Source organism: Rhinopithecus roxellana, chromosome 18, assembly GCF_007565055.1.
Source record: "Rhinopithecus roxellana isolate Shanxi Qingling chromosome 18, ASM756505v1, whole genome shotgun sequence".
In the NCBI taxonomy this organism is placed as follows: Eukaryota; Metazoa; Chordata; class Mammalia; order Primates; family Cercopithecidae; genus Rhinopithecus; species Rhinopithecus roxellana.
The window spans coordinates 11,945,077-12,017,165 of record NC_044566.1 but is presented as its reverse complement, the minus strand read 5'-3'; the positions used below and the strand labels follow the sequence as shown (position 1 = coordinate 12,017,165).

At 39.9% G+C, this 72,089-nt stretch overlaps 1 protein-coding gene and 1 long non-coding RNA gene across 3 annotated transcripts; one reads left to right on the top strand and one right to left on the bottom strand.

Moving 5' to 3' along the window:
- Positions 1-39,868: 39,868 nt before the first annotated feature.
- LOC115894600 lies at positions 39,869-42,110 on the bottom strand. The gene is made up of 3 exons (XR_004054739.1): positions 41,999-42,110; positions 41,770-41,904; positions 39,869-40,889 (listed from the first exon to the last, which is right to left on the bottom strand). It is a non-coding gene; the product is annotated as an uncharacterized LOC115894600 (long non-coding RNA).
- Positions 42,111-42,176: 66 nt separating this feature from the next.
- Positions 42,177-68,885, top strand: ARGLU1 (arginine and glutamate rich 1). Of its 2 annotated transcripts, none has more exons than XR_746758.2 (4): positions 42,177-42,764; positions 50,497-52,592; positions 53,020-53,103; positions 66,389-68,885. XR_746758.2 is itself a non-coding variant. In XM_010353071.1 (4 exons), the coding sequence occupies exons 1-4, from the start codon at positions 42,418-42,420 to the stop codon at positions 66,551-66,553; spliced, it is 822 nt and encodes a 273-aa protein (XP_010351373.1). In that variant the 5' UTR covers positions 42,177-42,417; the 3' UTR covers positions 66,554-67,237. The 2 variants fall into 2 exon arrangements, 1 of the variants encoding a protein (XP_010351373.1); XM_010353071.1 differs by having other exon boundaries at positions 50,497-50,722; positions 66,389-67,237.
- The last annotated feature ends 3,204 nt before the right edge of the window (positions 68,886-72,089 follow it).

Below are 72,089 nucleotides of genomic sequence, written 5' to 3'. Positions count from 1 at the left end.
TGAACCTGCAGGGAGACTCACTGCACCTTGAGGCAAGGGGGCAATGTTTACACGCTTGTGTCATTAAGTCATCGACTTTTGCCCACATGGATTTAGCAACTTGTTATCACTTATGACCTTCATCAAATCAGGTTCAGTGGTGAGGTGGAAATGTACCTATTGAGTGCGTCCGAGAGAGTGGGAAGGGAGAAATTGTAGACAGTGAGTGTAGACAAGTCTTTTGAGCAATGTATTAGTCCATTCTCACACTGCTATAATGATACTACCCGAGACTGGGTAATTTATAAAGGAAAGAGTTTCAATTGGCTCATAGCTCCACAAAGCTGAAGAGGCCTCAAGAAACTTACAGTCATGGCAGAAGGCCAATGGGAAGCAAGAACCTGCTTTACATGGCAGCAGGAGACAGAAGTGCAACCAGGGAAATGTCAGATGCTTATAAAATCATCAGATCTCATGAGAACTCACTCATCACAATAACAGCATGGGAGAACTGCCCCCATGAGCCAATCACCTCCCCCACTTGACATGCTGAGGGGATTACAGTTCAAGATGAGATTTGGGTGGGGACACAGCGCCTAGCCATATGAAGCAGTGATGCTGCAAATGGGAGCAGGGAAAGAGGGAAATGCAACTGGATATGTACATGGGGTCAAGTGAGTCTCTGTAAAAAGGAAATAATTAGGTCATGTTCCTGTGTTGATATGAATCAACGAATAGAGAATAAAAGTGGTGAGACTGAGCGAGACAGAGAATTGAGGCAGCAGAAGGAGTAGAAGCCAGTTCATACATGGGGAGCTTGGCCTTAGTGAGGGCTGCTTACTTTTAGCAATATGAGAAAAGTTGGAGCCCAAGGAAATACTACACACAAATGGGGGCGGGTACCGTGGTGGGAGCATGTGCAGAGTCTCTTCTGATTGCTTTTAGCTTTTCTCTGAAATTAAAAGCTCATCCCTGGTGGAGAGTGAGACGCTGGGACATTAAGAAAGTGAGAAAAGATGTGGGAGGTTTGAGGAGAGAAAAGAGAGTGAGAAAATAAATGGAACAGGGAAAGTGATGGTTATTAAACAAATAATTTTACTAATTCCAGTAGTTTTTCAGTTGATGATTTGAGATTCCCTAGGTATACAGTCTGAAAACAATGATATCTCTTATTCTTTGTATATCACAGCATGTCCTTTATTTCTATTTCATTCTGATTTTAGAAGCCAGAATTACACAACATGAAGTTCTGTTGATTTTTCCTAAGTATCTCTCATTCCATCTGCTTCTCTGTCTTGGCTACCATCATGTCAGCACAAGCCTGGACACTACAACAGCCTCTTAATTAGTCTCCTGACATTGTGTTTGGCCCTCTTCCATTCATTCTTTACACGAGGGCCCAGGTGATTTTTTTAATACACACGTCTGATTCCTTCGCCATCACCCTAAACCCTACAAGCGTTTCCCGCTGCCTTTTGGCTGAAGATGCTACACAATCTTCTCCCTGCCCATGTCACCATCCTCACATCATATCTCTCCCGATCATTCCCTGAGCAGCAGCCTGTGTGGTTTTCCTTCTCAGCTTTCCCAGGAAACCACACAGTCTTCCCTCTGAAACACCCTTAGCCCTTCTCAACTTAGCTCAGAGTGCCTCTTCATCAATCACTTTTTGTAAAATATGAAAGACAAGTAAAGAAAAATGGAAAGCGCATTGAGAAAATTAATATTAATGTATGCCTAATTGATGTTTGTTGTGAAGCAAGAACATGAAGAACAAGCAATATTTGAAGAGATACCAAGAATTTTCCATAAAGGCATCAGTACATAAACTCAAGCACTCAAAAAATGCCAACCAGGACAAAAAAAAAAAATCTATCCACATCACAGACAAAAAAACCAGACACATCACAGTGAAGCTGAAAAATGCCAATGACAATAAGAAAACAACTTTTAAAGAGGAACCAGAATAAAAATACATTTTTTTTAGCTTTGTTGAAGAATAATTGACAAATAGAAATTGTTTATATTACAGAGTACAAAGTGATGCTTTCATATATATGTGCATGGTGAAACGATCACCACAAATCAGCTGGTTAATATATCCATCACCTCACATAATTACTGTGTGTGGGCAGGGGGATGGGTAGCACTTAAGATCTACTCTCTTAGCAAATTTCAAGTACACAATGCAGTATTAACAATAATCTCCAAGCAGTATGTTAGCTCTTTAGAGCTTATTCATCCTGCCTTACTTGAAAGTTTATACCCTTTGACCAACATCTCCCCATTTCCCCCATTCCCCACCCCCTGGCAAGCACCACTCTACCTCTGCCTCTGTGAGTTAGACTCTTTTAGATTCCACATATGAGTGAGATTATGCACTTTCTTTGTCCTTCTGCACCTGGCTTATTTCATTTAACATAATGTCCTCCAGGTTCATCCATGTTGTCACAAATGGCAGAATTTCCTTCTTTTTTTAAAAGGCTGAATAACATTCCATTCAGTATGTACTATACTATATATTATATATGTTACATTGCCTTTATTTCTTCATCTGTCAATTGACACTTGGGGTCATTCCACATCTTAACTGTTGAGAATAATGCTGCAATGAACATGGGAATGAAATACCTCTTCAACATACTGATTTTATTTTCTTTGGGTACATATCAAGTAGTGAGGATTGCTGAATCACATGGCAGTTCTCCTTTTAACTTTTTAGGAATCGCTATACTGTTCTCCAGGTAACCACACACTGTTAATTAGTAATGGCTGTGCTAACTGACATTCCCACCAATGGTGTACAAAGGGTCTCTTTTCTCTGCATCCTCACTAACACTTGCTATTTTTTGTCTTTTTTATAATAGCCATTCTAATAGACATGAGTGATATCTCACTGTGGTTTTGATGTGCATTTCCCAGATGATTCTGATGTTGACCACTATTTCATACATCTGTTGGCCATTTGTCTTCTTTTGAGAAATGTCTATTCAGGTCCTTTGCCCATTTTTATAGTTGGGTTACTTGTGTTTTGTTTTGTTTTGTTTTTTGCTATTGAATTGTTTAAGTTCCATATCAGACAGATGCTTTGCAAACATTTTCTCCCCCCTATAAGTTATCTCTGCACTCTGTTGACTGTCTCCTTTGCTATGCAGAAACTTTTTAGTTTGATGCAGCTCCATTTGTCTATTTTTGCTTCTGTTGTCTGTGCTTTTCGGGTAATATCAAAAAAATCATTGCCTAACCCAATATCGAAAAGTTTTTTCTTTATATTTTTTTCTAGTTGCTTTAAGATTTCAGGTCATACATTTAACTCTTTAATTCATTTGAGATTATTTTTTATACAGTGTACGATAAGGGTCCAGTTTTATTCTTCTGCATGTGGATATCCAGTTTTCCCAATACCATTTGTTGACAAGACTGTCTCTTAGCCATTATGTCTTCTTGGTACTTTGGTTGAAAATTAGCTCACTGTAAATGGATAGATTTATTTCTGGGCTCTCCATTCTGATCCACTGGCCTATGTGTCTGTTTTTATGCCAGTACCTTGCTGTATTGATTACTATAGTTTTGAAATATATTTTGAATGAGGTAGTGTGGCCTCCAGCTTTGTTCATTTGCTGAAGATTGCTTTGGCTATTTTGTGGTTCCACACAAATTTTAGAATGTTTTTCCTATTTCCGTGAAAAAGTTCATTGGAATTTTGGTATGGATTGCAGTGAATTTGTAGATCACTTTGGATTAGTACGGATATTTTAACAATATCAATTCTTCCAATCTGTGAATATAGGATATCTTCAATTTGTTTGTGTCTTCAATTTTTTTCACCAATGTTTTATAGTTTTCAATGTACAGGTCTTTCACCTCTTGGTTAAATTTATCCTAAATTGGCCTTTTTTTTTTTTTTTTTTGGTTGCTATTGTAAACGAGATTGTCTTCTTGATTACTTTTTTTTAATAGTATATTAATCCATTTTCACACTACCATAAAGAATTACCTGAGACTGGGTAACTTATGAAGAAAAGAGGTTTTATGGACTCACAGTTCTACAGGTTGTGCAGAAGCATCACTGGGAGGCCTCAGGAAAACTCACAATTATGGTGGAAGGCTAAGAGGAAGCACACACATCTTACACGGCCAGGGAAGGAGAGAGAGGACAAGAGGGCGAAAGTGCCACACACTTTCAAACACCCAGATCTCATGAGAATTCACTCGCTATCACGAAAACAGCATGGGGGAACCACACCCATAGATCCCATCCCCGCCCTGACATGTGGGGATTGCAATTCGACATGAGATTTGGGTGGGGACACAGAGCCAAACCATATCAGATAATTCGTTGTTAGAATATGAAAACACCGCTGATTTCTGTATGTTGACTTGTATCCTGCAACTTTACTAAATTCATTTATTAGTTCTAACAGTTTTTTGGTGGAGTCTTTATGGATTTTTATATACAAAATCATGATGTGAAAAAAGACAGACTGTCTTTAATGGAGTGGCTATTCGATTTCCAGATGATTTCTTAATGGGAACAATGGAGACCAGGATTGAAGAAAGATACTGTCAACCTAAAACTGTAGACCAGTAAAAATGTCTTTTAAGAACAAAGGTAAAATAAAAACATTTTCAGACAAAGATTAAGGATTTTCCATTGGCAGATCCTCACGACAGAAAAGCCTAAAGGTGGAAGAAAGAGTGACTCAGACGGAATGTCTGAGATAAAAGAATAAGTAAAGAGCTAAAGAGGAGTAAGTAAGTGAATAGGAAATTGGCGATGTAAGCCAAAAATACTCATGACAGTTGGAAAGAGAACTTAAAGAATGACTGAGTTTTCTGCATCCTTAAATTTTCCAGATGGAGAACAAAGACATTGATTAACTTTAGACTTTCACAATTTCAGCAGATAATCAGATGTCTAAAATTTCAATCTTTGTATTTTTAACTGGAACATTTATAGTTAATTGATAAAGCTTAGATGTGAAAGGCAAAATTTTGAAACATTAAGAGAAATATGGAAGACACTTGTGACCTTGAGGTAGCAAAGAATTTTCTAAAACAAGACACTAAACCATTTATCATAAAGAACAAGATTGATAAATTGGAGTATATTAAAATTAAGGATGTTTGTTCATCAAAAGCTGCTGTAAAGAAAGTAAAAATACACGACACAAAGTGGCTAAAGGTATTTACAATAAATACATAAAATATCATTAGTATGACAAGCTATAAAGAACTCCCATTGTTCCAGGGAAGGGACCCTGATCCAGACCCCAAGAGTGTGTTACCAGATCTCACGCAAAAGAATTCAGGGCAAGTCCATAAAGTAAAGTGACAGCAAGCTTCTTAGGAAAGTGAAGGAATAAAAGAAGGGGTACTCCATACACAGAGCAGCCCGAGGGCTGCTGCTTACCCATTTTTATGGTTATTTATTGATTATATGCTCAACAAGGGGTAGATTCTTCATGCCTCCCCCTTTTAAACCACATAGGGGAACTTCCTGATGTTGCTATGGCATTTGTAAACTGTCATGGTGCTGGTGGGACTGTAGCAGTGAGGACCACCAGAGGTCACTCTGGTCGCCATCCTGGTTTTGGTGGGGTTGGGCCATCTTCTTTACTGTGAGCTGTTTTATCAGCAAGGTCTTTATGACCTGTATTTTGTGCTGACCTCCTATCTCCTCCTGTAAGTTAGAATGCCTTAACCGTCTGGGAATGCAGCCCAGTAGGTCTCAGCCTTTTTTTTACTTAGCTCCTATTCAAGATGGAGTTGCTTGGGTTCACATTCCTCTGACACCATCACTCAATAAGAAAAACAATAAAAAAGATGTAAGGTGGAATTTTACAGAAGAGGAAACCCAAATGATAATAAACATATGAAAGATATTTAACCTTATTAACAATATAGGAAATCCTCATTAGAACCACGATGAACCAGCTTTTCACGTCCAACAGTAGAAAAAATTAAGTCTGATTATACTAAGGTTATCAAGCATGTCAAGTAATGGAAATGCTCATAGAATGTTTGAACAGTGTAAACTATAACTTTCTTAAAGAAAGAAATGCAATTATAGTTAGACTGAAAATGTACAATCTTATAAGGCAGCAATTCAATTTCTAGATAATCTCTTACATATATGATTATACAATAACATTCATAGAAGCATTATTTATATTAATAAATAAAAAGGAAAAAACTGGAAACGACCTGATTATCCTTCAATGATAGGAAAGATAAATAATCTGGATATATTCATATAATGCCATACTACCCATTGAACATTATTAAGATACACATATCAATATGTTAGAATCTCAATCCCATAATGTTGAGCAAAAAAAGCAAAAAACAAAACACAAATCTAATCTTATAATGGACAGAATAATATGTTTTACCACACAGACAAAAAATATGTGTAGTTTAGGGAGACACACAACTTTCGGGAAACTATAAAGCCTGATGCTCTCCCTTCCTCCTTCCTTCTCTCTCCTCCTTTCTTTCCCTCCTCCTCCTCCTTCTCCTTCTTATTTTTCTCTTTCCCTTTTCTCTCTTTATTTCTCTTCTCTCCTCTCACATCCTCTCTCGCACTCACTCACTCACTTCCTCTCTCCCACCTCTTTTTCTCTCCCTTTCTCCCCCTTGAATGAAACTACAACTCAACTTCCCTCCTCTGGCTGGCCTGGGTGCCTTTGCTCTATTAAAGCTCATTATTTTTATTAAATGCTAGGATCAAAAAAGACACAGAGAGAGAGAGAGACAGAGACAGAGAGAAGGAAGGAAAGAAAGTAGAAGGTATGGGGATGATTATCACAAAATTTGGGAAAGTGTTTATATCTGTGGGAGCAGGCCACAGTATATGATTTAGAAGTGTCACTTGGGGGACTCCTAGGGGCTGGTAACATTTTATGTTACTATTTTAGACACAGATTTTTGAATACCTCTATACATTTATATATATATAATATATATAAAGAAATATATATTTTTATGTTTTATATGCTCTTGAATGCATGACATATTTCCACAATACATCCCACATTGTGAAAAGTAAATAGCATATGAGAGACAGCAATAAATGTAGACAACTTTTTCCAGATGTCTTACTGTGAAAACAGAGCCAAGAATGGTGCTGTAGCTAGAAGAGAATGAAGGTCAATAAAAGATCCTTTATAATGAAGGTCACTAAAAGATCCTTTTAAAGAAGGGAAACAATACAGCTTGCTTGAGTGCCCACGGGACTGAGCCAGCAAAGAAAGAGAAATGGATGGTGCAGAGCAGAGAGGCAGGGTAACTCCAGAAATAAAGACCTGGTGCAGGTGAGTGAGGAAAGGTGGTGCAGATCATGACGGAAGGCATTTGCCTCTCAAAAACAGCACTGGTGTCTCACTCCAGTGACAAGAGAGAAAGGGCAGAGTCCGGATGTAGATGCCGACAGGTATGTTGATTTGGTGGCAGAAAGATGAGGGATTTCCCATCTGACTGTTTGCAAGTCAAGGACAGTGGCTAAGAGAGGGAAGTAGAGGGGGGCAGGTATAGGGTTTCAAGAAGAGTTGAAAAGTAACAAAGATCTTGGAAAATATGGCAGAACCATGAGGGAGTGTCGAGTGCTCACAAGGGTTTGTGGTCATGAAATTTCAGTGAAACCTTCCACCTGGTGTACAATGTTCCCAGGGAATTTATTTATTTATTTATTTTTGAGACGGAGTTTCACTCTTGTTGCGTAAGCTAGAGGGCAGTGGCATGGCCTTGGCTCACTGCAACCTCTGCCTCCTGGGTTCAACTGATTCTCCTGTCTCAGCCTCCTGAGTAGCTGGGATTACAGGCACCTGCCACTACGCTTGGCTAATTTTTGGTATTTTTAGTAGAGATGGGGTTTCACCATGTTGGCTAGGCTAGTCTCGAACTCCTAACCTCAGGTGAGCCACCCGCCTGGGTCTCCCAAAGGGCTGGGATTACAGGTGTGAGCCACCATGCCTGACCCAGGGAACTTTTAACTTCTAATAGGTGAAAGTGCAGAGGAGCTGGATACTTGGGTTGGGTAGTTGGGTTCACCAGGGTTGGAGGATGAATGTAATTTATCATGAATTACTACAAAAGGAAAACAATCAGAGAATTGAGAATGTTAGTAAGGGAGGAAAGATTTGAAACAGTAATAGGTAAGGAAGTAAGTAAAGTCAAAGAACTGGGGTTCTTGTGTAATTGAAGAATGGTGGAAGGAGACAAGAGGAAATGAGCTGAAGGAAATAGAGGTGGTCCATGCAACACGTGAATGAATGAGCCAACTGCAGACTGTTGCCTACTTTGCACATTGCTAGGAAGAGGTCAAGAGGTCCTCATGGCCACCCTGTGAGAAAGCATCCTTAGGGATTATTTGTCTAAACAGCCCCAGGGAGGCCAAAGAGGCTTGACAGGAGGGCTGCCAAATGGGCAAAGTCAACAGGTGCACCTCCGGAGTTCCAGATGGATTTGTAGGGGAGTTATCTGGAGCTTTGAGAGCAGAGAGAGTTGAAGAGTAATACTGAGCCCTGCTGAGGTTCACAGCAGTCATGTCCAGGCACGGGGAACAGAAACAGGAGGGGAGCCAAGGGGCAGAACTGAGTAAACAAAGAATGAAGCACATGCTCAGAGGGCAGGCAGGAATCAGGCGAAAGATCCAAAATGGTTTTCATGAAAATTGTTGGTTGGATGCCTCTTGTGTTAGTCTAGGATCATGGCACACGGTCGGTGCCAGAGCTCATTCCCGTGAAGCAGCTGATTGTCATCTCAAGACCCTAACCTGGAAGCATCAGGTTTGGAAAAGACAAACAGTGGTTCTCCTAGAAAGGATGATGAGATATCTGTTCACACTTATATACGAAGGTGAGCACTTGAGTGAGTGCCTCCGTGAAAGGTCACTGAGAAATTGTGGCAAAAAAAAGTAAGTCTGCAAAGAGCATGAAACCTCCCAGGGGCAGGCTTCTACGTAAAGGCCTTCAGGTACAAGAAAATAATCAGCATCTGGCAATTCTGAAATCCAGACATGACTGCAGCCTTGCGGCTTTTGTAGTCTTTCACACTTTTGCCACACCTAGTCAGAGATTTCAGGAATATTGCAGTGCTTCTGTTAAGCAAGGATCATGAACGCTAGAAATGGTTGATTCACGCAGGCATTATTCAGCAGGTGCTGCTTCTCTTTTAGGCATAAGGATATGGTTCTAAGGGTTGTTAAGTTTAGCCTGGGGTTCCACGGCACATGAATTGCACGATTCTGTGTCCTTATTTAATGGGTTATGCTTAGCTTCATCCTAGACACAAAATCACCCAGATTTTTTAAAATAAAAATGTTAGCTTTCATTATAAAAGAAAGTCTTGCTTGTTGAAGAAAAAACAGCAACTACAGAAAATGTTTAAAATGAAAATTTGTTTTCTACAAAACCACTTCCCAAAATAACCACCATCAATACTGGAAGAACAATTTTCCGGGCATCATTTTCTGTTTAGGTGCACACATACATATATATTTCAATCTAAAATGGAAACTCTGTATATGTTATATATTTATTACATATACGTTTTGCAATTTTGTTTATGTTTAAAAATATGTGTGGGTATAATGTATGTCAAGAAGTACACACACACATATTCATTCTTAACAGCTGAAAAGAAAATTACAAAAATGAGATAATTTATTTAACTGATCTCTTATTTAGGCTATTTAGGCATTATAACATTTGTAGCTTTTTACTATTTAAAAATGTAGTAAGGCCCAGGCAGGCAGATCACCTGAGGTCAAGGTGGTCAAGAGTTTGAGACCAGCCTGGCTGACATGGTGAAACTCTGTCTCTACTAAAAATAAAAAAATGAGTCAGGCATGGTGGTGGGCAACTGTAACTCCAGCTACTCAGTTTGGGGGGGCGGTTGAGATCAGAGAATCACTTGAACCCAGGAGGCGGAGCTTGCAGTGAGCCAAGATCATGCCACTGCACTCCAGCCTGGGCAACAGAGCTAGACTCTATCTCAAAAAAAAAAAAAAAAAAAAAAAAAAAAAAAAAAAAAAAAAAACTGGTGAAGCTGAAGTGTAGTTAAATAGCTATATATTTGCCAATTTATTTCCTAGGGATAAGTTTCTTGACGTGAAGTTACTGAGTTAAAGGGAATGCATTTTTAAAGACTTCTAGTGCACTTTGGCAGATTGCCCAGGAAAAGTTTTTCCTTCCTTCTAGCTGCATATAAAAATGTTCATTTCCTTTGAGTCCTAACCACATTGGGTATTATCTTTTACATGTTTTCTAACTGGCTGATAAATGTTCTTTCTTTTTCGGTTGATTTGTATGTGATTGCTAATGAGAGTGACACTTTTTTAACGTTCAGTAACTTAGTATCAGATGTTAAATAAGTGACATGTATAAGCCTCGAGGAGTGATAAAATGTTGAATGTTGGGAGAAGCACAGGATGACCTTCATGGGCTTGGGGAGATGAGGGTTCTGGTAGTTGAGATCAAGAGCAGTAATAGAAAACTGCATGTGCAGGTTTGGGGAGACAGTGAAAATGAAGACTCTCCTTTGGGCCAGGATGAGTCTGAGAAGCTTGGAGGACACATGAATGGAGATGCTCAGTGGGCCGTGTGATACACAGGTGCTGGAACTCAGGAGTTTGGGGCTGCTTGTAGCACTTAAGAATCATTAACACACAAGTCTAGTAAAGATTGTAGTTTTGGATGATGTCATCAAAAAGGAGCCAAGGAGTGGGGAAGCAGAGGGTTGACTGACCCATAAATACAGCAAGGTGGAAAGAGAAAGAGAAGGCAGGAGAGTCACTCCCTTCAAAGCCATTCAACTCTCAGACACTACCAGGTAAATGAGACTGAGTAATCAGCCCTAAAGTAGAAATGACACTTAATTTGGGTTTTTATTTGACTTATTCCATTAGTTTTGGCTAATGTGGACTAACTTCAATGGCAAAAAGAAAAAAGTGTTCAGCAATGCTTTAAAACTTTACTAAACTCTTATGTATTAACTTCCTTTACTTTGTACTAAGATAAATGACAAAGACCTAAGGAGAAGGGGTAAAAGGGGGAAAAAGACAAGCGATCAGTCAATAGCCTAATTTCATTTCACTAATTTGTATCTGATGCGGTTTGGCTGTGTCCTCACCTAAATCTCATCATGAATTCCCACATGTTGTGGGAGGGACCCAATGGGAGGTAATTGAATCATGGGGGCAGGTCTTTCCTGTGCTATTGTTGTGATAGTAAGTCTCATGAGATCTGATGGTTTTAAAAAGAGGAGTTTCCCTGCACAAGCTCTCTCTCTCTCTGCCTGCTGCCATCCATGTAAGATGTGACTTGCTCCTCCTTGCCTTCGGCCATGATTGTGAGGCTTCCCCAGTCATATGGAACTGTAAGTCCAATTAAACCTCTTTCTTTAGTAAACTGCCCAGTCTCAGGTATATCTTGATTAACAGCATGAAAACAGAGTAATGCAGTATTCGTTATTCATTCCGTTTTTTAAAATAATTTATCTTACCATGTATTAAATGAGAAAAGAATAAAGCAGCTAAGAAAAACTTAGAAAACAAAGAGAAAATAGGATCCCTTAGGAGATCCTATTTTACAGATCTAATAGGAGATCCTATTAAGCAGATGCTACAATCCAAAGGAAGTGCTAATAAACAAAAACTCATAAGCAAAAGGAACTGGACAGAACCCAGTTAAACAGCTCTTGTGCCACTTACCTTGCACTGCTGGTATGAAAGAGGTGGACAGTTGAAATCAGATATGTTTCTTTCAATTCTATTGTATTATACCATCTTCTGGGGAAAATTGTCTTGGGAAAAAAAGCTGTTGATATGCTGTATTAGTTTGCTAAGGCTGCCTTAACAACGTCCCACTGCCGGGGGGTCTTACACAACAGGCGTTTATTTTCTCACAGTTCTGGGGGCTAGAAATCCAAGGTCAAGGTGTTCAGCTTCTTCTGAAGCCTCCCTCCCCGGCTTACTAATGGCCAGCTGCGTACTCTGTGTCTTCATGTGGTCTTCTCTCTGTGCACATCTGTGTCGTGGTCTCCTCCTCTTTTAAGGACACTGGTCATATCAGACAAGGGCTCACCCACATGACCTGATTTTACCATCCTTACCTCTTTAGAGGTCTTGTCTTCAAATACAGTCACACTCAGGTCATGGAGGGTTAGGACTTCCACATATGAATCTTGGGGAGACACAATTTAGCTCATAACACATGCTATAAATGTTTTTAAAACTCACCCCCAACTTGGAATCTCTGACTCTTCAACAGTGCCAGTAGAGAGCTAGAGGGTGCCCCTTGTAATTAGGGGGGGGGCGGGTTGAGTTGCTCAGGGTCCTGGCAGGAAAGAGATAGCACAAATAAAATAAGTGATTGTCAAGAGTCTAAGGAGACCAAAAGGTGAGACTGGAGTTTACAGAAAGCAATAAGATGCAACGAAGAGCCAAGCACAGCACCATTTAACTCTGCGGGACAGAAGAGGAAGTGGTTAGCAGAGATCAGCGCTGCTGGATCTGCTGGTGAAGGCACCTGACAAGGCCAGGGCCTGCCATTGAGAAACACAGACACTACAGAGCAGGGAACATGAGGCATAAGCACCCAGTCACTCTCCTCCTGCGGGACCTTCCCCTTGGCTGAACCCTGAAGGCAGCTAAAGGGCAAGGGAACCCATAATCCCCATGGCCAGCCTTCCTGGTCAAGGGAGAGGCAACTGGAGAATGAATACCTAGTAGTGACACAGCAGACTCACATTTACCCCTGCCTGGAAAATTGCAAGTACAAATCTGGACACCAAGCTCTTCAGCAGTGGAGTGAAGGAAAACTCCTGCAGGGCTGGTTCAGGGTTAGGCGGGATAAACATCTCTGTAGCCAGAGCTGGGCTGTACAGGGGGAGAGTTGACTCGGAGCCATGGTACTCCCAGCCAGGAAGATGGCCTGGAGGGGCACTTGGATCTCCACAAAGAATGTGTTGAGTGGACCCTTGGAAAACCAGGTGCTCAGGGTGACTGGGAAAGTTAAATATTTCCTATGGTAGCCTGTATGAGTTTTCTGTGGCTGCTGTAATGGGTACCACAAATGGGACGACTTCAGAAAACAGGTATCTACGCCTATAGTCCCAACACTTTAGGAGGCTGAGGCAAGAGGATTGCTTGAGGCCAGGAGTTCAAGAACATCCTGGGCAACATAGAGAGATTCTGCCCCCTGCAAAAAAAAAAAAAAAAAAAAAAAAAAAAAAAAAAAAAAAGGCAGGTGTGTATTCCCAGCAACTTGGGAGGCTGATGAGAGAGAAATTGCTTGAACCCAAGAATTCAAGGCTGCAGTGAGCCATGATTCAAACCACACACACACACACAAAAGATTTCTGGAGGCCAGAAGTCTGCAATCAGGCTTGAGTCAGGCTACATTGCCACTGAAGGCTCTGGGGAAAACCCTTCCTGCCTCTTCCAGCTTCCAGTGGCTCCGGGCGTTCCCTGGCTGAGGCGGCTTCATTCCCTCCTCTGCCTCTGTGGCCGCACAGCCGCCTCCTCCACTGAATGTGCCTCAGCCTCAGCATGGTCACAAACGTAGCTGACAAGACCAAGTATGGGAGAAGGAGAAGTCGGGAAATGAGGACTTCTCAAGTGGCAAGGTCATGAGAGATAAGGAAAGGCAGAGAAAGTGGCACGGATTGAAGGAGACATAAGGAGACTTGTGGGATCCTAAAACAGATAAAAGACATTCACAGAAAAACAGGGGAAATTTGCAAAAAAAAAAAAAAAAAAATCTAAATAAGGTTTGTATTTTAGTTAGTACTGTGCCAGTGTTGAGTTATGAGTTTTGATGCATATAATAGAGTCCTGTGAGATGTTAGCTTTCGGGGAAGCTGGGCAAAGGTATGAAGGAATTCTGTGTAGTATCCTCACAACTCTTCCGTACGCCTAAAATCATTTCAAAATAAAACCACAAAGGAAAAAATAACTCATCTGTTGAAGGCTCCTGTTGGCTAAAAAAGCATATGGGCTCCATGAAGCAAAATCTTAGACCAGCACCAAACGTGCAGGAGTAAACACTGAGTCCATACCAGGGAAGTTGGAGGTGAAACTGCAGCACCCACCATGTGAGGTCAGCCAGGCCAGTTGCAGACAGAGGGCATTGCCTCCCAGCCTCTTCCTCAGCCCAGTCGCCGCACAGTCAGATAGAACCAGCATGCCTCACCTTCTGATAGAAAACTGAGTTTAAATACAGCAAAAATAAAAAGTAGAATGCAAGTTCGACTTGGACAGGAAATACATTTACTTAAACTAAAGCAACTCTCAAGGGAGTGTATGCTGCATGCCAGAGAAGTCCAGGCTGAGGTCCAGAAGATACAGGAGGGCTGAGGTGCCAGAAGACTTGGTGGAGGGAGCAGGCGTGAGTCTGGCTCCCTGACAGGTGTGGCGGAGAAGGGGGGATGGAGAGCGCGTCGCAGCTGAGAGCCACAGTGAGAAAGTGAGATGGTGGGCAAGGAACAATTACACCAACTGAAGTGAAAAGAAGGCCTTGTGGAAGGCCTGTGAGAGAGAGTGTGGCAAGGTTTAGATGCTGCACACACCCTCACACATACACTGCACACACCAAACACACACAAAACATACAGTACAACACACACATCACACACAACATGTAGCATAACACACACACCTATCACACCACACACACAGCACAACACACGCAGCAGGCCATCTACACACATACGACCCACACAATGCACACAACACACATCACCAATCACATCACACACACACACACATCACACATCCTTTGCATAAAATGAAAGTAAACACCTCATTCCTTGATCCAAAAATATTACATATGGAAAAACTACATTTGGTTGTAATATAACAATTTATTCATATTTCCATGGTCAGATATTTGTTCCATCTTTCCTGTTTCCTCCCTCACTCCTTCCACTGGGCCTGGTGCCCGGGAGCCCAGCCAGCTCTTCCAGGCCTGGAGAGTGGAGTCAGGCCCCCGCAGACATCTGGAGGGCTGGCCGCCTGCTCCTGGGTGTCAAAGGGCAGGCCAGGGGTGTGACTGCTCTGTGCACAGATGCCAGGGTTCCTCCCCGTTCCAAACCATCCCGTCCTGCCTCCTCCACCCTCGATGCTTTACCTCCTCACTGCTCCTTGCTGTCTCCTTCTAGAAAGACTTCGATTCCAGATCTCCCACTCTTCCAATTCAGCGAGTTACCATTTTGCTTCTGCTTTCCACTATCTAAAAATGCTCTGAATTCATCATTCATCTGACATTGTCCTTCCTCCTATTCTTTGTGTTTATATTCTTTTATTAAAATTACTTTTCTGTTATTTCTGTTGAAGATTAGAGAAGGTATAGAAATGGTAAATTACATATGTTCAGGGCTCTGTGTTTAAACAAAAGTCCCTATAATACATTTTAATTGTGGAAAAATGGGAAAAGAGCCTGGGTAATCCGGCAATTAATCTGAATTCCTTCTCATCTGAGAAAAAGTTTTGCTTTCATCCAACCCCTAAGTTTTTCAAAATAAATGCACACAGAAGCATGCACAAGCTCATCTATATCCTAATTTGCACCCACCCACACACACTGCAGAGATTCAGAGACCAACCAAGGAGCACTACATTTGAAATAAAGTGATCTCAGATTTTTGGCAATAGGAGTGCTCAGCATGATATACAGCCTGTGTAGATAAAAATCATCATAACTTCGCCATAGATATAAATGGGCTCCAAGCATGCATGACTTTGCATCTTAATCCTGTCACTATCAAGTGGAAGCAACTTTTACGAAACAAACTTAAGCAATGGAAGCTGGTTATTTAAAATAAGCTGGAGTCCCTAGTCATCTAAACAAATAAGGAAATTGTGGACTTAAATTTCTGGATAGTATCTGGTTTTGCTCCAACCTTCAGACGTCAATCACCCAGCTGAATCTTTAAAGCCATACTCCCTACCACAAGCCAGGCTTTAGAGGACAAGACTGTCAGCTTTCAGAGGCTGCTGCCCCTACCACTCCTGCTCAGAGGCCACCAGTTCCCAGGCTCCAGGCCGGTTGCAAACCCCTAGCCCATTCTGCAACACTAGAAAGCAGTGATGAATCCATGGCATTTGTTTTAGGAGTGCTGCTGATAGGATTGGCGTGAGAAGAGATGTAGCAGAGATAGTCCCCAGGAAGTTGGAGGCAAAGCATTGTAATCTTTCTTTTGTTTTTTTGAAAAGAGGGTGAACCTGAATAAGGACTTTGAGATCCTCCAACTCTAACCCCAAAACAGAACTCCACAAATATAAAATCTTCTGAGGGCAGGCATCTTACCCTTCATCATTACTTCATCTAGAGGATCTAGCACAGTGCAAAGCACATACATTTTTATTATATGAAAAAAGAGTATTACTAAAGGAAAAGAGTTCAAGAAAAACCCTGCACATGTACCGGGTCATTTTACTTTTTTATTTTTGTTTTTGTTTTTGTTTTTTTGAGAAGAGTCTGGCTCTGTTGCCTAGGCTCGAATGCAGCGACGCAATCTCGGCTCACTGCAACCTCTGCCTCCCGGGTTCATGCAATTCTCTTGACTCAGCCTCCCCAGTAGCTGGGACTACAGGCATGAGCCACCACGCCCAGCTAATTTTTGTATTTTTTAATAGAGGCAGAGTTTTACCTTGCTGGCCAGGTTGGTCTTGAACTACTAACCGCAAATGATTTGCACACCTCAGCTTCTCAAAGTGCTGGGATTATAGGTGTGAGCTACTGCCCCCAGCCAGGTCATTTTACTTTAAACACTATTTCTAAAAAATTTTATCATAAGAAGCTTTAGGTTTTTATTTCTTAAAATTTAGTAATACTTTCTCTTGTTTTTCCTTCAGGGTCATGTTTAAACAATTATTCAATACATATGGAAATGTGAAATATCAAACCACAAGCATAGTTTCATTTTTACATTTAACTATTTAAAATATGAAAAAAAAAAACAAATATTTAAACTATAGACCAAAAAAGCAAATGTGTACCAGGGTGCACAATACATAAAAACATAAGTGTAAAACCATTTCACCTGGAATTTATTTGCTTATTTATCTATATACAAACAGGTGGAAAATGAAACTTATTATTCCCCAAATGGTTAGTTAGCAAATTATCTCGATATCAACAAATAAATATCAATTATTTATCCACTGGTGTATGATGTCATATTTATCATATACTAAAAGTTCACGTGAACTTGGGTTTGTTTTTGAATTTTCACTCATTCATTTGACCATTTTTACTGAGCAAATACTACGTTCTAGGCAGTTTTAGGCACAAGGAATATGGCACTGAATAAGACGGGCAAGGCTTCTGCCTTTTGTAGCTTTTGTTTAAGGAGTAGGCACAGACTATGAACATGATTCCCAAAAAAGAGGAAGAGCAAGTCACAGTGTAGGAGCAGGTGACTGTATGGGAGAAGACCAGGAGCCATGTGAGCAAGCGTGGTCAGGACGGCCTCTGTGAGGGGTGGTCTTTGGGCAGACACCTGAAAAAAGCAGAAGGGATAGGAATCATGCAGGGAGTTGTGAGATGGAGTGAGGACATCAACCCACGAAAGTATGGGGGTAAAGGCACAGGAAGCACAGAGAGCCTGGGGCAGGGACAGGATGGCATCCAGGGGAGCAGCAAAAAGGCCACTGTGGCTGGACTGAAATAGATGAGGAGAAGTTTAGAGGTGTAGGTTGGGGTCTTTGGGGGCCATGGAATGGTATTTGAATTCTACTTTATATTTGGTGGGAAGCTAACAAAGACTTGTTTGTTAGAGAGTGTAGTCTGATCCACATAGATTAAACAAGGAATTTTGTTACTATGTGCAAAGAACTGGCATTTGTGAGGCAGGGACAGGATGAGAAAGGCCAGGTGAGAAGCACTTGGATGGGTGTAGGAGACTAGGTTGGGGATACAAAGATGGTGAGGTGGAATCAGCTCAAGCGTATAGTTAACTGAGAGCTTTCCAAACTGGCTGATGTATTGAGCATAAGGAAGAAATTTGGCAATGGAAGGAAATTTGGAGATGGCTTGAATAAAGGGGTGAATGGTTGTGCCATTCACTTAGGTGGAAAACTGGGCATATGGGAAGTTCCAATTAAGAACACTGAATTTTGTTTGGAATATGTTAAGGTTGAAAGTCTTCCAATCTATCCAAGTGGCAATGTTAAGCAGGTGATTGTATATACAGTTGATCCTTGGACACTGTGAAGGTTAGGGGTGCCAACCCTCCATGCAGTGAAAAATTTAACTTTGGACTCCCCCAAAATTTACTAATAGTCTACTGTTGACCGGAAGCTTTACTGATAACATAGATAGCCCATTAACACGTATTTTGTATGTTACATGTAGTATACACTGTGTTCTTACAATAAGTTAAGCTAGGGAAAAGAAAATGGTATTAAGGAAATCACAAGGAAGAGAAAATATATCTACTATTCACTAAATGGAAGTGAATCATCACAAAGGTCTTTGTCCTCATCATTGTCACATTGAGTAGGCCGAGGAGGAGGAGGAGGAGGAGGAGGAGGAGGGACCGGTCTTGCTGTCTCAGGGGTAGCAGAGGCCGAAGAGGTGGAGGAGGTGGAGGGCGAGGCACAAGAAACAGGTACTCTCGATGGAACTTTTATTGGAAACAAATTCAAATGGAACTGGACCCACATATTTTTAAACCCGTGTTATTCAAGGGTCCATTCTACAAATCCGGACTCAGGGGAATGTTCAGGGCTGGAAATACAAGTTTGGAAAGCGGGATGGGGGTCTCCAGTGTTCAGGCAGTGTGCAGGGCCTTGAGGAACTCCTTGGAGAAAGAGTCTATAGAGATGAGAGGAGGCCCAGGGGAAAGGCAGAGGAATGACCAGTGAGTGGCGAGTTGGGAGTCGCTGGAACCAGAAGAAGAAAATGCTTGAGAAAGTAATAAGGAGACGCCCTGTCGAAGTAGATGAGGGGTGAGTAAAATTGGGGCTGCACATGGTCCCCTGGACTTGGTGAGCTGGAGGTCACCGGCCATGCTGACAAGAGCTGCTGTCACACAGGAGTAGGGCTCCGAGCAGGGAGAGGAGTTGAAGGAGAATGGGGAAAAGACTAAGAAACAGTGAAAACAGAGATAGGTATATGAAGAACCACTTGGAAAAATATGTAACCAGGAAGGTTTTCTGTTCATTTGTTTTAAAGGGAGCTAATCTAGCATGTCTGCACGCTGACAAACCCCAGGTAAAAGATACAGGAGACGTGGCGATCAGCGGGTATAAAGGCGGGGAAAAGAAGTGGTAAGATCTGGGCCCAATCCGAGGGCTGAACTTTGTTTAGGGCGGGGACAGTTCTTCCATTTCTATTCCAATCCCTTCATCTGACTCTCTGACCTTTTGCTAAATCCACAATGACCTAACTCTAGAAATCTATGGAACATTTTAATGTCTGATAAAACAACAGACATTTTGATAACATTATTTTTAATCCCCATTTAAAAAATCTGTCTTGGGTATATTAGCATATTTTTTCCAGGTGATTTTAGATTTTCAGTATAAAAGCAATTTCAACTACTTTTAATAATTGAAGGGACATTACATTCATGTGGTTCAAAATTCAAAAGTTACAAAGAACATACAATAAAAATCTCTCCTTTACTGGTGTCTCCCAAACACATTTTTCCCACCCGGATGCCAACAATGTCACCATTTCTTGAAAATTCTTCCAGAATTATTTTATGCATATATAAACAAACACTGCTATTTTGTTCTCTTTCTCCTTTTTACACAACTAGTGACATACAGCTCTGTCTGTTGCTTTTTTCACTTAAAATATATCAAAGATTTTTAAATATCAGTAACTAATGAGCATTCTCATTCTTTAAAAAGACCATCTGATTTTAAAAAAAAAAGCCTCTATGAAGTAAGGTCACATAAGAGAAATACAAAAACTCGAGTAAGAAATGGCTGTCGGGCGCGGTGGCTCAAGCCTGTAATCCCAACACTTTGGGAGGCCGAGACGGTCAGATCACGAGGTCAGGAGATCGAGACCATCCTGGCTAACACGGTGAAACCCCGTCTCTACTAAAACATACAAAAAACCAGCCGGGCGACGAGGCGGGCGCCTGCAGTCCCAGCTACTCGGGAGGCTGAGGCAGGAGAATGGCGTCAACCCGGGAGGCGGAGCTTGCAGTGAGCTGAGATCCGGCCACCGCACTCCAGCCTGGGCGACAGAGCGAGACTCCGTCTCAAAAAACAAACAAACAAAAAAACAAACAAAGAAACAAACAAAAACAAACAAACAAACAAAAGAAATGGCAAGACAGACCGGGTGCGGTGGCTCACACCTGTAATCCCAGCACTTTGGGAGGTCAAGGCAGGCAAATCACAAGGTCAGGAGATCGAGGCCATCCTGGCCAACATGGTAAAACCCTGTCTCTACTAAAAATACAAAAATTAGCTTGGTGAGACTCTGTCTCAAACAAAGAAAGAAATGGCAAGACAAAACAAAATAAAGCAAAACAAAAATAAAAGGAAAAATTATACAGAAATGAAGTAGGAAGGCAAGCAAGGGATAAGAGATACTGCTGAGAACATAGTAAGAGAAATAGAAGATAGAAATGAGAAAAACATGCAATTGAAATGGAAATTAAAAGTTTAATAGGATTCAAGAGAAGATGAAAGACTGAAAAAAAACACACTGTACTCACAGAATCTTCCCACCTATAATAACATTATCAATAATAATAATAATAGAATAGAACATATTAATAATTTAAAAACTTCCCTCACATAAAGGAAGACATAATTTAAGTGAAAAAAAAAGTCTGCCACTATGTCCAGGAAACTGATTAGAATCATCAACACAGATATATATCCTAGTAAAGTTATCTGACCACAAAAATAAAGAAAGACTCTGTTGAGCTTCTGATTTCTTCACAGCAATATTCAAAACCAGAAGACAATGGAGCAGTAACCCTAAGATTAAAAAAACAAACAGCAAGAACAGAAAACCTATGACTCAAGGATTTTATATCCAACCAAGCTGTCTTCAAATACAAAGGTTCAGCCATTTGAAATTGATGACCTCCCATGACATGCTCTTGAGGAACTCTCAGAGCAAGAACTTCAGCTGACTAAAATCACAACAGAATTACTGACTCTAATGTGGCAATTAAGGTTAAAGAGAAGAACATAAATGTCATATATGCTGACGATGTAGAGATGACACAACTGACAAACTTGAGGAGGGGAAGAGAGAAGGAGGTAGAGTCAATCCACACCAGTTGCTGGGAGTGGATGATGCACTTTAAAGATGATATATCAAGTACTAGAGGTGTTAAGCAGATTACACTATTCAGATGTAAAAACTGAGAAATACAGCACTACTGATTAAAAGCAGCTTATAGAATAAAGAGAGGGGAAAGATTCTAATATCATCATTGCTATTTTAAAAAAGAAAAGGAGTAAAGTATGTGCAATATTACATTTATCAAAGTAGCCAATAAAACCAAACTTTAAATATAAAGACTCTACACAAAAAGCAAAGAGAGCAGATTATGTAATGAAAGACTTTTTAGAAATACCCTAAAAACTGAAATACAGCACAAAATTATGTGAAAGAGCTAATATCAAACATTTCTGTTAATCATTAAGTGAAAATAGGATTAACTCATCTATTAAAAGGAAAAGATCTTCAGATATGATCACGAAGCAAAGTCCAAACCTATGCTATGCACAAGAGACATGCACCACAAAAGCAATTCCATTCCACTGAAAATTAAAAGATGGGCCAAGTACAACCAAGCACATGCAAACAAGAAGAAAGCTGTGGTCTCAATATAAAGATCAGACTGAGTAGAATCTGGGCCCCAAACCATTAAATGTGACATGAAGGGTGGTTTTTAATGCACTAAATACCCCACCAGCAGTATTCACCAAGAGATTCTAGGAGACACAAGGAGAAACAGACACAACCCAGCAGTAGAAAGAGACTTTAATTAATTTCTCAGCATATGACAAATTCACAGGACAAACAAAAGGCAAGTATCAGTCGTCAAAAGATACAGTGATTTCAATGTACACACCAAGGAAAAATATGTTCAGTTATATTCAAGACAAAGGATGGATTTCCTAATATAAAAGAGCTCCCCAAAATTGATGAGAAAAACAAGAAACTTAGAAAAAGAAGCAGGCAAAGGATATAGACTGCTCATAGAAAAACCAGTGTGAATAACCCTTAAATATTTGAAAAAATACACAACCTCACTGATAGTATGAAAAATAGTTATTGAAACTACACTGAGATCCATAATATCTAACTAATCAGCTTAGCAAAAATCCCCAAGTTCTCCAGCATACTTTGCCAGAGAAGCTGTGGGGAGGGCAGCACTGGTAGCTGGTAGGAGTGTTCCAAATGGAAAAGGCCAACTTTGCAAATGCAGGCTTTGGGGGATTGTCTATGAAGTGCAATCAGCAAGTTCCAGCAGTTCACAGGGTGCAGCAAGAACTTCCTTGACAGAAAGAAACGTGAAAACGATATGCAGTTAACACTGTGAGATTTAGCAAATGAAAATACAAGTTGTTTAGTTAAATTTGAATTTCAGATAAACAACACTTTTTTTTAGAATAAGTGTGTCCCAAGCATTGAGTATGTTCAATGCAATATTTGTGGCATGCCTATTCTAAAAAATGATTGTTGTTATTTAATCCAATTCAAATTGACTGGATGTCCCATATTTTATCTGGCAACCCTATATATAGTTAAATGTATAAATGGCCAAGAAGTCATCAAGCAAAAGGCATTCTTGATACTTAAAGCTTGATTTTGAGAGTTCAATCATTTAGCAACTACATTTATTTTTTGTAAAACACATCACTGTACAAAGGGCCTAGAAAGTTAAGCCTCCAGCTCCCAGTAATTCTTTGAGAACAATTCACAAAGCAAAGTGCCTTTTCCTCCCCTGGTCTTTCTTCCTGTTATTAGGTGTGTCACTGTAAATTGTTTATCACAGGTGTCTCCACCTTCCACAAATACTGTAGCCAAGGCAGTTTCACTATCACTGAGGTCTAACTCAATGAAATCCTGCAACAGTCACAGTCATTGTTCTGGCCAATGAGATCTTCACTCACAGATTGAATGGAAAGAAAATAGATTCTACAGGGTAATTGATCATCCTTCTGTATCAAGATCCGCAAATGCTTTTCCCACAGTTTTCACAGAACCAGGAAGAGCAGGATGGTTTTGTTTTATTTCGTTTTGTGTTTAAATCCAGTGATGAGGGGTCTGACATAGTAGCTATTCCAGTGGTTAGTAGTGGTGGTTTCCAAAAAGCTCTCTCTGAACGTCTGTTTATGCAAAACGTAAAATGAACTCACCCCTGAGATGTGCACTTTTTAAAGCTGCAAGTGAACAAAAGCTATATTCTCTGTGTTGTGTTTTTAAAAATGATATACCCATATTTTTAAGGAAAAAAAATTACTCATTCCGTTGTTAAAGTGCAGTAAGGCAGATTTTATTCAGGGCCATCGCCATAGGAGTAGGGAGCACTGAAATAGGGTTTTGCAGCAGAAGAGAGAGGGCAGGCTCAACTTGCAATACAGTAAGGAAAAGTAGACATTTTCAGCCAAGAAACAGGCTAGAGGTCATTGGGTACAAATTACTAAGAAGAAACATTAGGGGTGAAGGGGGATTCTGGTTAAACTGACCTAATAGGATTCTTACTTAAGGCAGGCTAAAGTGATCAATCACCTGGGAGATGGTGGAGGATGAGGAAGCTGATGAGATACTGACAGTGATCAGATATAGAGGGTGGAGGTTTCTGGTTAAATTGACTTAGCAGGATTTTGGACCATGCAGAAAACACAGAAGCCCAAAATTCAGGACCCAGTTGAGAAGAGAGTTCAGAAAAGCCTGACTAGAGTTTGCTTGCTCAAGGAGAGAATCTTTGTCAACACACACACACACACACACACACACACACACACACACAAACACATTCACAGCCTTAAAAAAGCAGGCTTGTTCTTTTCCCTGCACTAAGATGATTTTATTTTAATCAGGGTTCTCCCTTTTCCAGGAAGGGCCACACCTTTTGCTTTCTTCTGACTCTTTATTATTCATAAAGAACATCCCATTTGTATTACTCCATTCTCACACTGCTATAAAAATACTACCATAGACTGGGTAATTTATAAACAAAGGAGGTTTAATTGACTCATGGTTCTGCATGGCTGAGAGGCCTCAGGAAACTTACACACATATGGCAGGAGGGGAAGCAGGCACGTTCTTCACAATGTGGCAGGAGATGGGGTGAGTATGTGAAGGAGGAATTGTCAAACACTTATAAAACCATCAGATCTCAGGAGAACTCACTCACTATCATGAGAACAGCACAGGGGGAACCACCCCCATGATCCAATCACTTTTCACCACATCCCTCCCATAACATGTCGGGATTATGGGGATTACAATTCAAGATGAGATTTGGGTAGGTGGAGACAGCCAAACCATATCATTCTGCCCCTGGCCCCTCCCAAATCATGTCCTCACGTTTCAGAAGACAATCATGCCTTCCCAACAGTCCCCCAGAGTCTCAACTTATTCAAAAATTAACCCAAAAGTCCAAGTCTACAGTCTTATCTGAAACAAGTCAAGTCCCTTCCAACTAGGAGTCTGTAAAATCAAAAGCAAGTTTCATTACTTCCAACATACAATGGTGGTACAGGAGTTGGATAAATGCTCCCATTCCAAATGGAAGAAATTGACCAAAACAAGGTGGCTACAGGTGCCGCACTAGTCCAAAATCCAGCAGGGCAGTCATTAAATCTTAAAGTTCCAAAATAATCTCCTTTGACTCCATGTCTCACATCCAGGGCATGCTGATACAAGGAGTAGGCTCCCACAGCCTTGGGCAGCTCCTTCATGGGCTGGCACTGAGTGCCCACAGCTTTTCCAGGCACATGGTACAATCTGTCAGTGAATCTACCATTCTGTGGTCTGGACGACAGTGGTCCTCTTCTCACAAATCCACTAGGCAGTGCCCCAATGGGAACTCTGTGTGGAGGCTCCAACCCCACATTTCCCTTCTGTACTGCTCTAGTAGAAGGTCTCCATGAGGGCTCCACCCCTGCAGCAGACTTCTGCCTGGACACCTAGGCATTTCCATACATCCTCTGAAATCTAGGCGGAGGTTTCCAAACCTCAATTCTTGACTTACATGTACTTGCAAACCCAACACCACATGGAAACAGCCAAGACTAAGGCTTGCAGCCTCTGAAGCAATGGTCCAAACTGTACCTTGGCCTCTTTTAGCAACAGCTGGAGCTGAAGTGGCTGGGAGATTAGGGAGGCCCTTGCCCTGGGCCTAACCCATGAAACCAGTTTTCTTCCTAGGCCTCTGGGCCTGTGACAGGAGGGGCCGCCACCAAGATCTCTGACATGCCCTAGAGATGTTTTCTCCATTATCTTGGTGATTAGTGTTGGGCTCCTTACTACTTATGCAAACTTCTGCAGTCAGCTTCAATTTCTCCCCAGAAAATGGTTGTTTCTTTTCTATCGCATCATCAGGAAGCAATTTTTCCAAACTTTTATGCTCTGCTTCCCTTTTAAACATAAGCTTTAATTCCAAACCATCTCTTTGTGAACACATAAAACTGAACACTTTGAGAATAATACTAGTCACATCTTGAATGTTTTGCTGCTCAGAAATTTTTTCCACCAGATACCCTAAACCATGTCTCTCAAGTTCGAAGTTCCACAGATCTCTAGGGCAGGGGCAAAAACTCAGTCAGTCTCTTTGCTAAACCATAGCATTAGTCACCTTTACTCCAGTTACCAATAAGCTCATCATCTCCATCTGAGACCATCTCAACCTGGACTTCCTTGTTCACATCACTATCAGCATTTGGGCAGAAACCATTCAACAAATCTCTAGGAAGCTCCAAACTTTCCTACATCTTCCTGTCTTCTTCTGAACCCTTCAAACTGTTTCAACCTCTGCCCATTACCCAGTTCCAAAGTCACTTCCACATTTTCAAGTATTTTTATAGCAGTACCCCACTCTCTGCAGTACCAATTTACTGTATTAGTCTGTTCTCACACTGCTTTAAAGATACTACCCAACACTGGGTAATTTATAAACAAAGGAAGTCTAATTGACTCAGTTCTGTGTGACTGGGGAGGCCCCAGGAAACTTACAATCATGGCAAAAGGGGAAGCAGCTACTTTCTTCACAAGATGACAGAAGAGGGTGTGAGGGTGTGAAGGAGGAACTGTCAAACATGTATAAAACCATCAGCTCTCGTGAGAACTCACTCACTATCACTAGAACAGAACGGGGAAAATGGCCCCCATGATTCAGTTACCTCCAGCTGGTTTTTCCTTGACATGTGGGGATTATGGAGATTATCAGAACTACAATTCAAGATGAGATTTAGGTAGGGATACAACCAAACTGTATCACCATTTTTATTCGAGCTCCTAACATCTCCATCACTTTGCTGATGTTTCAAGTCATTGGTTTCAAGTGAAACTTTGCAATGCTGTAAAAGTGTCACTGGCTTTAAGAGAGACTTTGAGGTCCTCCCAACTCCTGTCCATACCTACCTGATACCCAAGGAGCCCTGTCACCTGCTGCCATCTTGGATCATTGGTAACCAAGGTTCTGCCCCCACAATCCATAGTCCTCAGGAGCATCTTTTGCTCACTGTGGATGGCTGTGGCTCTGGGGACACTGGTGGATATTCACTTTACAGAGACTATGAGGTCCATCTCTGTGAAACTGTGGGCACATCTTTACAGTGGCCATTCCAAAAGGAAAGGGGGTAAGCCTGCCCTTTCTTAGCTGCATTATAGCTTATGCTGACGGTATGTCTCCTTGAGGTCATAGTTTCTCCCTCGAACAGGAATACTGCCTTTAGCAAATGGGTAGTAAATAAACTGGATTTCCACAACAGGTAGCACTGTTCCTATGGCCAGAGTGTTTAAAGCTATTTTCATGTTTCTCTGTAGTAATTTTTCTCGAAAGGAACCCTGCCTTTTTCCATACAGCTGGACCCCGTGAAACTATATTAATTTTTTATCAGATGTACAATCTAGAAATGTTGTTTTTTCTTTCATTTTTTAATTGTGAGAAGTCGTGAAGGTACACTCAGTGAACAGAGTGGTGTAACGACCCATATAACCTCTGCTTAGACGTAATTATTGTTAACATTTTGCTGTATTTGCTGCTTATATTTTTGTCACTGTCTGTAATACACATATCATGAAATTTTATTCCTAAACATTTTAAAATATACTATTAAAGTCTTAAGGCATTTTCTTACATAATCATAATTATCATGGTCATACATAAAATTAACAAAAATTCCTCAACAGCATTCAATACCCAGTGTCCTTCATTGTCCTCAAGGTGCCCTTTACAGGTAGCTTGTTTAAACTTTGATTGATTCAGTGTGGACATGCATTGCATTTAATTATCTTATCTAGGAAAGTCAGCCTCCTTTCAACACCTTGGCTGTTTGTTTGTTTGTTTCTGAGTTTCACATTGATTTTGACCAGTCTGAGTCCAGATTTTGTCTACAAGTAACCAGAGATCCAAATCAAAATGCTTCATAAAATACGGGAATTTGTTATCCTATGTAACAAGAAATCAGGAGGGAGGGCAAGGCCACAACTGGCAATTCAGTGGTTAAGCCAGTGGCTCAACAACATAATCAAGGTCACAGGCTTTCTCTTTCTTCTCTGCTATCTGCATCATGCTAGCTTTCATCCTCATGCTCATCCTATGGAAGTTGCAAGAGAACTGCAGCACTTTTAAGCATCTTAATCCCGTATGTTTAGACAAATCAGAACATTCCTTTCAGTGCCCCTTTTATAGAATGTGACAAACTTTCTCAGAAGTCTCCCAGCAGGATTTTCCTAATATCTTTTTGGCCAGAATTGTGTTACATGCTCACTCCTAAACCAGTCACAGGCAAAGGGAAGAGAGCAGCAACGATTGTCTTCAATACATTAATATTTACCCCCACAGGGGCTAAGGAGGGACCGAAACCACATGGCCTCATGACACCTGAACAATGTAGGTTATTTGTGGCAGTGAAGTGTGGAGGGAGGCTGGTGGTTAGGCAGTCAATTGCATTGCAATGAGTCTTGTCCTAGGAGGCCTTGTGTATTCTCAGTTCCACATAATATACATATTATTAAATTTTTCCTTCCAGATTTGAACATCAGTCATGTTCTTGATGCATATTCACAATGAAAAGCAAAAATGCATCTGATGTGCCTTATTTATCTGGCTGCAATGATCACGGGTTAGTAGCCCACAGATTAGCTGTAAGGTGCATCTATATTATGACTGTCCAACGCATCCCTCTTCTGCAGTGTAGGGATGTACCTGCCTCAGTCCCTGTTCTGTTGGTTATAACAGAATATCTGAAAGTGGATACTTTATAAAGAAAAGGAATTTATTTCTTACAGTTATGGAGGTTGGGAAGTCCAAGGTCAAAAGGCCATCCTGGTGAGGGCCTTCTTGCTGGTGGGGACGCTCTGCAGAGTCCTGTGGCAGTGCAGGATATGACATGGTGAAAGGATGGAGCATGCTGGCTTAAGTCTCTCTTTCTCTTCTTATAAAGCCACTAGTTGCACACCCACAGAACTCATTAATCCAGTAACCCATTAGTCATTAATTTATAAATGGATTAGTCCAGTCACGAGGGTAGGACATATTTAAGGCCTTACCTCTTAACACTGTCACTTTGGGGACTAAATTTCAACATGAGTTTAGGAGGGGACAAATGTTCAAACCACAGCAACATTTGTTTTGGGGCAAATTCATCTCAAAGCAGATGCTATTGGATCTGGTTTGAAACCACTGGATCCTTATTTTGCCTACAGCAAAACAGAGCTCTAAGACACCGATTCAACTGTTCATGATCTGGAGAAACCTGGTAGAGGAACAGAGCAGTGAGAGAGGGAAGACAAAGCAGCCAATAACAGTAAATAATCAAGCCCCTGCCACTGTGGGCAGCTGCATCCTAACCCTGCAGGGGAAGCTGGGAAACAGTGTGGAACTTAGCTGGGAAGCATTGCACCTGAGGAGTCAGGGGCTGGCACAAGGGGAAGTAAGTGAGAACATGCTGCTGGGTATGCATGGAGAACAAGACTATGCACTAGGATGAACGGCAGAGGGTGTGCACTGATGAGCAGTGGGGAAGACAATCTGGAAGGGATGGGGCAGTCTGGACAGATACAGGCATCCAGAGTATAGACACCACTGAAAGTTAGGTTGAGAAGCTTGGATTCAAGTGACAGGCGCTTACATGCCATTGACACTTTCGGAAATGAGGAATGAAGTCCTGAGCTTGGATGGAGACTAACAGCAGAGAGAAAAAGATAAAGGAGAAAATCATTTTGGAGATAGAATGAATAGGACCAGGGCCAGATCCAGGGCCAGTTGACCCTGTAGTCACGCAGCACCCTGAGCTCACAAAGGCTGGTACCCAGCTTAATGCTCCACTACTCCTCTCTTAAGATTCTTAATCTTATCTCTGAGTGTGTTTTCTATGTGCAGTTTGATGATAAATGAAGCATGCTGTGGAGTGGGGGACCTTGCAGCCTTGGCTCACATGCAACCTACCTTCACCACTTCCCCTGCCCCAGCTGGCAGCACCACATCTAAGGCCAATGACAGAATGAGCCCCCACCCAGATGTTAGTTTGACCCAATGTGGAGGTCATGCATTGGCCATGAATTTGGCATTGCCTTTGGAAAGGAGGTGTGCCTGCCTGCCTCAGTTCCCTCACTCTCAGCTAGAACATGAATCCCAAGTTGGTGGGCAGGGAGTGTGAGCGTGGTAGCAAGATGCTTTTGAGGGTCTGCCTTTGCCTGTGGACTCATTCCTTTTTCAGGAGGAAACCAGACATTAAATTACAAGAACAACAAAAACAAAGAGCATTGCAGCTCGAGAAAGAAACCACTGAAGAAATGAAAAAGCTTTGTATTTTAGTATCTTTAACAACACTATTTTTCCTGCTTTTTGAAGAAAATGTCCCAATGTTTTCATTTGCAAGGGGTTTTGCAAATTATGCAGCCAGTCCTGGATAGGAATGGGTACCTAGCGGAGGGGGAAAGAGTGATAAATGAAGATGGTGCTGAAGTTTCAATGGTGGATGATAGGGAAATTTGACAAAACTCAACACGTTTATGGAGAGAATACAGAAGACAGGTGTGGGCTCAGAATTAGAGTGCCTGGATTCAAATACAGTGCTATTCAGCAGCAGCCTGTGACCTTCCTAGACAAGTGATTTAAGCCCAACCAGTTTCATTTTCTTCTTCTGTCAAATGGAGGAAAACTAATATGTTACTTATTTCTCTCTCACTTCTTGTAAGGATCCATGAAAAATGCTGAGCTTTCTATCTGCCACATGGCAAACTGGTATTGTTATTGGCCACCTGAGAGGTACCTTTCATCTAGTTACAGGAGCTTCTGCATTCTGAGTCATTCATGGGTGCCAACATGCCTGATTGGAGTTTTCTGGCAACTTCCTTCCCAAGGGACTTCACTTTAGCCATGCCAGAAATATCATCTCCATTTTCCACTTCCTCCCACCTCCTGACTGCCTTCTATTTTCATAAATACAACAGCTTTGCTTCTGATGATTAATAGTCTTGGGGCCTGGTGCGGTGGCTCACACCTGTAATCCCAACACTTCAGGAGGCCGAGGCAGGTGGATCACTAGGTCAGGAGTTCAAGACCAGCCTGGCCAATATGGTGAAACCCCGTCTCTACTAAAAATACAAAAATTAGTCGGGTGTGGGGGCATGCAGTTACTCGGGAGGCTGAGGAAGAAGAATCACTTGAACCCAGGAGGAGGAGATTGCAGTGAGCCAAGATTGGGCCACTGCACTCCAGCCTGGGTGACACAGCGGGACTCTGTCTCAAAATAAATAAATAAATAAATAAATAAATAAATAAATAAATAATTGTATTGGATCCTGGACAATTCCTAAAGGAGGCTGAGAAGGACACCTATACAGTGAATGGGGTGGGCCACGCAGACCCTTCAAAAGACGTCTACAAGAAATACGAAGGCTAGCATTGTTGTGGGTGTGGAGAGCAAATGAGGCAAAGAAATGACTTTCAGCACTAGGCAATATATGGTAGCTATATCTGTTATGAATAATAATAGGAAGAACTAGAATTGAAACATTGAGATTAGATGTGTTTCTACCTCATTCTGCCCTAGACAGCTAAATGCGGTATAATAACGTCCTCTCAGATAAATGTTGGCTATAAAATTCAGTCTTGAATCTCTAAAAATTCGATTGGTACAATTACAGGAAGAAACAAAATCATAGCTCTGCTAAGGACCTGTGGAGTCCACTCAGTGCGACCTTTCATTTTGCAGTTAAGGAAAGTAAGGACTAGAGAGGTGCAACGTCTTACTCAAAATTAAACAGAAACCCATCAGTATCTTCCAACTAGAAGTTGATGCCATTTTCGTTGCATGTTATGTGAAACATGTATCTGTTAAAAGCATTATGATGATTTTAAAACACACCTGCACATTCTTTTAATTCTTTCCATCCAGAAGTTGAGCCTAGTTCTCCTTCCATTAAATCTGGGCCAATTGGAGGGACTTCACTGGTAACCAGTAGAATATAGCACAGATTTTGAAGCTATGAAAAAAGCCTCTATTGCTTCTGTCTAATTCTCTTGGGTCACCTGCATTTGGATCACTGAGCTGCCACAAGACCACCATGTTGTGAGGAACCCCAGGTCTTATGAAGAGGCCACATGAAGGTAAAACAGCTGATAGCCTCAGGTGAAGTTCAGGCAACAGCCAGCACCAACCGCCAAATTGGGTCATGCTCCCCATTCCAACGCTGACCCTTCTCAGCTCAGCCCCCAGACATTGTGGAACACAGACAAGCCATTCTCACCGTGTCCTTCTCTGAACTGCTTACCCACAGAATTTTTGAGCATAATAAAACGGATGACTTTTTTGCCACTGCGTTTTACGGTGATTTGTTAACCAGCAGTTGAAACAGGAACAGGAGCAGTATTTTTGTTCTACTATAGACTTCTGGATGGGAAGCAAAAAAGAAAAATTCATTCCTAGCCTACTTTACTTTCACTCAAGGCCAACTAAAGCCAGAATACTGTATTTGGTTTGAAAAGAGAAACGAAATAAAACTGGGCTCTGCGTTTTCACTTTCTGCTGCACAGCGTCTTTGAGGAACAAATAGAAGGCAACCCCAAGAGGTTTTTCTTTTTTAAATGTTATGAGATTTTTCAGAAGATGATCAACATTTGCTTGGCAGTATAGCTCCCAAGCAAATATCGGGCAATTAATCACACATATACAACAATTTTTCTGTGGAGAAATTTTTATTAAAAATGCAAACACTTTAAATGCTAAAAATACTTTCCATGCTTTAAACATCTCTTAAACAGTATCTGAATACGTAAGTAAACAAAGGGTTCCTCTGCTCTAAAGTACAATACAGCTGATTTATAATGTAAACATCATTTTTTATCCTAATGCTGAAAGCCAAGTAAACAGCAAGGTGGGCTGAGGGCTTGTGTGGGTCAGATGTGCTTTTGGCAGCCACTGAGTTTGCCTGATGACAGTCTAGAGGGCGGGCAGACACAGTCGACAACGTGGAAAACCAGGGCAGTGTACTCAGTATTTTTATTCCTTTCCTAGGGCTGCTATCACAAATCACCTCAATCTTGGAAGCTTAAAACAACAGAGATGTCTTATCTCATGGTGATGGAGGCTAGAAATCTTCAATCGAGGTGCCAAGAGGGTAGAGGTCTCTGAAGTTTCCAGGGGAGGCGCCTTCCTGGCCTTTCCGGCCTCTGGTAGTGACTGGCAGTGCTTGACATGGCTTGGAGCCACACCACTCCCATCACTGCTACGCGGCGTTCTCCTCTGTGTGTGTGTCCATGTCTCCTTTCCTCTTCTTATAGGTACCTGTCATGTTGGATTACGGGCCCGCCTACTCATGTATGGCCTCATCTTTACTCAATTACATCTGAAAAGACCCTATTTCCAGATAAGGTCATGTTCACAAGTACTGGGGGTTAAGACATCAACCTACCTTTTAGGGAGACACAGTTCAACCCACAGCAGTGTCCTAAACAAAAAAATCTAAATAAATGGCTGTGGTGGTGGGAGGAGATGACGATTAATCCAGGGTACCCCTGCTGCTGCTTTGCATGTGGCCTGAAGAACCTGGGTATAAATACCGACTGGCTGTGAAGCTGTGCGAAAGTGATTTCCCTCACCAGTCTCAGAGTTCTTACCTGTGAGTGGGGGCTGACTGAGACTACTGGCCCTGGGCAGGCCCTGTGAGCACATCCTCCTGCGAAACACGACACCCAGGCTGCACCCCAGCCAGCTGAGCCAGAGCTTGCATGTTACCAGATCCCTCGATGATTCTGTGCACGTTACAGCTTGAGGCTACCTAACACACTTCTTGGTGCATAATGATTTGCCAATAAATGCTAATCTCTTCTATTTATAAACACGACAAAAGCACTTCAATAAAACAGCTGAGTTTACATTTAATTTAATAACTATGGACTGCAATAAAAGGGAGAAGGGAGGAAAGTAGGCCATGTTTAAACTAACTTCCTCCTCCAGAAGGAAACTGACTAACAAACAACATGCTGGGTGAGACACTAACTTTTGGGACTCTTTTGAATATCGCAGCTTTCTTTTTTTACTTAAGCAAAGATTGCTAGGCTCAGATGGGAAAAAGCCATTCAGAGAGAGGAGGTAGCTCAGACAAATTTTTGTAAAAGGTCATGTTAACTGAAAGAAAAAACCAGGGGAGTTTAGAGATCATTAGTGTATAATTCTAATGAGAATTTAAATATATATGCATATTAAAATATAAAAACAACAACCAACCAAATAAAAATGCTTGGAAGTCATCTCTTTCCCTCTCTGAACGACAACAAAAACAAGCTGGAAATCAATAACTTTTCTTAGATCCATCACAGAACTGAGGTGGAGGATAAATTGGTGCCCTGAAAACGGAAGAGATGAGTGAAGAAGGAGAGCACAGATCAGCTCGCTGGAGGCAGAGACCACTAGAGCTGGTGAGAACATTTGAAGGGTGCCGCTGACAAATCGCCAGGGGCTAAGGGTGGACTAACTTGAGAGTTAAAAACTCTTGGGGACACGAGAGCAGTGCTGTGTGACACACTTTGTTTTTCCTCCAGGAACCCCACCAGGTTCTCATGGTGAAGATACCCCACGTGTGGCCAGGGAGAAGGGAAAAGTAACCATTCTGAAATATGCCCAGATTACTCTCCACCACAAACACCAAGCCAGAGCTTTATCCTATTTGGGGAGAAGGAAATGACCCAACTGTAGCCCCCTCTAGCCTGCCTTCTCTGGCACGAGAAGAGAAAAACCATTTGAGAAACACTGGTGAAGGTCACAGCCCAGGGACATAGTCTCACTGAAACACTGAGAGCTGGTCATAGGATCGTGAACTGGTTCCCTATCCCACACCTTATCCCACATCAACAGGGCTCCTGTTTAATAGCAGGGGGTTGCAGCAAAATAAAACTTCAAGGACCAGACTCATAAGAAAAAGTTCCTAAGAAACCCACAGACAATAGGGGAGCCAAAAAGCAGGACAGAGGACAAATAAGCTTCTGATATGTACAGCTACAAGGGACAGTAAGCACAGCCTAACTTCTAGCCAGAAAAACATCAAACTTCTCACCAAAGGCCTGTCTACTTGAGTTGCCGTAACCCAGTACATCATGTCTGGCTTTTCACAAGAAATTACAAGACATGACAGAAGGCATGGAAAAAAACCATCTGAAAAGATAAAGCAAGCATCAGAATCAGACTCAGATATGGCAGAGACTTCAAAATCATTACATCAGGAATTCTAAGTAACTGTGGTTAAAATGTTAATGAAAAAATTGGACAACATGCAAGAACAGATGGGTAATGTAAGCAGAGAGATAAAGATTATAAGAAAGAAGCAAAGGAAATCTTAGAAACCAAAACCAATTCTGTAACAAAAATGAAGCATGCACCCTGATGGGCTCATGAATAGACTGGACACAGCCAAAGAAAGAATCAGTGAGCTTGAAGAGACATAAATAGAAACTTCCCAAACTGAAATGCAAGGAGAAGAAAAAAAATATTTTAAATGAAATAGAATATGCAAGAATGGTGAGACATAAAAGGCATAACACACATTAATGAATACCAAAAGGAGAACAAAGAAAGTGAAGGAGTAGAAGAAATATTTAAAGATTATAATAATGACTGAGAATTTTCCGAAATTATTTACAAAAATCAAACCATAGATTAAAGAATCTCAGAGAACATCAAGCACAATAAATACCCCCAAATCAACACCTGAGCATATCATACTCAGTCTACAGAAAAACAAAGAACTAGAGAAAACTCTTGAAAAAAGCCTGGGGTGGGGGTGGCATGGTAGGGGACACGCACCCAGAGAGGAACAAAGATGGGCATTCCAACAACTTCCAGGCAAGCGAGAGAGTGGAGTAAAAGATTCAAAGATCTGAAAGAACAAAAACCCATGTAAAATTTTGTATCCTGCAAAATTATCCTTCAAAGGTGATGGAGAAATAAAGACTCAAATCAACAAAAACTGAGGGAATTTGTCACCAGTAAATCTGCCTTGCAAGAAATGTTGAAAGAAGTTCTTCAGAGGGAAGGACAAAGACATAGGTCAAGAACCCTTCTCTACCTAAAGAAAGGAAGAGAGTTGGGGAAGGAATAAAAGAAGACTCTTAGGTTGTGCTTAGAAGCCCTTACTGCTGACAGTGTTGAATTTTACCCGTGTTCTTAGAAAACAGAGGAGGCTAAGAAATCTCCCATCCTTTGTGTTAGAGGAAATGACTTAACTTCAAGATCCCTCTTCCTTGTATTACTTAAATTAGATTCATGGAAGCTCCCTGTATGAATCTGTTTTCATACTGTTATAAAGAACTGCTGAAGACCGGGTAATTTATTATTTTCAATAGCAAAAAACGCAATTACTTTGCACCACCCTAACATAAATGAAAGATTTAACTGACTCACAGCTCAGCATGACTGGGGAGGCCTCAGGGAACTTACAATCTTGGCATAAGGCCAAGGGGAAGCAAGGCATCTTCTTCACAAGGCGGCAGGAAGGAGAAGTGTTGAATGAAGGGAGAAGAGCCCCTTATAAAACCATCAGATCTCATGATAATTCACACATTATCACGAGACCAGCATGGGAGAAACCACCTCCATGATTCAATTTCTTCCATCTGGTCTCTCCCTTGACAAGTGGAGATTATGGGGATTACAATTCAAGATGAGATTTGGGTGGGGACACAAAGCCTAACCATATTACCCCCTCCCCGCCCCAATTTACTTATGACAGGCCAGACATGGGCCTTCCAAATTCCTATTCTTTGCCTCATAAATTAGTTTAACTATTTTTCCCTTGAAATTAATGGAAATAAAACGCTTGTTTATTGAACTTTGGTTAAGTTTCTCTCCTTTCCCCAGGTCCCAGAACCTTGGCTCACCATCAGCCTAAGCCAGTCTTCATCCACTCCTAAGAACAGGCTGGCCTGCAGAAGAATGTTCCCTGACCCACTATCCACTCTTGGGACCCCTTCATCCACTTCCTCACATCCAGTTCTTTCTCAACTTGTTTATTCCTCCTATATATATAAAAGAAAGCCCCTTTTTGCCTAACCTTTGAGATGCCTGCAGATCTCATGTGTAGAGTGTTCTATTTATTACAACAGTCTCCCCACACCCCACCACCATCCAACCTCTTCCAATGATACTTCTGAAGAAAATCTCTCCTAAGTCATGGTTTATTTGACACTGTAAATTTGGCCTCCCGCTTTGGCCTGGCTCCATGTCAGAGCCTGCCAAGCTCACACTCCCATCTCAGGAATCAGCTCCAGTCACCATCCAGTCCAAGCAAGTTGCTGGGAAGTATGTCCTTAGCCTCCTATGCTCACAGCAACCAAGAGCTTTTGCTGCCTTGCTTTTCAGGCACTTGGAACAGAAATGACAGGGATCTCCAGGTTTGTTGCTGCTGGAACCATCAATATGTGCTTTCCCTAGTCAGGAGGTAATTTTTTCCCGCCTCTTGAGTAAAGAATTTCCTTTTTGACAAGCTTTTTTTCTTCTTGTTTATTTCTTTGTTTTTGCATACAGTCATACTCACAATTAGCCTTGCATAGCATAGGGCCTCCTGACAATGGTTTTAGATGAATTGATGATCATTTGGCTTAGGGAAAAAAAATGTACAATGTGTGCAGAACTACACATTCTGAATTGAATCATAAAATAGTCTTTGGAAGCTAGAGTTCTCCAGATTTCCAGATTTTATTGCCAGAGCAGTGATGAAAGCGGTTTACTCATCTTCAAATTATGTAATATTCTATAATTTTGAATTCTCTCTAAAACTCTTCAAAGAACCCCGGCTGCTAAGAAAAGCCAGACAACACATTCCATATGGATTTGCTCATTATGAATGTTTTGTTGACCGCCTCCCATCATGTGCTTCTAGGTCTTAGGCCTGAGATGGATGACCCCAATCTTAGACACGGACGCCCACTCCACCCACCCCCTGCCCTAAACCAAAGGAGCTCACTTTTTAGCTACAGAGATGAATATTAAATAATTAATGAACATTTTTTTTTTAAGTTTCTTTTCACTGTATTGAGGTTTTCCTTTAAATTATTGAACACACTTACATGTCATTTTTAAAAATTACAAATAAAGTGCTGCCAAGGAGACAACCTGCCAGGGGACTGGGAGTCAGTTGGATAGGGAGAAATGGGCATAAACTGGGTGTCAGACAGCTTAGGAAAAGTTAGGTAGGTGAGATTCTAAGAAACAACACTATAGAGAATGGCACCATGGTGCCCAAAGACTCCACCTACACTGTAAGTGCAGACATAACTCTCTGAGCAACCAAGATGGTATTTTCCATTAACAAGGCAATCAATACTTATGATGCTTTGTGGGCATGTTGCAAAATACATCTCAAATTTTGAAAAGTTGGCAAAAACAATTGAGGATCGGTAATTTAAGAATTAGGAGTATATTAGTCCATTTTCACACTACTATAAAGAACTGCCCAAGACTGGGTTACTTATAAAGGAAAGAGGTTTAATTGACTCACATTTCCACCAGGCTAACAAGGCCTCAGGAAACTTACAATCATGGCCCAAGGTGAAGGGAAAGCAAGGCACCTTCTTTTTAAGGCGGCAGGAAGAAGAAATGAACCCAGGAGGAAATACCGCTTACAAAACCATCAGATCTCATGAGAACTCACTCACTATCATGAGAACAGCATGGGGAAAACCACCCCCATGATTCCATTACCTCTACTTAGTCTCTCCCTTGACACATGGGGTTTATGGGGATTACAATTCAAAATGAGATTTTGGGTGGGGAAACAACCAAACCATATTAAGGAGGCAAGATACATTCATGAATCTCCTATTTTTTACATTTAGATTGTTCTTTGGAATGATCTGGATTTGAATGATGTGTTATTTATATTTGGCTATCCTTAATTATTCAAACATGAACTGAAGAAATACTTTTATTGGAGAAGGGAATGGAGGAGGGAGGCAACTAAAAATTTTAAGAGTCTGAAAACAAAACAAAACAAAACAAATGAAGCCAAACTTATACTCAGTATAAAAAATCATGCAATTCTTTTCTTTCAAGGTGTATTCGGCATATATTTATCGAGGTTAGCTAAGCCATAGGGTGTCAGTGGACAGAAAAGAGTCAAGATGCCTAGAATTTGGATTCTGGTGGCAAAAAATAGTCAATAAAGAAAGACATGAGAAAATAAGGTGAGTTCAGGGAGTGTGAAATATCAAGATTTTGATAATTACACTATAAAATGCAGGTATAAAATGTGTGTGTTCCTTATTCCTTCAATGCATCCTCAGAGATAATCCCTGGTAAATTAGGGGCTTTCATGCATATTTTTTCCTTTTTTTTTTTTTTTTTTATGGAGGCAGCCAAAAGACATGGCCAGAGCCTCAGCAGGATAAATATCATCCTCTTTTAAAAGCTCCACAATCCCCTATACACCTACATCCAATCTCCAGTGCTCTTATAAGAAGAGGACAGATATACAGTAAAGATGGAGACAGGGACTAAAAGCCAAGGAATGCCAGCAAGCACCAGGACCTAAGTGAGAGGCAGCGAACAGATTCTTCTCCAGAGCCTCCAAAGGAACCAACTTTGCTGACATTTGATTTTGGACTGCTGGACTCCAGAACTGTAAGTGAACACATTTCTGTTCATTTAAGACATCAGTCTGTGGTACTTTGTAGGGGCAGCTCTAGAAAATTTATACACTAACTCAATGGAAATAACTATCTTTATCACTAGACATCATTCTGGATTATATATATATGTATATATGTAATGTACATATATAAAAAAATTCCAGATGTATCCATATATCATATCATATATTCATACCATGTATGAATGTATAAACCACCTATCTCATTCCCACTGGATAGATAGGTACAGATATGTACAGACAGATGGTTAGATTGACAGAAATATTTCTATTATAATGGGGTAATTCTATAGATTCTATATTAAATGTGATTTTACTTGAATGTATCTGAAGTAAAAGATTAGCTCTATCCCTATATTGCACTGTTTTCCTATTTCTGTGCTAAAATCTTGTCGTTCAGTTTATTCAATTTTGTATAGGGCAAACCCGTACTATTTGCTACGGTCTAAATGTCTGTGTCCCCTCCCAAACCCAGATGTTGAAATCTAATCAGCAATGTGATGGTATTAGGAGGTGGGGCTGCTGGGAGATGATGGTATTAGGAGGTGGGGCTGCTGGGAGATGATGGTATTAGGAGGTGGGGCTGCTGGGAGATGATGGTATTAGGAGGTGGGGCTGCTGGCTCTGCCCTCATGAATTGGATTAGTTCCTATCTTAGTCCATTCAGGCTACTATAAGGCTACCTCAGACTGGGTCATTTACAAACAGCAGAAATTTATCCCTCAAGAGTTCTGGAGGCTGGGAGTCCAAGATTAAGGCACTAGCAGATTCAGTGTCTGGTGAGACCTCACTCTCTGCTTCATGGTGACACCTTCTTTCTATGTCTCCACATGGTAAAGAAGGGGTGAATAAGCTTCCTTGGGCTTCTTTTATAAGGCCATTGCTATGGCTTAAATGTATGTGTCTCTCTAGAATTCCCATGTTAGAGGCTAAAATTCACTATAATAACATTAAGAGCTGAAGCCATTTTGGAAGTGATTAAGAAATAAGGCTCCATCCTCTTGAATGGGATTAGTATCCTTATAAAAGAGGTTGACAGGAGTGTCCTAGTCCCCCCCATCCTTTTTTTTTTTTTTTTTTTTTGCCCTTTTGCCTCCCATCTCTTCCCTCATGTGAGGACACAGTGTTTGTCCCCTTCTGTGGACCCAGCAACAAGGCACTGTCTTGGAAGCAGATAGCAAGCCCTTATCAGACACTGAATCTGCTGGACTTCCTAGCCTTCAGAACTCTGAGAAATAATGTCTATTATTTATAAATCACTCAGTCTAAAGTATTCTGTTATAGCAGTGGGAATGGACTGAGATAGGCACTAATTCCAGTTATGAGGTTAAGAGCCCTCATGACCTAATCAATATCCCAAAGCCCCAACTTTTAATACTACTGGACTGGTGATTAGGTTTCAACATATGAATTTGAGGGAACACAAACTTTCAGATCCTAGAAATGCCACTGAAAGAGAGCCCAGAGAGCTAGCTCACCCCTTCTATCACGTGAGGGCACTGTGAGTAGGTGCCTTCTATGAGTCATCTGTGAATCTCTGGGTCCTCACCAGCGACCAGATCGGCTGGCACCTGGATCTTGGATTTCCAACTTTCAGAACTGTGAGAAATAAATTTGTTATTTGTAAGCTGCCTAGTTTATGGTATTTTGTTACAGCAGTCCACACAGACTAATACACTTCTCTTCTCTGTTTCCAAGTTTTCTTGATAATTATGTGATCTTCCATATACAACTTAAAATTAATTAGTTCTAAAACACCTATCTCCAAGAGAATTTGGGACTCTCATGAGAACTGCACTAATTTTGTAATTTGACTTGGGAAGAATTGACAATATTTTTGATACTGACTACTCATCTAAGAATAACAGCATGTTTTACATTTACTAGGGTCTTATTACTGCCTTTTCAGTAAAGGTTTATAATAAAGATTGTGTAACTTGTTGAAGTTTATTCCTAAGTATTTTATGGTTTCTGTTGCCATTGTGGAGAAAATATTATTTCATCTTTTAATACGTTTTTGCTTATTCAAATAATTCTGGTTTTTCTTCTACTCAGTTAAGCTTTATTATTGCACTCAATTTTAAAATTGAGACACCTAGATTTTCAAGGGTTCCTGTCATCTGCAAATATTAACGTTGCCTTTTCCTTTTAGGGCTCAACAATGACACAGTTTGTTGTACCACATAGGGACGAAGCTTTTCGTGGCTGGGGTTGAGGAGGGCTTGCTGGTTATGTGCAAGGGCTTTGCACAGTATGACCTAGGTGCACGTCCCTGCTCTGTCACCTACTAGTTGTGTGACCCTTATTTAACCTCTGTGGACCTCAGGGTCCTATCTCTGAAACGGGAATAACAGTAGTACTTAATTCAGAATTGTAAGAATTAAGCACTTGTTAATACATTAAAGCATTTAGAAGGCACATTAAACCCTATAGTAAGTAAGCATTAGGTTACATTCATCAAAACCTGTTGCATACTTACCTCCTGCAAGTCTCATAAGCACTTCAGAAAGTGTGGTATCTCCATTCTGCAACGAGGAAAGTAAGTTCAAGACAGCAAGTGATGAGAGCAAGCCACTTGGATATACATTTTAGGGCTGCCCCGCAAGACCAGCTCCTAGAAGATAATGCAATCAATCAATTTCTGCGAGGCAGGACTTAAATCGCACTAAAACGTGCTTAATTCATTCAACATGGCGTTGGCACCTTACCAGGAAGGAAAAAAACGGAGTACGCCAAGGCGAAAGGGAGAGTCCCCATCTACTGCGTCTCAGGCTTCCGCCAAGACTGACGGAAAAAAACGAGTCCGCTCGGAAGCGCTCGCCTGCCTTCGGTAAAAATCGTCAGGAGGCGGGGCCCACGCTTCGGCACGTTCCGCGCAGGGCATTGTGGGAAGGGCGGCCGGTGCAGCCGCAGCTGCCATCTTAGGGGCGCCTTGCGCTGCGGCTTTCTCGGTGGAGGCGGCCTTCTTGGCAGCGGTAGACGTCGGGAAAAGGCAGAAAGTCCGTTGGCCGACACCTTTCTTTCCTCCGGCCTCGGCAGGACCGCCAGCCCGCGTCCGAAGGCGGAGGCGAGGGGAACTGGCCGCGTGAGGGGCCTGAGGCCAGCGGTTAGAGCGTCGCCCGGAAGGATGGGCCGGTCTCGGAGCCGGAGCTCGTCCCGCTCCAAGCACACTAAGAGCAGCAAGCACAACAAGAAGCGCAGCCGGTCCCGGTCGCGATCCCGGGACAAGGAGCGCGTGCGGAAGCGTTCCAAATCTCGGGAAAGTAAACGGAACCGGCGGCGGGAGTCGCGGTCCCGCTCGCGCTCCACCAACACGGCCGTGTCCCGGCGCGAGCGGGACCGGGAGCGCGCCTCGTCCCCGCCCGACCGCATCGACATCTTCGGGCGCACGGTGAGCAAGCGCAGCAGCCTGGACGAGAAGCAGAAGCGAGAGGAGGAGGAGAAGAAAGCGGAGTTCGAGCGGCAGCGAAAAATGTGAGTGTCCGCGGAGGGATGGACCGGGGCGTGCGGAGAGGGGGGCGCGGGGCGAGGGCGTGGGGCCGGGGCGGGACGGCGCGGGCTGGTAGAATGGCGGGGACCGGGCGCGGGAACGGGTCGGAGAGGCGGCGGCGGGGCCGGCAGGCTTGGCTTTTGGAAGGCCTGGGGTGGGACAGGCCCAGGAGTTGTCCAGGAAGGAAAATTCGAGGGCTTGAGGAGAAAGGGCTTAAATAGGAGAAGGCGATTTTGGCGCCTGAGAAGTGGTGTCCCGGAAGTAGGGGTGGAGTTCGGAGTGAGGTCGGAGAGCTGCGTCGGCTCGTGAGGCCGGGAGAGAGCTGGCCTGCAGATGTGGAGGGTGGTGAGCGTTTGCTGGTCGGCTTGAGAAGAAGAGAGAAGGGAATGAACCTTTGCGATGCGAATCACAGCTGGCCAGAAGCATTCTTCTACTGAAGCTCAAATTTGGGACAGAACTTAAGTACTCTTGAGAATCATACACTTCAGGTGGTCCACCAGAAAAACGCATTTTCACTTTAGTGTATTCCTGTTGTTAAGGTGTCTGGATTGCTTTTTTCCCCTTGAGCCTACATCCTCACCCTTTTCTTGAGATGTTAAAAAAAAAAAAGGCACAGACCTTAAGTGTACAGTGCGATGAGTTTTTTTGGCATTTGAATTCACCTGTGTAATCACCATCCCAAAATCTACCCGTTTTTAAACTTGCTTTTCTATTTCTCTACAAACACGTGGAGTTTTGTTGTCTCCCTTGCACTGTGCTTCTTCAGAAGACACTGGAATAGTTGCTTTTAGTTTGGCGTTGTTCACAGGAAGAATAGTGAAAACTAGAGTTACAATGTGTTTCCGAAAATGTCAGCTCTCAAGTATTTCTGGCTATGAAAGTAGATGTGGATAAATAATCCCAAACTACAGGAACTTTTGGGTTTTAAAGTTTAAGGATTTGTTGTGTGTTTTGCTTTAAGATCATCATACTTTGATGCTGTGGGTATTCAGTTCCCAAAAACCACGTTGAAAAGTAGATTTGAACAGTCCTACTAACTCCCTATTTAACCAGCCATACTTGGTCAGTTTGGTCAGTTCTTCAGTGAATATTTAGAAAGTGCTCATGAAGCAAGAACAGTACTGAATTTATGATTTTCTCGAGGCGAGCTTATGTGTACTGAATTGTCTGTAGGGTTTGTAGTTTTCTGTAGTTGGGTTTGTGTTAGGTGGATTTTCCAGCACACGCACAGCTTGTTCCAAAAATCAAAGTTACTAGAAGGTAGGACTGGAGCACTAAATACTACAGAGGAAGCTGTACCTGGAGCTGTTTTGCTTCCAACATTCCTTTAAAACACATGCAACACTCACATTTTTCCTGTACTTAGAACTGTCAGTGATATATATGAAAACAAAGGTAAAGTAATTATTTCAGATTAAACCTTGATTTTGTAGAATCCACTTTCGGGTGGATCCACTTTTGGGTCTGCAACAAGGCCCTTAGCTGTAAAGTTCTCAAATAGCTATCAATAGATGGATGTATAAAAAGTTACCTAAGACATTGCTGAGATAATTTCTTCATGTGAAAACAAAGGAGTCCTCCATAGAGTAATGACTTGCCTTTCATTAGAAAGCTAAGATTTGTAGGAAAAATGAAAAGAAACTTGGTAAGCAAAGAATATATAAATAGAAGCATTTAGCAGGCTTCACATGGATAGCAGAGAAGAAATTCAGGAATGAAATATGGCAAATAGAGGCTGTATGGTTCTCTGGTTTGAGGGAAGACACAAACTGCCAGTAGTATTTAGGAGGGAGAAGGGGCCAGGGCCAGCAGCCACCTGTACCCTAAATTCCTGGGTGCTGTGCAATAGGCATTACTTAATATATTCTAATGCCTTAGAAACAATGCAAAAGAAACAGTGGAAAGACTTAAGTGTTGGAGCTTTGGGAATGGAAGGAAATAGTTTTCAGTCTACATATCCTGTTGGTTAGTTTATTCATTTAACTGATGTTTATTGAGCATTTAATAAGTGCCAGGCACTGTGCTAAGTGCTGTTAATATAAAAATAATTGGCCCTTCTCCAAGAGCTTGATCTAGCTCAAAGACAGATTATTAAATAGGCAATAATACAGTGTAGTAAATTTAGTGACAGTAATATAAACTGTGTAAAGGAAGTATCCTGTGAGGGTGGAGGAGATAAGAATATGACAATGACAGGCAAGGTATAGGACATATGTGGAGCACAGAAAGGAGCCTCCTCCCCCGACTTCTGCCAAAATAGAGGAAATGGTCTCAAAAGTGGAATAATCAGGTGACTGTTGACTTAGAACACGAAGTTCTATAAATATTTAAGTCATGGAGTGACTGGAGAGGTAAATAGAGTCTGGGAATCATGTTAGGGTTGTTTTATGTCATGTTAAAGAGCTTGGATTTCATCCTAGAAACAGGAAGGATTTTAAGCAGGTAAATGACAGGGTGCCTTTTTTGTTTGGATTGTTGTATAGGATGGAAAGTAAGAGGTGGGTACAGAAGTTTACACGGGAGTAGTGAGGATGGTTGTCGGAATGGAAAAGAGGGACAGATTTAAGGAACATTCAGGGTATATTAAATGGAATGTGGGACTTCAGAAAAAGAATGTTGATTCTCATGTTTATAGTGTGGCTATTGCAACTCATCTACCAAATGTTTCAGTAACAAACGTGGCAGGTACTGGTAAAAATGTCAGAAACTTTGTGAATAGGGGATAAGGGAAAGGGAATAAGAGAATGGCACCTCCACTGTGAGCACTGGTTTTGGATACACTACTGAGTTTATCCGGAGTTGATCACGTGGGACGGAAGCCTAGCTAAGACGGGCTTCTCTGAATGTCAGTGAAACCTTGGGAGTATATGGAATGACCCACGGAGAGTGTGGAGAGAGGAGAGCAGTTCATTCAAGGGACTGAAAGAACCTGAGGACATGCCTGTATTTGCAATTGGGAAGAGGGAGAAAAGCCCATGGTGGAGGCGGAAAGGAATATGGTAAGAATGCATAGTGTCAGGTGCCCTGTCAAGAAGTCTACTTAGATGGAATGAGACTGTAAAATAAGAATCAACCACTGGGTTTAGCTAATTAGGAATTCTTTGGTAAGATTGGAAACCTTATCCACTTACAATTCTGAGTTGTTGAATAAATCACCTACCTCTAACCTTGTTTTTAAATCTGTGAAATGGAGATAATCTGTCTTGCTTATTGTGAAAATTGGAGATAATGTATTTAAAGTAGGTGATACTTGGCATATACTAGTTCCCAGTAAGTAATGTTATTTAATGTAACTTACTTACATGGAGCCAGACCAAGCCTGATGAATTTAAGAAGTGATCTTACAAGTTGTAATCTTGATGCTTAAAAGGTAGGCCTTTACAGTTTTTAAGACCTTTGCCATCAGTTTTGAATAGGCAGTTCACATGGTTCAAAATTCAGTTCAAAAGATCTTCCTCTCATCCCTGTGTCCCAGCCATTCAGTGTGGTTCTTCTCACCCCTCTCCCACACCAGTAGCACCATTTTCTTAAATGCTCTTTTGAGATGCTGCATGCATGTTGTATTAACTATTGAAAAAATAGACAGCTGAAAATGACTTGCAGCGAATCAGGAAAATGTTAATGACATAGTAACTTACTCTAGCCTGGGATGTCTAGATATCCTCTGTGTTCAACTGGATGACAGATAAAGAACCTTCTAAATTAGAGGGTCTACACTGAACTGGGATCTATATGAGTGATTCTTAGAATACTTGGACAGTTCATTGTGAGAGCAAAGAAGAGCTTTTAGGAGAAAATTGAGTATATGAAACCGCGTATTTTTGGAGGTTAAGGTTCTGACAGAGCATTAAGGCGTAAAACCTAGTTGATGTTAAGAATATGTATTTATTTATTTATTATTTTTGTAGAGACAGAGTTTCACTATGTTTCCCAGGCTGATCCTGAACTCCTGGCCTCAAAGAATCCTTCTCCCTCAGCTTTCCGAAGTGCTAGGATTACAGGTGTAAGCAACTGTGCCTGGCCTATACTTTTTTCTTTCTTTCTTTCTTTCTTTCTTTCTTTTTTTGGTAGTTAAATCTGTGTGCTTGTCTTTGCCTCTCTTATTTGTCCTGCGGAAACCATTGTAGGGTAGTAGTATAGTGCTTGCTTGAGATCATTAGCTTTGGCAACTACGTAGGTTCAGAGAAACAGCTCAGCAACATCCAGTGTGTGTGAGTCCAGAAACTTAAGCTCCTTGTTCTTAGTTGCCTCAGTAAAAATGAGATACATACCCAATGCATAGGAATAATTATGTGGTTTAAATGATTATATGGTGTATAAAGCGTTCAGCACAATATTATATGTTACTTATTAAGTAATAAGTAAATGCTGTTTGCTAATAATTATTAAGCGATTCCTAGAAGTAAGCCCCTAGGATTGAGTTCCTACATTTTAAAGATGTTTTAAAATAATGGTGTCAGTTACTCTGTATGGAGTAATACTCTTAACAGTGATGAGGTGCTGTAGCCTTACTGCTTTGTTTTTAATTGTTAGCATTTTAAAGTTCATTGTGACTAGTCTTTTTAAAATACCTGAGAGCACAGATAAAGTAGAACCTAGTATTACACCATTTCCATTGGAAACCTGGAAGATCTTGATTTAATGCTTTCATCAGTATAGCATATTATTGGCAGGAGAATGGATATTCAGCAGAGAAGCATGAGGAAAACATTAGAGAAAAGAACATCATGAGGGTGACAACTATGGCAAGGGTTTTAAGGAGTGAATAGGCTGTTAGGTGATACCTATTTTGCAAGACACTAATGACCCACTCAGGAAAGTTCAGTGCCTCTTATGGGAGTAGACATAATAGTGGTTTTATCATTGATTATGATGATAAATTTGCCGTAAGTAAAGATGAACTCATGCTTTATTCAGTTGTATACGTGCTCATTGGTTTGCTGAATTCAGTGTATGGCGAGGGCATAAAATTGAGCTTTCCATCAGCACTGGTTCTAAAATTTGATTTAAAATTTTTTTTCTGATTACTGAAGTAGCATTTTTAATTTTACCAAGAAAAACAGCGAAGTTATGTTCTTGCTAACACTTGAAGGCAAACAGTTTTGCTGTGGAACCCAGAACCCTGCCCGTTGCAAAGCTTAGTTTTCATGTTCGGATGCCTTGCAGTTCCTCCAGGAACAAAGGGAGATAAGCAGCTTTGTGAGAAACTGCACTAGGTCATTAATTTCTCATCCTCCAGTGTTTCAGTTGAACATGGGACTTTCCACTTGCCCCCTCCCTGTGGGCTATAAAGTCGCTGAGCTGTAGTTAGATTTGACTCCTTACCAGCATAGCAGCCCATGGCCTGCCTGTACTGCCTGTTACATGGGCCCTCTGGTTTGATGTCATCAGTGGAAATAGAAGCAGGGAACTGACAACATTCTGATTTGGCGTTTGCTGTAAGTAAATTTATTTGGCTCATTTTCTGCTTACTGGCCAAAGCTATGGAAATGAGGCCCTGTTAGCCACTGCACTTCTGCTGAGGGATGGCTTGACTGCCAAAAATAACCTTGAGTGTGTATCAGTTCTCTTCCACCTTCATCAAATTCTTAAGTTGGCAACTTTTTACTCCTAGGACCTTCTTTCTACTTTGTGTGGAGTTTTAATTGGAACTGTGTTACATTATCCTTTTTTTAAATAGTACTATGATCCACTTAGTATTGCTAAAGTCACATCGTACTGGCTTTGAAATTTTAAATATTAGATTTCTTCTTAGGCTTCTCTACATTTACTAATTTCAGAAGAACCAACTAGCAAAAGTGTGTGTACACACTGTATTATGAGAAATTTACACGTACACAAAGGTAGATTACTCATTATTATTACTCATTATTATTGTGTACTCATTATCCAGATTCAGCAGTTGTCAGCCTTATTTCATTGATTAGTTCTCTTTCCCTTGGGATGAAGTAGAGAAACAGCATTTTATATTGAAATGTGGTTTAATTTCTATTGAAGTTGCCATCCGGTTTCCTTTTATATGCTCCTGATGATTGATTTTTTTAGCATTGGGGAAGATACCTGCTCTCTTACTGAGCTGCTGTAGATAAAGGCTTACTGAAACCACTCTAATACTGTATTTAATTGGAAGTTAAGGAAAAGGAGCATAGTTAAGTCTTACGCTTTCATATCTTTTTTAAAGAAACTTAGTTTTGGAAGGGAAAAGGGAAATATTTAAGAAACAACAACAGAGTCCTGAGAATGGGTGTTGCAAACGTCTCGGCCCTTAAAGGTACTTTCTGTAGTACCTGCTGTCTCCTTGACAGAAGAATGTAGAGGATAAATGTAGAAACGGAAATGAACCGATTGTTGAAGACACATTGGTGTCAGTGTGTTATCACTGTGAATAAGTAACAGGAGTTGAAAATGAGAGCCCTTGGGTGCGAATTGAATCGTCCTGAAGAATCGAGTTGAGTTGAAGTGGATTGGGATATTAAAAGGTCACTTAGAAATGATAAAGTCTTTACTAAATAGATAAATTGAATGACTGTCATATATATGTATGTCAATTGAGTCATCAAAAGATAAAGGTTGTGGGTTTTATTTAATTTTGAGGGTTGTGAGAAAGTTGGAACACGAATCGGCCTCTGAGGATTTAGATTTACTGCAAGAGCCTCAGAATTTATTCATTCAGCACAAATTATTGTCTCAGAGTGCTATTAAGTGGAAATAGTATGAACAATATATGCAATATAACAATTTTTAGTAGTCACATTAAGAAATCGATGAAATTATAGTGTATATTTTTATCCAAAATATCATTTTTAACACACAAATAAAAATAGGAGAAAATATATTATTTTTCTTCATACTAAATTTCAGTTCGGACCAGACACATGTGACCAGTGGCTATCACTGAATATCATTGGTATAAAATGTACAGAATTTCCACAGTGGTGCCTTGATGAATGTCAGTAATTTCAGCACAGCATTTTATTTTGAGTAAATTGGTTTATAATATCACATTGGGATTGGAGTAATTAAAACTGTAGTATCATGCTTTATTGAACTTTTTCTGGTAATAAAAATACATTTTTACCCACTTTGATATTTCTAGAGGAGCTTTTAATTGAAAATCAATTAGCAAAAGGAAAAAAGACAGTAGGAACTATAAAGCTAAAGAACTTCAGTTCAAAACTTAAGTTGGTCATAATTTCAGTAAAAACTACGCACTATTACTCCAACAGTCTGAATCTCTTCAGTCTGTGTTTGTTCTCTCTTTGCTTAGCGGGAAATGAGTTCAGCCAGTCTGAGTTGCCTGCTACGTAATTTCTGCTTACTACTTTGTAGCTCAGCCCCAGACGAAGGGATTGGCAAAGGAGCAAATCTATATATTTTAACAACTTGTCCTCTGATTATAAAGTCGATAACAAGTAGTTTTCTGTGTCAGATTTATCGTTCCTAAATTAAAACTAATGAATTAGGCTTTTTGTATATACCAGTTCACCTGTATTTAGAATATGATAAAGGAAAAAAAGATTTTATATTCATTTGAATTTCTGTATCAGTTAACATTTTGGCATCTGTCGTTTCCTTATATGTGACGTGAAAATGAATTCTGAAAAAATCACTGAATAGTATCAGGCGCAATGGCTTGATAGACTTAAAACTAGTTTTGTTTAAATTTACAGTTTTAAAAATAAATATCTAACTCGTTTATTTCGCTTTGTTTGCTAGTCGACAGCAGGAAATAGAAGAAAAACTCATTGAGGAAGAAACAGCACGAAGAGTGGAAGAATTGGTGGCAAAAAGGGTGGAGGAAGAACTGGAGAAAAGGAAGGATGAAATTGAACGAGAAGTTCTCCGAAGGGTGGAGGAAGCCAAACGCATCATGGAAAAGCAGTTGCTCGAAGAACTCGAGCGACAGAGACAAGCTGAGCTTGCAGCACAAAAAGCTAGAGAGGTAACGCTCGGTCGTTTGGAAAGTAGAGACAGTCCATGGCAAAACTTTCAGTGTTGGGTTCTGCCTCCTGCTCAGTTCAGAAAGAGATGGAATACAGACTATCTAATTCCTTTCTCGTCTAAACTTAACATTGCTGCGAAAGTTAATTTTTTAGCCTATTCAGAAGTGCTGACTGATAACTTAAAAGTTGGAAGCTTTCATAAAACATATTCAAGGATACTTTTTGATTTAATGGAACTGGCTATTTGAGAAGTGTTTGAAACTTTTGCCATGGCTGCAGGACTTACATTCTTTTTTGGGAGGACGGTGGGGAGACAGGGAGTGGTAAAGGGAAAAGGTTAAAAATCCACCTGTGGTTGTATATTCTTCTATTCTATCGCTCTGTTACCTAGACTGTGAGAGGCTTTTGCCTTCAGTCAGATTAAAAAGAGCAGGGCCTAACATTGAGTGATAGCACCTGCTTTGATAAATAGGTTTTCTCACTCTTCTTTTTTTCCTTCTTTTATCCCTCACTCCCTCCCCTAAACCCTGCTTCAGCACAATGGACTAATTCTAGCATTCCGATCATAAGGCCCTCCATTTTCCTAATGTGTTTCAAGGAATCTTTTTAGGAAAAATATCCAGATTATTTATCCACTTTTTTTAGTATCTACTAACAACTCCTTTTTTTCTCTAGAGAGTTATGAAGGAACAGGTTGTCCTTGTCTGGAGTCAAGCTAAACACATGATTTGTTTTATCAGCAGCTGGAGCAGAAGTTGAAAATGTCTTTCTGTGAGACAGTAATTTGCTACTGAAGCTTTATAGCTTGTTTGCACTGATTACTCCAGGATCCAAAAACTTGGTGAAAGTCACTGAAACACTCAAGGCAAATTACTTTACAGCCCTGAGTGTCTTATCACCATAGTTTGCATACTGAATATGAATCCCATTGGTGTGTGACCTAGGAAATCCTGTAGTTGTTTTCTTGAACTGAAATATTTGACTCAAAATAATTAAGACTCATTGTCATTTTTCATCTTGGCATTATTGTGGACAAGTTGACATATTAAATCTCTTTGCTTTCTGGTAAGCTTAGCTTTTAAAATGCATTTTCCCTTGTCCTGTCTTTAACTAGATATGCATGCTTATATTTATAGTGGGTTTCACAGACTATAAAATTGAATGTATGAAATTTTTATTTATATCAGTGCTTTTAATAATGAAGATATTTTTGGAGTAATGGTGCTGTCTTGTAGCGAGTTATTAATCATAGTAAGATTTTTTTCTCTTCATTTGCTTTTTTGTTTCATATTAACAATTTTTTTTTACACGGACACAACTCTCTGACAGTCTTTCCAAATATTAAAATCATTTGAATATGTATGCTGTGATCTGAACACTGCCCAAGCCATCAAGCAGTCTTTATACAGTTTGCATTATAAAATCTCATTAAATTCTCCAAGAAAAAATAAGTTGAAGAATTTTATTTCCTGACCATGCATCCCCTGGATTTCTGAGTTTCAGTTCAGATTGTAGATGACAATATAAGCTGCCTTCCGAAATTGTCAACATCTGAATGTTAAGTCCATTTTCCCCATGGAAGAAGCCCGTAGTTCCATGAAGTATGGATTACCATTTGTATTTTTCACTAACAGTAAATGTATTTTTCTTATTAATTGTTTGCCTTAGGAATGATGAATTACATTTTTTGTTCCTTCTTACCATAAACATCTGCATTCCTCAGCTCAGCCTTCCTTGTATGTTGTTTCTTTATAAATGGTTGAGCTGCTGATGCAGGTATTGCCAAGCTAACAGTACAAATCATTTTAAAGAGGAAGCTGGCGCGTATGGCAGCCGAGGAGCACACTCTGCAGGACACTGGACAAGACAGTAAATATTCAACTTTTAATGCTGATTAAAGGAGTATAGGTAAAGAATACGTAGGTATACATAATTGGTGAGACAAATATTCACTTTATTTATATTTTATATATTATTTTTTTAATTTGGTAAATACTATCCAGTTTTGTAGTTGTCCTTGTTGATTTGTGTGATATTAAAGTATTAGTAATAATTGCCAGGAAACTATCATTAGGGAGGGTTTAGTTGGTTGCTGTTTGGACTGGGAGGGATGATTTAAATTTAGTGCTAGAAACCAATTTTAGTGACTGCACAGTTTATCATTTGTCAGACAGAAGGTAGCTATAAAGCTACCCTGTAAGTCATATCAAAAAAGTTCAGAGGAAGATTAGTAAATATTTATCAATAAAAATAAACATTTTGTTTTTCTAATATCTGAACATATCCTCCCCTTTAGGAGGAAGAACGTGCAAAACGTGAGGAGCTAGAGCGAATACTGGAAGAGAATAACCGAAAAATTGCAGAAGCACAAGCCAAACTGGTAAGTGTAAAGCATAAGTGAAAAGTGTTTTGTATTTTGCTTTATTTCCTCTTTTCAGATTTTGTGGACTTTTGTGCTCTATAATTTGACTTATTTTCGAGGGGGTTCTTTGGACTAACTTTAAAGGCTTTTTGAGTCAAAGATAGAAACAATTGAGATTTTTACTTCCAATCTGGACAGAACTCCAAAATTTGCAGTGATTTTAAAAAACAAGTTTTCTGGGGAAGTTGTTTTGTTTTCTAGCCCCCGTTTTATTTTTCCTAACCTCATTCACATTTCTCATATGCCTAAAAAACTAATAGCAACAACAAAAGCTTGGGGGTATATTTAAACCACCTGTAATATGCAGCGTTTTACTTTGTATTAGTTGGCTTGTTACCAGGAGTAGATAGTATTTATTTAATGGTAAGTGCACCAAAGTAATTTCCTATTCCTAGTTTATAATCTTTACAAGAACTAGAGTCTTCGGTAATTATGTAATATAAAAAGATAGGGGTGAGGGGAAGCAAGTTGTAAGCTCCAGTTACATGGTATAAATAAATTTTGTGGTTATAGATGCACAGAAAAATATCCGGGTGGGTCTAATTAGTTAACAGTGGATCCCATTGAAAGTGGGGATGAAGGAGGACCATAAATAACCTTAATAAGAATGTAAAAAGTTAATATGGGGCAGTTGTTTCTAGAGCATCATCATCTTAAAGATAGTGTCCTCTGGATAAGAGATAAGGCTAGAAATATTCCACATAACTTAGTGAGCATGGCACAATGGATTCTTGATAAATATCACCTGGTATTTGTGAAGGCCATAATGGAATCTATTGGAAAGCCATAATCCACTTTCCCAAAGAAAATCTTAAAATCTGCTACAGTCGAAAAGGCAATAGGAATGTGAAATGGATGAGTCATTCTAAGTTACATTGCTGCATGCTTATGAATAAGTATGTGATAACTTTTTTTTTTTTTTTTTAGTGATTCCAGGATTCCATGTAAGGAGAGAACCTCAGTGCAGTTAGGAAGAAGAGGGAAAGTGTACAATCTGAATTTGAGGTTAGAAGGTTGAGCTTTGAAGGGTAAAATACACTCTGGTTTCCTCTTTTCTGGATGTTTCAGAAAAGAGGAAAAAATATGGTTGACAGTTAAATCATTGAAGCAAAATTATTGAGCAGGTGGAACTAGACCTCCTTTTAGGACGTGTTAGAGAGATTGGATACCTGTGCTGGGGTCATTATGTGGGTGGCCTGGAAGCTTGGTGTGCCCTGCCAAGATCTTGATCCCTTCTGACCCTGTGGTAGCTAGGGATGGCTTGGCCTCCTCACATTATTCTTACAGTCCTCTGTTGTTTGCCCACATGAAAAATAAAAATACGACTTTTGGTGTGTGATCACTGGAAAAAATATTGGTAGTCACAACGTAATGCTTCTCAAATGGTAGTAAATGTTCAGTTTTTGTTTTTTAATCCCAGTTTGACTCAGACCTCTATTTTGCAAAATACAGTTAAGATGAATTACTAGAAAAATGAGGTCATATTGCTGTAAAAACTTCTAAAACACTTATATTGATTTGTCCTTGTTGGGGATTGATTAGTTTGTAGATTGTAAGTGGTCTATGGGTCATACTTAACATGAGCACTTTTCCAGATCGCACAGATTTAGATTTGATCAGAGTGACACTATTCTCATTTTGTTTTTGAGATGGAGTTTCGCTCTTGTTGCCCAGGCTGAAGTGCAGTGGCGCAGTCTCGGGTCATTGCAGCCTCCACCTCCTCAGTTCAAGCTATTCTCCTGCCTCAGCCTCCTGAATAGCTGAGATTACAGGCACCCGCCACCATGCGCGGCTAATTTTTCTATTTTAGTAGGGATGGAGTTTTACCATGTTGATCATGCTGGTCTTGAACACCTAACCTCTGGTGATCCACCCATCTCTGCCTCCCAAAGCGCTGGGATTACAGGTGTGAGCCACCACTCCTGGCCCAGAGTGACACTATTCTGATGGCATGCTTGTGATAAACTTCAGTAAAAAACATATCTTAGGGAAAAAGAGGCTTGGATTTGAGAAAGTTGAGTAAGAATTAAAACATATTTAACATATTTGCTTACAGTGTTCAATAAAGTTGGAAGCATAGTAAATTGGTACTGGAGATTTTTTTTTTTTTTTTTTTTGATGGAGTCTCCGTCTGTTGCCTAGGCTGGAGTGCAGTGGCACAGTCTCGGCTCACTGCAACCTCCACCTTCCAGATTCAAGCAGTTCTCCTGCCTCAGCCTCCTGAGTAGCTGAGACTACAGGTGCCCGCCACCACACCCAGCTGCGTTTTGTGTTTTTAGTAGAGATGGGGTTTCAGTACTTTGGCCAGGCTGGTCTCGAACTCTTGACCTTGTAATCCGCCCGCATCTTCCTCCCAAAGTGCTGGGATTACAGGTGTGAGCTACCATGCCTGGCCAAGAAAAGTTTTTTATTTGGTTCTCTTGGTAGTCATATGCTGGCAGGAAAGGTAGGGTATGCTTTGTGTAGGAGGAGACAAAAAATGTATAAAGATGGCAAGGTACACATTGAGGCCCACTTACACTTTTATTGCCTTTTTCCCTCCCTTTCCTCTCAATTTTGAACACTATTCTTTAATCTTTGTGTATGTTTGTTGGGAAATATGTAAAATATATTCAAACTCCTATTAAAAGTACTTGATACCACGTAAAGCAAGAAGAATTAGAAACATTCTGGCCTCTAGAAAGTGATGAATGATGAAGGATGATCAAAGGTAACTACTAAAATCTGTATTGAGAAAAGCAACTTGATGAAAAAGTAGACAAGCCATTAAGTGCTTTTAAATAATTTAACGCATTTTGGAAATAAGGACAACTCCAAAAAAAGTTTGTTACCATGGAAATCCTTGGTAAGTGGTATAGGTAGTGTGAGATAATGACATCATTGCCCTGGGTGGCCTGGGAAACCTTCCTAGAAGAGGTAGTGCCTTGAGCTGGGCCCTGATGGATAGATGGAAATTCTATTAGGAGGTGGACAAGAGTGTGAGGAAATGAAACAGGGCAAAGGCCTGTGGGGTAGTAGAATAAAACAAAGGCAAGGGCGTGGAAACTTGAGATACTGGAAGAAGTAGCTGTAGTACAGTAGCGGCCATCCAACCTTACGTGTGCTAAGAAGTTTGTGTGGCAAGCGGCTTACAGAAAAGTTGATAATGAAAGTACCCTGGAAGTGGGGAAGGAGATTTCTTAAACATTTTAACTGAAAAAATAATACAATGATGTTACAGATCAGTAAAGACTAATTTCCTAATTAAAAAGGAGATTTGTGCACAGGTAGGATGAGAAGCAACTACAACAAATTTCTGAAAGCATATCTCAACCTCAGTAGAGAAGCAAAGAAATGTCCCTCTCTTTTCTTTTTCCTTAATAGAAATCCCCTAAAGTCATTGTTTTTCACAGTGTCCTGTGTTGGCAAGGTTATGATACAGAGACCTCTTTACCTGATGATCATGAGAATTTAAATGGGTATAACGGTTTCAGAAGACAATTAACAGTAAATCAGTAAATATAAAAAACTTTAATTCTGTGTCTAAGAATTTATCTCGTGAGATAGAGTCATTTACAAATGAATTTACATACAAAGATATTCTCAGATTATGTAAAATAGAAGTGTTGTTGGATTAATTATTATTATACAATGGATTTTTCTGTAGCCAAAAAGTATTTGATAATTCAGGGGAAATACCAAATAGGATGGAGGTAGCTAAATACAAAATTTGTATATCCAATATGATCCTTTTATTTTGAGAAACGTACTTGCACATTTTAAGAGACACAAATAAGCCAAAATGCTAAAAATAGTTATCCTTAATTGTTAGTCTTATGTGTAACTTTATACTTTTCTTCAGTTTCTACATGCTGCAAGTAATGTATATCACTTTTGATCATATACAAATAATAGTAAAGAAATTAAAGTCATACTTCTGATTTTTAAGTAGCCTCTTTTGACAAAAGTTCACAGATTGAATCCCGTAATGACTGATAAGGAATGTGTTAGCCTAGCCACAAGGAATGTGTTAGCCTAGCCACACGAGCTCACCCATATATGAAAATCATTGTTAAGTGCTCTAGTCCATGGCTAGTTACTGTTTTTTTCAATTCCACATTGTGTACCAAGATATTTGGTTTGTCAACAGAGACAAAAAAAAAAGTAATAACCGACAAACATACTTTATTTACAAAGTAAAAACATCCAAATGTGACTTCATTTGGCTTTTTGGCAGATTGTTCTTTGTTCTTGAGTTGTGTTGGCTACACATAACTATCTTTAGGTATTTGAAGGGTTGGTAATACAATGGAAAATTTTAATTTTCTTTTGTTAAAAATAGTGCTTAAATTTTTTTGAAGTCTTCTCCATGGTGTTTTTATGATGTGCCTTGGAAAATCTTAAGATACTGTTCCGAAATGTATATGAACTTTACTTTTTTGGAGAGGGAAACAGACTTAAAAATTGGGGATAGGTTTTGCTGTAGAATAAAATACTCTGGCCGGGCGCGGTGGCTCAAGTCTGTAATCCCAGCACTTTGGGAGGCCGAGACGGGCGGATCACAAGGTCAGGAGATCGAGACCATCCTGGCTAAATAACATGGTGAAACCCCGTCTCTACTAAAAAATACAAAAAACTAGCCGGGCGAGTTGGCGGCGCCTGTAGTCCCAGCTACTCGGGAGGCTGAGGCAGGAGAATGGCGTAAAAAACCCGGGAGGCGGAGCTTGCAGTGAGCTGAGTTCCGGCCACTGCAGTCCAGCCTGGGCGACAGAGCGAGACTCCGTCTCAAAAAAAAAATAAAATAAAATAAAATAAAATACTCTTCCAGAAGGTTGTGTCAGCAGGAGGAAGAAATCCTCAAACTATACCCTTGTCAAGATGTTAAAATACAAACCATGCAACCTGGTTAGTGAATCTGATGTAAGCACCTAAACTATGATAATAGACTGATAGTTTTTAATAAAATGTTAGGTAACATACTGGTCAAAGGAAGGACAAATTACTTTTGATGGAGACGGGGGTGTTTGGAGTTTTAAAGTATATGCAAGTTATACATTCTAGATTTACAGATCTCTTTACTAATGAAATAGTTTTCTTCTCACCCCTTGCCAAGTTCATTGTGTTATGTACCACTTTGTATTTCACCAGTTTGGTATCTCAGCAGTTTGAGAGAGGAAAAGATAGTGCCATGTTTTAAAGTTGCTTATATATCAAATGTGTACCACATACATAAGTTTAAAATTAACCAGAGTTTGCTTTGCAATGGAGAGATGGCTCTGAAAAATGTAAGCAGGGATTTCTTTTAAACGAGTTTGTATAGTAGGCTGAAAAATCCCTTCTGCCCTCTCTCCATGAAAAAGAGTCTATATTCTAATGCCTGGAATTGGAATGTGCCCATATATGACAAGGAGGGCGGGGCTTTTGCAGATGTGATTAAGTATCTTGCAATGGGGAGTTTATTCTGGATTATCTGGTGGGCCTTAAATGCCATCACATGTATTCTTAGAGAGGCAGAGGGAAATTTTAGCGTATAACACAGACAGGAGAAGGAAGCTAAGTAAAGACAGAAGAGAGAGATTTGAAAATGTTGGCTTTGAAGATTGAAGTGATGTAGGCTGAAGCCAAGGAATCTGGCAGCCACCAGAAGCTGTAAGAGACAAGGAGCAGACTCCCCCCTAAAGACTCCAAAAGGAGAATGGACACCCTGCTGACACCTTGCTTTCAACCCAGTGATACTGATTTCAGACTGCTGGCCTCCAGAATAAATTTATGTTGAGCTATTCAGTTTGTGGTAATATGTTACCTAAAAATGTGGAAGTGGTTTTGGAATTGGACAGTGGGTAGAGGCTCCAATTTTTAGTCACATGATAGAAAATGCATACATGGCCTTTAAAGACTGTTGGCAAAAATACGGATTTTAAAGGTGTTTCTGGTTAGGGCTCAGAAGCAAATTAGGAACATATTATAAACTGGAGGGAAAGAGATCCTTTCTATGTAGTAATAGAAAGCTTGGCTGAATTGTGTCCTACAGTTGTGTATAAGGCAGAACTTAAAACTTTTTCACATTTAGCTGAGAAGAATTCTAAGTAAGTGTTGAAGGTATAGCCTGGTTTCTTCCTGTTTATAGTAAAGTGGCAAGAAGAGCTAAATTGAAGAATGAACTGATAAGTATAGAAGGAACCACCAGCACTTGATGTTGGGAAAATCTCAGGCTATTCAGATGGCAAAAGATGTTCACTGTTAGAAAAACTGGCTCTGGAAAGAAGGCCAAGGGTATTGCTAGACAACCTTTTGTTTGTGTTGAAGAAACTATCCATGTAACTCATAGGTTCCCATACTATCTCAGTAAAAGCCAGAAATAGATGAGATTATCCAGGAAATATCTGTGGAGAACCATGTTTAATGATGTGACATGTAGGGGACCTCCAAAGTTTCTGAGAATGTTGTGTCAGCAGAAACTGCCAACTGGGACTGAAAAAGACACATGACACGATGAAGGAAGGTGTTAGACTCCTGACAGAATCCACGCACATAGGAAAGATGATGTGGAGACAAACACAGAGATTTGAGGATATTGACCTTGGAGTTAAGTGTCCACATACCAAGAAACCTTGGCAGCCACCAGAAGCTGGAAGAGGCAAGGAACGGATTCTCCCCTAGAATCTGTGGTAGAAGTGTGTCCCTGCCAACACTTTGATTTTTGTTCCAGTGATACTGATTTTGGACTTCTTGCCTCCATAATAGATTTCATCTAGTTGCAATTTGTCACAGTGGCCACAGGAAATTAACACAGTTGGAAAAAGAACAGGATATCTTATAGTAGAGTGATCATTTCTGTAAGTTGAAATGGCACAATACTTAGGAAAAATAAGCCACCAAATGTAAGTGTCAAACATTTTAATTTGAACTGAAGTTTCGCATAAGTCAGGTAAGGATTTTCAGAGAGCGAGAGGTTTTTTAGTGATTGGTAATGTAAAAAGCTGGTTGAAGACCTTATGTTAATGTATTTGAGACAGTAATTTTAAAAATAAATTTCTAGACATGAGTGAGTGTATTGACATTGTGAAGGATGGGTTTGTAGGACACAAACTGGAAACACGAAGTCACTGAAGGCCAGTCAAAAGATGGGGCCTTGAATCACCAAAGTAGCAGTTCTTAGAAACTGTAAGGGAGAACTAATAAACTTGGTGAGTGAAGAGGTAGGAAAAAGTGGAGGCGCAGGGAGAAGTCTGCTGTAGGAACCAGAAAAGACCCTCCTGATGTAATCATTCCTAATAAACTCATGCCAGGTATCCCCAGGCATTTAAGGAATACTTAGTGCACAAAATAGTGAATGACTAAGACAGAAGAACTGGTGAAAAGAGAGAATGTAGGATACAGAACATTAAAAGAGCCACATCTGGATAATACCTTTATTTGTCAAATTTTAGAACAGAAAGTATAAAGAAAATCCCGAAGGCATCAGATTTTCCTTGGCAAAATTATACAGTGGTCTCTCCAGAGCTCTCAGGCAGTGCTTTTTGTTCATAATACTGCATACCAAGCTCAACCTCAGTCACTTCCTCCTTTTGAAACAGTTGTCTTCACTTCAGGTAACATGGAATCCATGGAGATATTATCTAAGGTTGAAGTTTCAAAAATGATTTAAGGTTATAAATGTCACAAGAGGGGAATTAAGAATAAAGGGGGGTAAAGGGAGTAGGTGGTGATATGAATTTAGATGGTAGCTAATGATATCCCATAATGATGGTTTGTCATATTAGAAACCCTGCGGAGGTAAGCGTGAGAATAAATGTGTTGTCACAGGGATGGAGGGGATCCTTGTGTTTCACCCTTCTGTTGTTTAACGTCGTACATGGAATACCTTAGAAAAATTTACTGACATAGTTTACTAAGTGTCAGAACTAATCGTATCTAATATTTTTTTTTCATTTTTATTCAGTGGTTATCTAAAGTGGGATATACATTTAAAAAGTTATATGGAAGGGAAGATGAATAAAGGAATTAAAATTAGAAATGGCAGAGTGGAGAGTGGATCAGGCTGTTTATCTTGGAAGGTTTAAAATGTAGAAATCACATTTCTGAATAGTGGCATAGTTTCTAATTGTGCTGTTTTTCGTCCATTTCTATAATCACTCTTGATAAGAAATATTTATATGTTTGGATTTTTAAAATTTTATAAAGTTATGTATATTTCAAGTAGAGAATAGATTTCAATATCTCTGCTATAGGGAATGTTGCTAAGGACTGCCTTGATTAAATTTACAGACAGTTTAAGACAGAGAATGCTTAGAAAAGTAATCTTTATAAAATCAGTAGATCCTCTGGATAAAGACGGTAGGGCAGAGGCCAGGCGCGATGGCTTATGCCTGTAATCCTAACAATTTGGGAGTCCAAGGTGGGCGGATCACGAGGTCAGGAGATCTAGATCATCCTGGCTAACAAGATGAAATTCTGTCTCTACTAAAATACAAACAAATTAGCTGGGTGTGGTGGCACGTGCCTGTAGTCCTAGCTACTCCTGAGGCTGAGGCAGGAGAATCACTTGAACCCGGGAGGCAGAGGTTGCAGTGAGCCAAGATCGTGCCGTTGCACTCCAGCCTTGGCAACAAGAACGAGACTGTCTTAAAAAAATCAATCAATCAATCAATCAATCAATCAATAATAAATAAATAGGGCGGAGGTTACTGGGAGGGGTAAGTAGGCCTTTTAACTATAATGGAACATTTTATTTTTGTGTATTTCTTCTCACCAGTCACTCTTTAGCTTGGGGTGCAAGGTTGAAAGCCACCTTTGTGATATTGAACAGGGTTATGGGCATAATGGCTAGGAGGGTCTGCCCCAGTGTAATGATTCTGGTATTGTGGATGTTAGCTTTCTCCTTGGCCTCCAAGCTTTCCACTACATAATCCTTGTGAGTGAGTTGCTTAGTATTATTCATCTGTATAAATACATATATCCATCCCCAACCCCCCAATGCAAATGCTGCTTTCTTATGCATAAATGTGAAACAAGCGGGGAGAGGAGCAATGGTTGTATTCTCTGGTAAGGAAAGTCATCAGGAAAGAAAAAGTTACTGCAGAGAGAGGGTAGGATTTAGGAACATAACCTAGCAAATAAGGTATAGGGTCATACCACACTTACAGATGGTAGATGAACAGGACACCAGCTTTTATCACTTGGGAGGCTATATTAAAATGAGAGAGGACTGTTTGTGTTTGAATAGTCTTTTCTGTTTTTGTCAAAGTATAATTAAGATTGATGCTTAGTTTAAAGCCATAGTAGAACAAAATACCAATGTTTGTGTATAGATAGTGTATTCACCTCATTTTTAAATAATTACATTAAATACTTCTAGTAGGCGCTATATGCCTAGCACTGGTGGTGATTAACATTGTTGAGCCGTAGTCCCAGAGAAAATCACTTCCTCTGTACATACATACATACACACTTTTGCCTTCTGTATTTGTAGACCTAAATGAAGAAACTTGATTCTTTACCCATTCTAAAGTGCAGAATTAGTATTTTCTCTGAAGGAAGTTGCTTTACTTTAAAAATCTTGTTTTTAATTAGGCAAAACGATCACATGGTTCAAATTTATTTTTTTAGGAAGAGAAACAGTGAAGTCCCTTTACTTTCCCCCCAACCCAATCCCCACATTCCCAACCCCATCTCCAAAAGGTGTACTCAGTTACGAGTTTTTAAAATCTTTTCAGAATGTCTGTAAATGCATATTCAGGCAGATACAAATGCATAATATTTTAGTTCTCCCTTTATTGCACAAAGGTAGCATGTATACATGGAACTTATTTTTTTCATTTAACAGTGTAACTTGGAGATTTTTCCATTGCAGAACATAGGGGCCTCCTTTTTTCCTCTCTTATTTGTTTTTAATAGCTATACAATATTCTGCTTTATATATTTTCAGTAATTTATCTAATGTACCCCATATTGGTGGATATTTGGGTTTTTTCCCATTCTTTCTATAAACTGTGTTGTAATATGTAACCCTGTAAATATATCAGTTTCGCATGGGTGTAAAACTGGCCCATTGCTGTACAAGTATATAATGTAAATTCCAGAAAATGTACTTGCTGGCATAAAGTATTATGAAGATGTAATTTTGATAGTGTCAGAGTGCTGTTTATATGGTAGCATATGTGTGTTAGTCCAGTTTTTGCTGCTATAACAGGGTAATTTATAAAAATACTTGGCTCAGGGTTCTGGAAGCTGGGAAGCCTAAGAACATGGCACAGGCATCCCGTGAGGTCTTCCATGGTGGAAAGCATCACGTGGCGAGCAAGCTAGATAGAGAGGGTCCTAGAGAGAGAGAAAAGTGGTAGCCAGACTAATGTTTTTATCAGGAGCCCATTCCTACAGTAACCAACCCACACCCCATTCAGGTGATAATAGAATTAATCCATTCATGAGGATGAACCCCTCATGGCCTAATCACTGCTTAAATGCCCCACATCTTAATACTGTTAACAATGCCCATTAATTCTAGCAGTGAACTTGGGTGACATTGAAACCACAGCAATGTGCTGTCACACTTTGAATTTCTGTCTTATAGGATAAAAAATGGTATATTTGTAATGTTCATTAGATTTCTCTTACGGATTAAAGTTGTGATGTTCTGCTTTGTGTACCCTCACTCTCCAGGACTCTAGTATGCTTTTCTAGGGTTGAGTTAGAACCTTAGAAGAAAGTGAACCTGAGTAATTATATTGATAAAATGTTTCTTAGGCACACGCACACATGCAAAGAACCCTTATTACATCTTGATTCAGTTGCACACACTAAGTTCTTATCCCAAATTTGTGATGATTTATGAAAACTGGATAAAGTGATTGGCATATGAATTCACTAATGATGTCTGGAAGCAGGTAATTCTTTGTGTTGTAATATCAGTGAAAGCCTAAGGAAGTGAGTGGCTATTTGAAATAGATTCTGATGTACAGGTAGGATTTCCATAGAAGGAAAGAATGGCATGAGCAAAAGACGGGGGAACAAGATAGAAAGGAGAATTTAGAAGAGGAGTAGAAACAAAGCTGGAGCCAGGTTATAGAAAATCTTAAGTCTTAGAGAAACATTATACTTTAGGAAGCTAAGCTGTATGCCATGGACAGTGGATATCATTGGAAATTTGAGGACACGAGTGAGCGAGCAATGGTCAAGAAAGGTGTCTGGCAGTACCGTGTAGGATGGGTTGAAGGACACACTGGAAACAGGGGCGCCATTTTAGATGCACAAAAGCTATGTGGCCCTAAACTGGCATGCAGGCAAAAGAAATGAAAATAAACTCTAGTCAGAGAATATAAAACAAGAATTAACAAACTTGACTGAAGAAGGAAGAGATGAAACAAAGCTATAGAATTTGAGTGGCAGAAGAGAAAATGTAAAGGGCAGATTTATTTTAAGGATAAAGTGGAAGAATTTCAATCTTAAACGTGTTGAATTTTGAAGCAAGTCCTAGGTCTCCTGGGTGGGTGTGTGTCCAGCAGCCAGGTATGAATGTAGCATAGGAAAACGGTTTGAGAGAGCTGTGTTTTAAAGATACGTTGTAGCTCTCTGTTGGATTTTCCACCTTGCTCACCTGCCAGATTCTCTCACTGCTTGTAATTCTGGTCTTTGTTATCTCCCACCTTACTTGACTGCTGTTGATTTGTTCCAACACTTGTCTTGTAGTCTATGCCACATTGCTGTCTAAACTTCTTTGTGTTCTTCTCTTTTTGCTACTTAAGATAAAATTTAAACATTTTGTGTTGCAAAGCAGAGTCCTGTTACCTTTTTCATCTTCCTCTGCCATAAAGCCTATAATCCAGTCACATTACACTTTATTTAAAAAAAAAATTTTTATCATTGGAGACGAAAGAAGTGATTGTGTGGAAAACCTTAGTGTGTGGCATTAGAGAATGTATCGAAAGAGAACATTTTTAAAGGAATTTAGTGAACAAAATAATTTATTTAAATAAAGAGAAAAGTCACTGAATTTGATAGATTTTTGAGCATACAGAAGATAATTTTAGTAGAATAATGGAGATGGAAGCAATGATCTAAAATTTGACTTTGGATGGGAGGAATAGGTAGGCAGCTCAAAGGATGCAGTGAATGTTTTAAGATCACAGAAGGAAGGGAACAACGATAGATCATGATAACTGATACTAAAAAACTCCAGAGTTAGAGCATGCTTTCTCAACTTTGGCACTGATTAGATCATTCTTGGTTCTGGGAGCTGTCTTCTGCATTATAGGATGTGTAGCATTGTCCCAGTCTTCTACCTGCTGGATGCCAGGAGCCATTCCCAGTGGTGGCAGCCAGAATCATCTGCATGCATTGCCTAATGCCCCCTTGGGGAGGGGATTAGAATTGTGCTTGGTTGAGAAGTGAAGGTGTGTGTATGGTATCTCTAGGAAGCGTGAGAAGGGCCTGACTTCGGTAAATAGGGGAATCTGTAGAAGAATGCAGGAAAGAAATTGCTTGACATGGAAGGAGTTGAAGGCACTGCAGGAGTGGAATCAGTTATACCAGTGTCCCTTTGAAATTCGATAGCACTTTATAGTTAGGTCAGAAGGTTTTCTAATATTTTTCTTCAGGTAATTGGGTCTGTGGTGTTTCTTGGTTGTCTACTGATACTATAATATAGTCCCTTTTTTTTCCAGCATGATTTGACCACACAAAAAGCCCCAGTGGAGATTTTTTCCTGTGTTTTTGTTTTTTTGTATGTGTGTATGTCCTTCTAACTATAAATATGGTAATTGGTAGATAACCTGCTCTTTGAGTAAATCTGTGCCTTGGTTTATAATTAACAATCTATTAATCTGGTAGACTGAAGTTAGAGATAAAAATAGGTATAGAACAAAATCTGTCATGATCTCAGCATGTGATTTGTGGAAATTAATTTCTATTTCCCAAATGTATAAGTGCTTTTCCATAATTTGTTCATTTGTTTTCATTAAAAATGAAAGAAAATGTACCTATAATTAATAAAGGGTTCTCTTTTTATTCTTTTTTCTGTACCACTTAAACTCTATGACCTTAGTCAAATTTTATGACACATGCCATTGTGTGTAAGTTGTCACCTCATAACTAAAATATTGAAAAGGCATGGAATTCATAGAAAACCTTGTTTTTACCCCCCCCCCCTTTTTTTTTGCATTTGCATTAAAATTTTTTTTGTAGATACATAACAGATACACCTGTTGTGGGGGTACATATAATTTTTAATGCATTTCCATAATTAATGTTTACTTTTAACTTTCAGGCCGAAGAACAGTTGAGAATTGTTGAAGAACAAAGAAAGATTCATGAGGAAAGGATGAAACTAGAACAAGAACGGCAACGTCAACAAAAAGAAGAACAAAAAATTATCCTGGGCAAGGGGAAGTCCAGGCCAAAACTGTCCTTCTCATTAAAAACCCAGGATTAAATTGCAAACTCTGAACTTTTTACAAAGAAAAATGGAAAAACTTTGTATGGTAGCTTCATGTTGAAGTGGTTTTTTGTTTTTGTTTTTGTTTTCGTTTTTTTAATTTGTAAAATCTGGAAATTTAGCTTGTTCTAATAGGGGCTATGCTCTGCAACTCCCTTTTTTTTTTTTCTTTCCTTCCACTAAGTCAAATCCTTATCAGATCATTGTTGTCTTCTAAAGAGTGACATATTTTTCACCTGTTTGGATTCTATATTAGTGGTCTGAGGAAGAGCAGATCACATTGTAAAACTATGGATGGTCTGATAAGGCTTTTACTGACCCCACTGACTTCAGAGTTATACTCTGCTACATCATAATGCTGGTTTTGCTGACTTTTTGTTTTTTTATATATTTATAAAAAAAGAAAAAGTTGGTGATTGCATTGGGAAATTCCCAGGGTATTACTGGACCTATGTGGTGTATTGTTAAACCAGTGTCCTTGTGATACTGTTGCTCTTGATGTTCCTGATACAGGTAAGGAAACAGTTGGTCACCTCTGATACAAAGTACATATACAGTTCAGTATTGGTCTCTGTTCAGTTTGTTTTTATTTCATTGACAAACTCAAACCAGCATTCCCCATTGTGTAAATAAATGATTTTGCTGAATAAAGTAAAGTCTTAAATTCATATGTTGAAGCAATTTTTTTTAAAGTTATGTTAAGTCTTAAAGAGGGTGGTTCACTTTTTGATGGTCAACCATTTAGAAGTCTTAGAACTATATTTTCTCTTGTTTATGCTTTTAACATAGGGTTTATATGTACATCTAATATACTTGTGAATTAGTATTTAATGGCTATTTTTACAAATATCAACTTTATGCTGATAGAGCAAATGGCATCAGTGTTACCTTTAAGAAAGACTGACAACACCCAGAAGATTTAAATTCTCAAACCTGTGCCTCTGTTTTAGGATATAAGTATTATCACAAATTATACTTAATAAAGGCTAGAAAAAAGCTTTTAAATTATGGAATCAGATCATTTTAGAGTGGGCCATCAGAAAGAACTTAGCTTTATACTGTCAAAAAAAGGCTAAGATGGTCAAGTCATTTTCATTGTGTAGTGTACTTGCACGTTTATTTTTAGGACAAACACATTCGAACTTTTGAAGTTTTTTTGTTTTGTTTTGTTTTTGCATGTGGAATCTTACGGATGGCTTTCATTTTTTACACTAGAATCTGCCTCATTTACTCTTACATATGTTTAAGTATACTGGCATTAAAACATTCGAGAAAAGGATATTGATCTGAAATGCTACCTGAGATGCATAAACATGTCATCAAGTAGAGAAAATGTTGCCCAATATTTTTGAGACAGTTTGATTATTCTTAAAAATTGAAAACCTAAGTTAATGAGATGACTAAATGGTAGATTATTTTGTGTGTGCATGCTAAGAAAAAATGCTATTGCTTTAGTTTTGAGCTCTTCAATGAGTCTAATTGTGGTAAGGAACAATATAAAATCAGTTTAAAGATCTTTAAAGGTAGAATTTTAAATAGGCATGAACTATAGTGAGAACTTTTGGTAAACATGCTACCTACTCTAAAATCAAACATTTTATTTTCTTAAAGAATATAGGTTGCCTAAAAACACTTTATCTCTAAATATAGGTTAGCTGTAATTATTTCATGATTCTTTTTTTTTTTTTTTTTCTCCAATGTAACTTTTTTTGGTGCAGATTCATGGTTCCTAAGTTCTGTATTCAAGTTTTTGGAAATGTTTATTTAAAAACTGTTCTATACAAGTGTTCAAAACATTGTATCTAAAGAGAGTGGCCTGGACTTAAAATATTTGAAATCAGCTTATGCGTGCCTTTTAATTTTTTTTTTTTTTTTAAGTTTCTTACTGCCACATATGGTGTGAAATGACAGTAAGTTGCTTAATGACATACTGCAGTATCTGCTTGCTGTTGGAGACTCAGATGAGATGTTGAAATTGTTCCTGTGCTTGGTAACTATTCTCTGCCAGGCTATGGGAAAGAGGATGTAATTGTTAATAATATACACCATCCAGTCTTTAATGTGCTGCAACAATGTAGTAATTTGTTTTTTTCATTTGTTCCCACTGCCTTTGTGTACATAGAAAACTTAAAAATTTCCCCCAATCTATTAGCAGTTAAGATGTTCCCTAATTTATTAAATATGCCTTTATTCACAATTTGTTTTTTTAGGTTATTCTTAATGCATTATAGAATTAACTATGACTTTGTTTATTTTTATTACAGTATGTAGTTATTGACATATTGTGGTTTGCAGAATTATCAATTGTATAAACTAAACCTTTAAATTAGCTTGGTGTGAGGACTCTTTAATGCTTTAAGTTGGGGAAGGGGTTTGTAGTATGAGATTTTTACCTACTTCAGTTACCCTTATGAAGATACAGCAAATCAGACTATTTCTATCCCCAGTAATCTCCGTATTCATTTACTGTGCTGGTATGTATCCATAGCCTTTTTTTTTTTTTTTTTTTTTTTTTTGTATCACCACCTTTCCTAGATTTAGCAGTATCTTAAGAATTTTCAGTGGTTTGTATTTTTTCAATTTTCTAAGTATAGTAAGCATAGAATCCTGGCTTATTAGACTTTACATATCATTTCCAATGCCTCATTTTATAACGAGGAGCCTGTCACTTCACTGACATTTCTCAAAAGCTATTTCTATCCATTAGTGCGTCTGTTTTCAGTTGTCTCAGTTTTCTGTATCTTCACACCCAAAACCATCTGTTTTGTTGTATTAATGGCCATGAGAAATACTGAAGACAGGCTATCTTAATTTTTGAGGCTCTCCCCTTCCAGGAGAGCCTTGTGAACAAGTACTAGTGTTAATCAGAGGACCTCAAGGGACTGCTGAAGTTAAAAAAAAAAAAAAAGGCCTCAACCTAGAAGTCTAGAATGAGTGTGGAAGCCCAGGCAATAGGCCCTACGTTTTTGATTTGTTGAATTGCCATTTAACAGTGGTCTTGATTCTTTCACTGTCTTTGTTATCTGTAATGTTTTTTGTTTACTCTTGTGTTGGTTTTGGCTTTTAACATTGTTGTCCGTGATGATAGAAAATGTGCAGTAATCTAGAAGATTTGCGCTTGCTGATAAACTACACTGTTCACTTTGTAGATATGCTTAAGATGAGTGGATTGTATTACCTAATCTATCTATGTATCTGTCCATCCATCCATCCATCCATTCATCCATCCATCCTTTCTTCCATCCATCATCCATCCACCCATCCAGTATTGGTTCTACAGTAACTGATTTAGTGCTGGGAAACAGTGGAAGTGGGGGATACAGAAGACCTAATTAAGGGGTTTGTGTGTGAGACAGAAATAACTAGCTTCTTACTCCATTAAGTATTTCCTTGGAACTTTCTTCTGATTTTACAAAATAATACAAATCAGAATGGTTGCTTTTACATCTATGTAAGTGTTCCGCAAATGGAATGATGTGTTTTTATACCTAAGTCATTATTGGGTTTAGAAATTAAAACTTCATTGGATGTCATACTTGAAGATTTATCTTTTTCTGAACCTCCAATGGTTGATCAGAGGATATTGGGACAGTTCTATTTTTATACTTTTTATTTTTTGCTCTACCTCTAAAGAGCCGGTACATTAGAGAATAGTAACAACTCCAGTGATCCAGCTGTTTCATCACTGTTTTTGCATCAATGCTATAAAGGTGTGTTTTGTTTTATTTCCGCTCCCCCGGCCCCGCCGAGATGGTGTCTTGCTCTGTCGCCCAGGCTGGAGTGCAATGATGCAGTCTCGTTGCAGTGCAACCTTCCACCTCCCAGGTTCAAGCGATTCTCCTGCCTCAGCCTCCTGAGTAGCTGGGATTACAGGCACCCACCAGCACGCCTGGCTAATTTCTGTATTTTTAGTAGAGGGAGGGTTTCACTATGTTGGCCGGGATGGTCTCAGTCTCTTGACCTCGTGATCTACCCACCTCGACCTCCCAAAGTGCTAGGATTACAGGTGTGAGCCATCGCGCCCGGCCAAAAGTGTTTTTTAATGGAGTATGATTTCTAAGATTGTTAAAACTGTTGATTACCAAACCTAGGCTTATTAGGGTTAGAATAAAATGGGTTCGTTTAGCATTTGGATGATTGTCATTTTCTAGGTTTTCACTTTGGATTAAAGAAGTGACAAGTAGAAAAGGAGTTAACAAAATAATACATTATTGCAGTTGGTTTTAAGTGTTGTTGTAGCGGTAGTGACTTGTTAAGTAGTGTAAAGAGGAGGCCAAAAAAAAAAAAAAATTATTTTATGGACCCAAAAGAGATCTGTTATGATTGTTGTCAGAAGTTTTCCTTATAAGAGTATTTAACTTTAAAATTTTCATGTATGTTTGTATCAAATCAGTCTGAAAAATCCTGTTTAGAGAGGTTAAATAATAGAATTAATCATGCAATCAAGAGAGTGCACAGCTAGCTAACCATTAGCCTTTGTTTATGTCCACCACACCTCTTAATCCAGCTTGGAATGAGGAGTGGAGTTTGGTCCTCCACACTTGGTTTGCAAATAAAGAGATGAAGTTTCATGCCACGTGTGCATGCTTGTTGGAGCCATTCGTATTTCCATGTATGCTGTTTTTACATTAATAGTGCTGTAAAAGAAATGAGAGGTTGAGCTTCAGATTAATATGGATACTAGTGGGAAGTACAGTATTTTTCTTCCATAGGGAATATGTGATAGTCTATAAGGTGCGAGTTTTCTCTAAACTTCCCAGAGAGAATGATTCTCTTTTGACCAAGAGCCTAATGTAATATTTTTCCTGCCAAACAAATAGACTCTAATATAAAATGTTTCAGTCTTTTAACAGTCTGAATTTCAGAAGCAGATGGGAGAAGGGTGTTTAGCAAAGTTGATTTTTTTTTTTTTTTTTTTTTGAGACAGTTTCACTCTGTCTCCCAGGCTAAAATGCAGTGGCGCAGGTCTCACCCAGCTCACTGCAAGCTCCGCCTCCCGGGTTCACACCATTGTCCTGCCACAGCCTCCCGACTAGCTGGGACTACAGGCGCCCGCCACTGCACCCGGCTAATTTGTATTTTTTAGTAGAAACGGGGTTTCACCCTGTTAGCCAGGATGGTCTCCATCTCCTGACCTCGTGATCCACCTGCCTCGGCCTTCCAAAGTGCTGGGATTACAAGGGTGAGCCACCGCACCCGGCCAGCAAAGTTGATGTTAAAGAAGGGTTTTATTTTCTCCTGTCAGATCTTTCCCTCAAGGATAAATGGGGGAAAATGTGATTTGCTAGAGTGCTGAAAACGTCAGTGACTTGTATGAAATAAACAGCATACAATGCCAGGAAACAAAGGGTATGATTTTGCGAGAGGCTTACAAGCTACATAGAAAATTTATGGCTTGGACAACACTTGGTCAACACATATCAAATTTATTTTTGTGTAATGATATATTTAGATAAGCTTTTGTTTTTGTAGAAGTTCTGTTACATCTTTTGAAATATGCCCTAGAAATGATGGAATACTGTATAAGGAATAT

What these genes read in the sequence shown, in the direction of transcription:
- ARGLU1 (XM_010353071.1), top strand. Translation starts at nt 42,418, where the DNA reads ATGGGCCGGTCTCGGAGCCGGAGCTCGTCCCGCTCCAAGCACACTAAG. An exon ending in TTCGAGCGGCAGCGAAAAAT is followed by an intron (nt 42,765 to 50,496) that starts GTGAGTGTCCGC and finishes TTTGTTTGCTAG; the next exon opens with TCGACAGCAGGAAATAGAAG. An exon ending in CAGAAGCACAAGCCAAACTG is followed by an intron (nt 53,104 to 66,388) that starts GTAAGTGTAAAG and finishes TTTAACTTTCAG; the next exon opens with GCCGAAGAACAGTTGAGAAT.